Source organism: Rhipicephalus sanguineus, chromosome 2 (genome assembly GCF_013339695.2).
Source record: "Rhipicephalus sanguineus isolate Rsan-2018 chromosome 2, BIME_Rsan_1.4, whole genome shotgun sequence".
Classification (NCBI taxonomy): Eukaryota; Metazoa; Arthropoda; class Arachnida; order Ixodida; family Ixodidae; genus Rhipicephalus; species Rhipicephalus sanguineus.
In genome coordinates this window covers 93,433,211-93,505,299 of record NC_051177.1, presented here as the reverse complement: position 1 = coordinate 93,505,299, position 72,089 = coordinate 93,433,211, and the positions used below count along the sequence as shown (strand labels likewise).

The 72,089-nt window shown below is 45.1% G+C and overlaps 3 protein-coding genes across 3 annotated transcripts in view; all 3 read left to right on the top strand.

Moving 5' to 3' along the window:
* LOC119383401 (uncharacterized) overlaps positions 1 to 47 on the top strand; it is a 3,372-nt gene extending 3,325 nt beyond the window's left edge. The window contains exon 5 of the mRNA XM_037651511.2: positions 1 to 47. This exon is cut by the window's left edge and continues 211 nt beyond it. Coding sequence (XP_037507439.2) covers positions 1 to 47 — 47 coding nt within the window.
* Positions 48 to 9,693: 9,646 nt separating this feature from the next.
* Positions 9,694 to 16,625, top strand: LOC125756227 (transcription factor-like 5 protein). The gene is made up of 3 exons (XM_049412500.1): positions 9,694 to 10,043; positions 13,856 to 13,997; positions 16,215 to 16,625. Exons 1-3 carry the CDS (start codon positions 9,916 to 9,918, stop codon positions 16,254 to 16,256), a joined length of 312 nt encoding a protein of 103 aa, XP_049268457.1. The 5' UTR covers positions 9,694 to 9,915; the 3' UTR covers positions 16,257 to 16,625.
* Positions 16,626 to 23,632: 7,007 nt separating this feature from the next.
* LOC119383402 (acid phosphatase type 7) lies at positions 23,633 to 51,386 on the top strand. The gene is made up of 11 exons (XM_037651513.2): positions 23,633 to 23,849; positions 24,771 to 24,950; positions 34,456 to 34,481; positions 41,529 to 41,626; positions 42,265 to 42,336; positions 42,808 to 42,922; positions 43,483 to 43,596; positions 46,327 to 46,455; positions 48,591 to 48,662; positions 51,023 to 51,160; positions 51,265 to 51,386. The coding sequence occupies exons 1-11, from the start codon at positions 23,672 to 23,674 to the stop codon at positions 51,319 to 51,321; spliced, it is 1,179 nt and encodes a 392-aa protein (XP_037507441.2). The 5' UTR covers positions 23,633 to 23,671; the 3' UTR covers positions 51,322 to 51,386.
* Positions 51,387 to 72,089: the final 20,703 nt, after the last annotated feature.

The window sequence follows — 72,089 nt, the reverse complement described above, 5'->3', positions numbered from 1 at the left end:
CCGCTGCAGCAGCCGCTGCCGCACAGATGGTAAGCCTGTTTTCCTAAACCTCGAAAAACGGTCGGGCAATCGAACCTTTGACCGAGTTGCGTGTTTCTAGAACGTGAAAGTAATTGCGTTGCGAGAATATATGCAGTCTTTGTGCCATGAAAATCCAACATTTCCACTCCGCTTTCGGCTATAAACAGCACGGGAGGGTTCGCTTCTCCTTGAAGTCCTGGAATGTTTTCTGACCAATTTCAAGTTCAGAGGGACTACTAATCACAGTTGTAGCGATTTTACGCGGTAGTTTCGGGTTGGTCAGATTAATTTTTAGATGCGAAGCATCTTATAGCGGAGTTCAAACCGGTGGTGGTGGTGGTGGTGGTGTGCGGCGTGACCACCCTTACTGCGCATGCGCATACCCTCACCACACCCCCCTCTCCACTCCTCCTCTCCACTTCCACTCTGCCCTCTCTCCTATCCCTCTCCCTCTCCACTCTTCCTCTGAAACGCGGTCTAGACATGCCGAAATTCTCTCCTGCGCAACGCCGCGATGAGTGCCAGCGCATGCGCGTCCCCTCCCCCTCTCTCTCCTCTCCTACGCTGCCCCCCTCTCGCACGCCTGTCGATCGCGTTCCCCGCTCGCCCTGTGGAAATTAACGGCCATGCTAGAGGGAAGACAAGACGCACGTAGCGTTACTCTTCGCGTTCCACGACGCGAGGTCGGTAGCATGCCCAACGAACGCCAACGGAACGCGATCGTGCTAGTATTCCGGCTTCGAATTACCTCATGGTCCCCTTTAGAGGGAAATGGTGTAATTTTTTTCTCCCTCATAAAAGCCGGCACTCACATCGCAATTGTGTCCAGTCTGGGCAGCTGCGAACACTGATTATGAGCGCAGCTGTTTCTTTCTTTTCGTTCTACTGTGTCACTCGCGGGGGACGGAGGCTTGAAGCGACTAGAAATGTCGCCATGTCTCAATGAGCTCTCTGTTCCGCATACTCGACGTCTGGCCTGTAGCACACCATGTCAGGTCTAGATAGCCGCGAACACCGTTGCACATAGGGACCGTCTATACCTGATAGAATTCGATACAGGATTAAGGTGTTTAAATTCTCGGGCCTAATGTGTTACCTAATAGTCGTAAAGGTTATCTTATGCAATAATCGAGAGTTCCAAATGGCATGGTATTCAGAATAGATCGCGAAGTAAGACATGTTTGTATTTTTCACATCAGAGCAAGGTTCCCAAAGAGATCTTTCGAAAGAACTGTCGGCGAACCTATGTCAAACCCGTTAACTGTAACCAAGGCACCTTTATTAATAATTTAAGTCACTGTTTCTCGACGCTGAGGGATACTGCAGCAAGGCTTGGGCTTACAGGAGGTTTCCCTTGACGCTTTACTGATGAGTAGTGCTTGACTAAATTGGTTGAAAACAATCCGCACGTGTATGCCCTTGTGAGGAAACGCATGGAGCATTCGTGCTCATACCCTAGGGGTCATCAGCATTGTACTTGTAATAATTGCCTAATCAGCGGGCGCAGCAAATATTGTAGTCCACCTGGTTTTATCTCATGCTGCGTGCTGTTATTAAATTTAAGCCCGATTTGCATAGACGGCTTCTTCATGTCCATGAAACCATTAGAGGATTCGGCGGCTTTGTTAAACGCAGCGCTTTTTCTAGTTGAAAATGTAACCACGTATTTGAAGCACACACGCTACTGGGCATTTAGTGTTTTAGCGCAAATAACCTACTATTCTTATAGCACGTGGTTGACATTGGCACGTAAGGTATTAAAATATGTTCCAAAAGAAGCGCTATGTTAGTGTATGTTGCTTCTCTTCATCGCTAGAAAACGATACTTTAAAAAAAAAATAAAGTGTACACAAAAGCCAGAGATGAATGTTGACTGTTGCCTTGCTATCGTTTTTCGAGGCTGCCGATGCCGGCATGAGTGTGAGGCGCTGATAGCAGCGTGGCTTTGGTTGTTGTCGTGCGATATAGTGCCGTGATCGTCGGCAATAGCTTTTATTGTCGCAGTACATTCTGTGACATACTTTAGAACCTACATTACAAAAAACACCCAAGAGCGATGAACAAAAATTTTCGACGATGCTTTTCAGAAAAATACAGGCGAATCATTGTTCTGTCACAATTGCGACGCAATCTCAAGGCTGCTTAAAAGGTTAGTCCGAAAGAAGGCGATTAATTGTTCGGGCAACTTTTATGAAAGCTGCTTACCCCGAGTCATTTGATGAAACGCATATGGCCCAACGAAGACACCAAAATTACAAGATGTGACTCGTATCGCGCAAGTTGACTTATTGCTGCAATTACCGTATTTTCGCGCATATAACCCACACAAAAAAAACGAAAAAAAAATGTGCTTAAAAAGGGGGGGGGGTGGGCTACTATGCAGGGGTTATATGCATATTTTCTTTCCTTTTGTACAGTTAAAGTTAGGGGTGCCGGTTATATGCAGGGGTGGGTTATATGCGAGAAAGTACAGTAAGATAAGCATTGTCTACGTAGCGGGAGAATTTTTTACTGCACTGTACGGAGCACTATTCCTTTCGCGCAAGTCAAGGCCTTATTCTTAGCGCAGAACGACACAGGAAACACTTGCATTAGGTGTTTTTAGGCTGCGAATGCAGGGTCTGATGATAAGACACGTCGCACTGGTCGGCTCTATATTTATTTTGACAACGTTGGGATCATTACCACGCGCTAAAACACAAAGAAACTTACACGATTCGCTCTGATCGAAATGCAGTCACATCGACCGGGACGAAACCGCTATGTCGGGCTCAACGGCGCAACGCCATAGTCATCATTAGGCTCGCATTGTAGGTTCGTGAAAGAAACAACACAATATAAAATTTCAAGCCCCAGCTCTCAATAACCGTTGGTTGGAACCCCTGCCGAAGACAACACATACGAATAAAACACGAGTGATTTATCCAAACAAAAACACTTGGACATGCCTGGAAGACGAAAAAAAAAAGCCATGTATATGCTCCGTTTCATACATAGCATGCAGAGCTGTGGAAGCTATACATGAGGTTCGGTGAGCATGAACTCGCAGAATATCTTATGCATTCGCCTAAGGTGACTCGAAGGCGAAAGCGATCTTCTTCTTATTTTCCTTTTTATTCGATGTATTGATCCTCCCCCCTCCATTCGATGACGTCATGGCGTGACGCCATCACGTGATCTCTTACATCACTCGCGTTCACGCCGACGGTCACATTTCGCGTTTGATAAGGCATCTAAGGCTTTCGCCTTAAACAAGTCTCAGTAGCGTTGCACTCTGTGTCTGAAACGGAGTATACGGAGAAAAACAACCGGGAAAAGGAGTTAAACAGCTCCCATCCCGGCTTTGAGAGTCAAAGACTTCAGCCACCAGCCACGCTGCGCATCGGAGAGGACATTTCGTTCCCTGTGCATGCTGTGAGAGTCTTAAGAGTGAGTTGCAACGCCCCCTTCCATCTATTAATTACAGTGCTCGGTGAAGAAAACGGTAGTTAAGACGGTGGCAACGCGTTCTCCGTGTGTGCGTGCTTGCGCGCAGCAACACGCCACAAGCGGCTACGACGCCGCGGCGCTGCGCTACCGACACCCGACGTCACCTGTGTACGTGGCGCCGACGCAGCACACGCTACAGCACCAGACCACCACGCCCTTCCTGGTGCACCCGAGGGGAAGCTGGACCCCTTTCACTGGCACCACGACCGCGCAGGCAAGTATGGCCTCAGAGGCTCGTCGGCGCACCAGCCATCCTATCTCGGAGGCTACGCTGTCAGTAACGCTTTTTATACCAAGAAAGCGCTGTAATCGTTCAGCCATCGTGAGAATCAAGGGCAGGGCAAGTACTTCTATTCGGGACTTGGTATTCATTTGTTCATGACAGCAAGCTCTTTCTTTCTTTCTTTCTTTCTTTCTTTCTTTCTTTCTTTCTTTCTTTCTTTCTTTCTTTCTTTCTTTCTTTCTTTCTTTCTTTCTTTCTTTCTTTCTTTCTTTCTTTCTTTCTTTCTTTCTTTCTTTAAGTTACCAGAACTTCGTTCATACCGGAGATTGAAGCGGCTTGCCGTATTTGATATTCACGTTCTTTATTTCGGAAACGTCACTGCACTGCACTTGCTCAAGTGATGGCTGAACAGCAGCGCATGTGTAGACTTCAGCACCATATATTTTTTTTACATTATTAACAGTAGTAGTAGACAACTGGTATGTCGAGCGGGCACGCTTAGCGCATGTACTTCACAAATTACGCATAGTAGATCAGGGTGTGCTCCTGTACGCTAAGCATGATTAGTATGCCCTTAAGCTATGAAAATTATTGAGCCACTCGCTTCAGCTGAAATACCTCAACGTAACATAATAGGCCAGTCGGTATATGTTATATCTGACTGAACTGCGACAAAATTGGTACTGCCAGTGGAAACGGAAACAGGAATAATGTGCCTGTCGTTGCAGTTAAAAAAAATAAGTTCACCTCAGCCACCCTAACACAAATAATGTGTTGGGACTCAACTATTTGCTTAACTTACTTGATTTTTTAATGCAATTTGTACGAGAAACGTTGCAGAAAGCTTAAGTTTTGTTGATCAATTTGGCCGGCGGTACTAGTACATTCACATGTGTCAAGTGTTAACGTGCGATTTCTTTAGTATCATTGTGTTGAATGACGCCCTCACGACTTCTCCCTTGTCTGCAAAAGTGTTTAAGCCCACTGGCAAATGAATGGTACTAAGAATTGGCAAGTCCTTCTCGCAGTGATATGCTTGTCATAGTGACGTGACTTCGTGTGCCCCTGTTCAGGCGTGTACGGACGTTTACTCGTGCTCGTCCAAACCTATATAGTGAGAACGTGCCGGCGAGTACATGGCTACCCCGATTTAAATCGTGCCCAAGGCATGTAAACGTACGTTTGCCTTTACATAATTTTCGATTAATCACTTTAAGGAAACATGCCTCTGTTCAAATGTGTGTCAGACATTTACTGCTATTGTGCTCTAATCGTGGATGTTTTAGCTCTCTGACTTGTAACTCATGGGGGCAGAAAACTTGCTTTGCTCAAGAAGTACATTTGCACAAGTTTGTTAAGATACCATTGCGTTGAAAGCATGGCGTCCTTTCATCACGACGTCGAAAACATAATCTGAACAAGTTCAGATTATGTTTGACTGCCAAACCGCATATCACTTCTTGTGTCTTTCAGTGCCACATACATGTCTTCTGCCGCCAAACAGAATGTGCTTAGTTGCCACAAAGCTCACGTGTTCTAATGTTGTTTACTCTATTTTTCTTTCTTCTTTTCTCGATATCTATAACCTGCCCAAAACTTCCTAACCTAACCTACCCAAACAATCCTGACCTTACCTGACCTCAGCTAACCAAACCCAACCTTCTTATACGTTATTCTTTTGGTTGGTATTGTTCCGCACAAGATGTTAATGTCGTGGCTGCGCGTTAGTGTACGCGTTAACGCGTTGACTACGCGTCAAGGATGCGACAGCTTCCAATTTGCCGCTTAACAGGATACTGCTAATCGGTTCTACGGGATCCCGCAAAGTGGCAAAGGAAAATAACAACCACCCGTATGTAAAATGAAACCACGAGGAAGTCCGTATGGATGTCTCGGGAAAGAAAGCTTCTTAGTTACTGAAAAAATTCGTCCTGGTCCTCTGATCGAACCCGCGACTGGGGCGGTATAGCTCTGTTTCAGCTAACAGGTTCATACTGAAATTATTGCAGTTGTAGTGATAAATACTATCATAACGCATATATAATAAACGCATACTATCACAGTGTCCGAAATAATCGGAGTAAGATGCGGGACTTCAAACGTAGCTTTCCTTTCTAAGGCATTTATTTTTTTTTTCTTGGCGATGGTGTTCCGAGTGTCTCAGAGGCGTTTAGAAAACGCAGTCACGCCCATTTTAAGAGCCGTGGTCACGTTCCATTGCGTAAATACGTCTTCGTTACCAGAAACCACTGTTACTTCATTTCGCTTTAATGCGTGTTAATCGTTCTCCTGCCCCGTCGTATGTGCAGGCGTCTCGGTATCGTCACTCAATTGGCGATGAGTTTGCATGTATCTCTATGCCGTATCATTCTTTTCATCTCGGCATTCAAAATTAAAGCAAATCTCATTTCTCTGTTTCGTAATCCTCTTTCTTGAACCTTCACCTGCTCCCTCCTTTCACCCTCACCTCGTACCTTTCACAAACACTGATTTCACGAAGCGGTACTCACCAGGTTGGGATTAGGCGGCGGCTAATGAGAACCTACACGAAACGTCGGACATCACTGCAGGGATATCCATGTTGCCCTCATCAAACCACTGTAAGCTACGTCTTTTATGTGTTTTTTTCATGCACGATATTTTTCCTTTACATTTTGTGCAATACAACTCCATGCTCCCCACCCCCTTCAATAATTCATTTGCCGTGCTTAAATACAGTGTATGAGAGACTCGTGACTTTCAGATGTTATATGGCCGAAGCGCTAGAACAATTTAGTATTTCAGTTGTGAATTTGCCAGACATGTCATTTTGTTACCTAATTTTCGCATTGTACCTGATTTTCCAATTGAAGATCGGTGCCCAGATATTCACAAGTTCGTTATCTCGCTAGAACAGTACGCAGAAACAGACACCGCCCAGTCGTGATATCAGGTTTGATGTCAGTAACGGACGGTATCTACGAAAGAAAACATTCGTCAATCAAGCTCCACTGACATTTTCTATGTTTCTCCTCTACCTTCAGTTGCTATGTTGCTTACATTGTGCCTTCAGCTTAGTATGAATCCAGTCAAAGCTCGGTCAATATGGAAGAACTTTTCTTGGCTCTTGTTGTCTAAGCTTGTTTAAGCTGTTACTGACGCAATGTTTCAAACACGGCAATAGGGGACAGGTAAAAGGCAAGAAGTAAGAAGAGTTGGCGCTCCTTTGGCTCTTACGCGTCCCCTTTTTTTCTCATGTTTGAAACTTTACATCAGGCGTAACATGTTGAGAGAGCTCAGGTACATGTTTTTTCGAAGTGTTCCTTCAGACTTGCTCGAACAGGCTCAGGTAGTGCAGCTTATAAGCTGACTCAGGGTTGTCTCGTTTGTGAACGCTGTGAGATCTTAAGTGTGGGCTAAGATCGCAATAATAGAAGGAAGATGAGGAGGGCAGCTAGTTGTATGCGGCTAAGCATATGAGTCTGGATAATCACTGACTAGATAGAGGTACATTTGTTAAAATGTCACGAGATCTCTCCATGCACTGGAAATGCATTTGCGCCACCCCGCGTTGAGCCGAGTCACGCTGTCTTCACGCGCATGCTCAAAAACGCGGTGTCATGGTCCGCACATTTCATGCTTTCCAAGTGTGCATGTGTTCACGCACACATTCCATGACGCTGAAGACCCTTCCTATTGAAGACGAAGCCGGAGTGAGAACACTTTAACTCTTATTACCAAGCCCACACCCCTCCCCGCATTTATTTAGATAAAAGAATCGGATGGGGAGGGGTGACAGAAAGGGTCTTCTCAGTGTGGTGTTCTGCAGAGGAGCAAAGAAAAGATCACGAAAACCGCTGATTATTTATTCCATTGTGGGGCACCGGAGGTATACATGCATGGACTTGTCCTGTCTATGCATGTCTGTCAATAATATACGTATACAGAATTCATCATCTCATCACTTTCCTCCATTACCTCAATTCCGAATGGTGAGAGCTACTTTCGCGTGCCGTCATTTCTTACTGCAGAGTCGGAAGGCAGAAGATCATGAGTGGCTCATTTGTTTTCGAAAGGTAAAGCCTGGTGAGCGAGGTGGTGGTGTGACGAGGCATTTATTCTTTATTTCCAGACATTACTTCATAAGATGAGTTAACAAAAACATTGGCACAGCTTCAGAGCGCATAATATGCCCTCTGAAACAGTGCTGGAAAGCCTCAATGCCTGTTCTTGGGCACCATTAGTCTGAGAGCTACCTCTATTTACCTCGTCGCCTTCTGTCCCCGCGCACGTCCTGTGAGCATTGGACTTATAATCAGTCACTATCAATCATTACACGGCCTACAGTTAAGCCGTTGCGGCAGCCATTTCGGAGGCGGTGATGTGCCGCACGCTACCAACTTCGATGGTAAAGTAAATGACGGCTTAGCCGGTACTACGCTCGCCCATGCTTATATGGCGGAGCGAGATAACAGTGCCCCAATGTCGATTTACTGGTGGGATGACGTAGTGATGGATGAACAGTGCAATACGTAAATGGGCTTAGAGATATGAACGTAACAAACACTAACTGAAATCCAAAGGTTTCATCTCGGCGAACTCCCTAAATTAAATCGAGTTGCCTACGCGAGAACGCTAGAATAGGACGTGCTAAGACGTATAAAATGACTTGTGCGTTGCTTCATTAAATCAAAGCATTTTTAATTTTCCTTAACTGCCTCAGTCCTTCTCAGCGCTCATTGGTCGCTACGCACGTACAATAGCTGTTGCGATCTATGCATGGCGTTGTATCATCACGTGGATGCTTTTAAAGATGGACAGAAGAAAGAAATTAGGGGAAAGAAGCTGATTTTTTTGGTCCCTCTCGTAGAACATTACAGAACCAGTGGCCACCATACAGAGCTTCTTGTTTCCGGACAACATACAATATACTTGACGTTACCATCGGTAACTGACGTACTTCTGCAGGATATATCAGTTGCGAAAGTGGTTGGCACCCTGTCTGCTCTGGTATCAACCAAAGATACGCTTCATGCGACACAACCTACCAGCTTATGTATATTAGAGTTTCTAGCTCTGTCAGCTTAATCATTTGTCCCCACGAGGAATACGAAACAGTCGAGCGTACAATGCGATGCTTAGACACTGATGTTTGCGTCACAAGCTTCCTTGATTCTATTTCGATTGACGCTCGATTAGGCATTCTTTACGCTACGATGCCTTCGCGCCATAAGACACCCCGAGGTATCGTAAACCTGGCGCTGTTGCAGCTGCGACTGCTGACAATGCGCGAAAGAGGCGGCTTGGCTCTGCGAGACTTGGGCGTGGCCCGTTGTGTGTGCATGCTCGCCTTTTTTTCTAATGAACCGGCCCATTCAGTGCTGCTGGCGTACTGATTGTGGATACCCCGGAGGAGGAAGCACCGACAGCCCATGCAAGGTCCCACAGAATTGGGTATGAAACTCCCAACAAAGCACCACAAAAAATGTGTGGGCAGGTGAAGGCGTTCAAATGCACACAAGCTCAGTCGGCACGCTGAGCATTTGTGCGCGGCATGTCTTTCCAACTGTATGCATTTCCCGCTGCATGTCTGTCGTGTTCGACTTGCTGTGACTTTTGCGCGCCTTCACCGGCCAGCACCACTTAGGTACAGGCATAGGCAGCTTGCACGCGACGTCACGAAAACCACGCTGAAAGTCTCCCACTCATACCTGCTATCTTGCGATTGAAACAAATACAGGTCTGCGCTGTTTGGTTGTGCATCTTTAACTGGAACGTTTGAAACAAGATCACCATGTGCTTGTGTCTGTCTTTGACCTGTTTAATCAAAACTATCGTCTCCTGGGTCTACACGTTTTTTTAGCATGGTGACTGTGTACGTGTTAGTGCAAGCAGTCTACGTTGTTCCAATAAGGCCACGGACATTTCGTGTCTAATTTTTGTTTTTCTTCGGATACGGTGAGGTCATTTACAATTGTCTATTGTATCCTCGCTTCTTGCAGGCCTACCTCCCCCTGACAACGGCTGGCCACTCGAGCGCCGCCGCTAGTGCAGCAGCCGGTCTCACCGGGGGCGCCGGCAGCAGCAGCGGTGCGGCGACGGCCGCCGAGAGTGGCCTGCACGCCTCGCTAGGGGCGGACGAGGTGACATCGGCCGGAGACTTCGGCCGCGGTGCGACCGGGGAAGCCACGGGCGGCGACATCATGAGCGGCGTGACCCGGGTGACCAACATGGGACAGATACAGCACATGGTGGGCCCACTGGACAATGTACCCTACTACATGCCCTTCAACGGCCGCGAAAACCACAACGAGAAAGAGCGAAAAAGGAGGTGAGCCCGACTGCATGTCTCACAAGCAAACCTACGTTAACATAGGCATGCACACAGTGGGTGGGTGGATAAATCTTGACGGGAACTGATGCGCACAAAAGAGAAGGGCACAAGACGGAACAAGGTGGACAGACGAAGTGCGACTGCGCTTCGTCCGTCCACCTTGTTTATTCTCGTGTCCCCGTCTTTTGTGCGCATCAGTTCCCGTCAAGATGAATCCCCAACAAGCCCAAGTCGAAACCCTCCTAAACGGTGGATAAAGTGGGGGGGGGGGGGGTGATAGCGGGTCAGCCACTGTCCCCCCAGACAAGGTCAGCGTGTTTTCTCGCGGACACGACCAAGGCGTACACTTCGTCATGATTTTGTTTTCCTTTGAACTGAAACCGAGCTGTCAGTGCACTATACTGTAAGTAAGCGCTGTTATTTATATCCACGCTCACCTGTTATTACCGGGAAGCATGTATTTCGTTCCAGTGCGCACAGTTAGTTAGTTTGCCAGTTTTGCAGAAAAAGAAATTAATGCATACATCACTCTTCATCTGGAATTCCGAGCCTCGAACTAAATCGTTGAAATTCTTTTCTCTGATAATTTATTATACCAGCTTGCATTTCTGTCGTGTTAAGACGAAGGCCTTATCCAGCGATTTCCACTTACATATCTTGAGCTGCCTTATTCGAAGCTAGGATAGCAAGTTTCGCAATTATATCGCACCTTACATTCAACTGCCATCATCAACTACACCAAATTTCCCTTGTCACCTGTTTGTAATTATATACACCACCGTCTTTTTTTTTGTTCTCATTTTTTTGCGCACGCATAAAACCTGTTGAGGATTTATTTTTCTAGTGCTGACTTGGATATCGATCTGGCTCCGTTTGTTATGTAATCCACATTGCTGTTTTCCCGTCTGTTAACGTAACGTCTAATTTATTTGTTTTCGACAGCGCTAACGCGCTCATCATGATTTGATAATGCTGCTGTTTGCACTTCAACCCTATTTTTTAAATTTCAAAACACATTTTTATCTTTGGAAACCGTCTCTCTTTGAGTAATTGACATGAACGCATTCATTCATTCATTCATTCATTCATTCATTCATTCATTCATTCATTCATTCATACTTTATTCAAGACAATTTACAATTGTCTTAGGAGACGCAGCAAAAGGACCGAAAGGTGCCTAGCTAGGCTACGTCACCCATGCAGACAGCAGCTGCAGCAGTGCGATATCTGTCATTCACGTTTACATAACTGCAGGAACACATGTATGGTACAATACAAGAACAATAAAGAAAGCTCTCTTTTCGCTTTGAGATGAAAAAAAAAGAAAAAAATGGAAAGCAACAAACAGATGTACACATGTGGCATTATCTGTTTAAAGAGATTGTGCAATATACATTATACGGGATTTAACAACACATCAATACATAACTTAGCACAAAAACCTAAAACTCATGAAATAATAATTCTTTTACCTGCATTTTAAATTGTGTTGGGGGGATTCTGTTTTGCAGTAGGTTTATTATACCTGGGCATTCGTTTAAGATGTCTGGTAATAATGTTGCCAATTTTTGTGAACCGTAGTTTGTTCGTGATCGGGATTTGACTATTTTGTTTTTACGTAGTTCATAGGGGGTTTGCTTGGTCTGATATTTTTCCTCGAAAAGCGTTTTATTACCTGTATATTGGCGCGTTACCACCAGTGACAACTTTAGTTTGAGTAGGCGCTTTATCGGCAATATATTATAGTAGCTTAAAGATTGAATTCTTCACATATTCTAGAAACTAGCAGCGAATAATAAATTCCTACTTTCTTTCTAGTGAACATCAGTTTCCTTGTTCACCTAAGTACTTCAATCCTTTCTTAATTTCATCTTTAGTGTTTCTGCACATCGTAATGTCATGGAAAAACAATAGGCTGACGAGGTATTTCACGCTTGGTCCTCATAATAAATATTGCGTCTCATAATTGATTACTGAAGAAATTAACTTGTTCATAACTCCCCACTTTATCAGCATTTATCCGATTTTGTTGTGAATAATAGAGATAGCTATGGAGGCTTCCCAACATAACGTACTTACTCGCGTGTAACCCGCTCCTGCATATTGTCCACACCCCCACTGCAACCCGCGGAAAAAAGAAAATGCGTACTAACGTCAATCACTGCAGTGAAGCCACCTTGCACACCTAAATTCGCGTATAATCGGCATCCCGAAATTAGCTGCGAAATTTATTTTATGGGCGGCTAACAAGCGAGAAAATACGGTACTTCCCCAGATGTCTTGGTATGCTCTCTGTACTCCACGATTGTGCAGCGCATCCGTGATATCTTGTGTGCCCAGTGAATCGAAATGCCTATTTTTATTTTGTGAAATTCATTAGAGTGTGATTGAAATCCGCAATTTCTCAATTACCTGACTTATACCATGTGCTCAATTGTAGGATACCTCTTTCTATGGGCCAATCTGCTCTCTGTTGATTGAACTAATATGTCGGCTTTATTCTTTTGGAAGCTACCCTTTGTAAACATTTCATACAGCACTGAAAGCAAGCCAATCAATGCACTCATTCCGCCTACTTCAGCCGCGTTTCCCGGCACACGCTTCAATATTGACTGATTTATGCGTTACAGCGCCTTTTTTTATTCTTTAAAATCTTCTTCTCGTGATCAGGCTCCTATTTGAGTAAGTAATCAAGATAAACGGATTCTTACGCATATTTTAAATGTTAGCTGCCAATTGTAAATTCTTGTTTCTTATACATACAGCTTTTGGTTACATTGACCTTTTCATCATTCACTGTATACACCTTTATCCTCCTTATGCTAAGTTTCTATCTCAATAATTTCTTGCTACTGCCATTTTTCATGCTTCCTCAATCTTTCGTGTTTCATAATTTTGTATATGACCTAAAGGTCGTCTTGTTTAACACCGTTGACAATCCAGTGAATGCTACCTTATTGCCTTAAGTTACACTGACCTCGCACTTGTTATTTCACCTTATAAATCACGATCACATCATGTTATTCTACCTGACATTTTCACATCGTGCACCTTGATGTGGTCAGCACAGCGCGCCAATTTTATTCTATTTCTTGTTTTCTCTTTAGTACTTCCTCCTATTGTTGACGAGTTTTTGGAACGATAAATTTATTATCCAGAGACAATTTCTTTACGCGAATCCGCGAACATACCTCCTCTCCTATTTCCAGGATCGATGCCATAGTCGTCAATTGCGTGATTTTTCAGCTTCGTTCTCACCCCACCACCGCATTGAGTTCGCCAATGTGTACATTACTCTGAGCTTGCAAATTTGTAGTTGCTAATCCAGCGTACTCCGTATAGAAAAGCCTCGTTTCTTGATCTTCATGACTGGACGTCGGAGTGACGGCTCAGTGAACAATCATTATTACTAATCTGCTGCCTAGCTCTGCTACCCTTTCAGTAAAAGGTGTAAATTGATCAATGTTGCTAACAGTATTGTTATCAATAACTAGGACACGAATCGGGTATACTTCCTATAAGATAAATATATTGCCTTCGTTGCACAATGCCTTTGTTGTGATAATCACCCGTCAATGTATTTTGCTTATTTGTTTATTTTTGTGGCTTGAAAACTAACGTGACGTTGACTACGCGACATTCAGACAGGTCTGATCATTCAGATAGAAGTCTGATCGGATGCATGGGCTCTTATCACCCCAGCTGTCAAATCTTCAAGTCAGAAGCGTCAATTAATATAGCACGTGTTTATTTTGCACTCGTGGCGCGCATGACAATACATTTCGGTGTATGGGGTTCCCTTTGCTCAGGACTCGCATCAAGAATGCCTGCCAGACCCTGCGGTCGCTAGTGCCCGGTCTGAGCGATAAGACGGACAAGGCCACAGTGTTCGAGTTCACTGTGCAGTACCTGCTACATCTGCGCAGGCACCTAGGAACCAAGCATGACAAGGTGTGTACAAACTAGGAAGCGTATCCTATCATGAACACCATAAATGACAGCCGTATGGCTGCTCGCCGTATTAATGTCTATGTCGTACTTCACCAAGTCTTCCCGATAAGTTGCGCGACACACCGGCTTTTTACGACATTATGTGGCAATTTTGAAATTAGAATTCATACCTAAATTGCGAATAGCATGAATGATTATACCACTGTAATACCGGTGTCACACAGGCACTTTTGATCGCGATTAGGACCGATCCGGATCGTATTTCTTGATCGCGGTCAACAATCGTCGCTGCTACGCGACAGTTGTTGATCGCGAAGTTTGATGCAGACGTTGCTTAAATCGCGCTCTGGCCGCCAGACCGCGATGAGCGGATCGCGATAGTCTTGATCGTGATCGGAACTCATCGCGATTAAAAGTGACTGCATAGCAGCACCTGATCCTGATCTAGCCCGATCTGATCGCGATAAAAGTTACCCGTTTGACACCGGAATATAAGTCATGGCTTTGTAATTTCCACCAAAACACGCGACACCAGTTATGAACGGTTGTCAATTACATTATGTGATAATACACTTGAGGAAATACATAAAAGGCAGAAGTTCAGGAGATGATGGAGGCTTTAAGAGACGAAAAATCTATGAACAGGCGGTGTCACCCAAGCCTTCGTTTCGAAAAGTGGTCTTGTCCTCTTCAAGGCAGTTGCTGACTTGAAGAAGACAAGACAGCATGTCAAAACGTTGGCTCAAGCGACACCGCCTGTTGAAGAATTTTTCAATTTTTTTCAATTTACTTGAGGGTTATAGCGCGAAGAATCATGGAATATACAGAGTATGCAGGGTTGCAGCGCAATATATAACGGAGTACCAACTTGCCCAAACCACCAACCTTCTAAGTCACAAGGCTGGCAATATTTTACATTAGCAAACTGCACTCGTGATTTGTGCTTCTCGAGTAATAAACACAATCTATGGCCATGGCTTTACTGGAGACCACAGGCCGCGGCGGCTGCATTTTCGATGGAGGCGAAAATGCTTGAGGCCCGCGTGCTTAGATTTAGGTGCACGTTAAAGAACCCCAGGTGCTCGAAATTTCCGGAGCTCTCCACTACGGCGTCCCTCATAATCATATCGTGGTTTTTTATTATTATTATTATTATTAGTGGAGACCACAGTGTTCTTATCTACGCACATCTCGGTGGCGTGAGTGGCTGCTAATAGACCTAATACGGTCCGCTACGCATAACAGAAAAATAGGACGTTGCTATGCGAGATATTCCTTGCCGGTGTTCGGTGATGTCGCCTGGCCCTCGTCAGAGTTAGGGAAATTTGTGGTCATGCGTAATCGACCACGTGCTTGTCATTCAATCGCTGAAGTAAATATTCATTTCTTATTTACAGGGCAGTGCATGCAGTGATTCAACTAAAACAGCCTTGATTGTAATTAAACATTTCGATGATTTGCTTCCACCTTAGGAAGTTGATGTCACCCTACGTCACTTAGGTATTCTTGTCGACTATTAAAAACGTTGCTCGCTCAGGTTATACTCCCATCCTTCAACGATCGTCATAATGTCTGTCGGGTAGTTTTATTGTAAAAAAATGGTATGGCTCTGCGTCAGTTCGTCAACCTTTCCTAACAGGAATCCACTCTTTGCGCTGCGTTCAAGCAGCTGTCCCGAGAATTGTGATTGCTTAGTAAAAGTTTTAAAATAGAGAATAAAATAAACGCCAACTGTAACAAAACTGTAGGCGACGTAAAACTACAATACCCCGAAAATATAGGTACAGAAAATTCATCGTGCAAAATTTGAACGCTTAAAAATGAGTGGTTGCATTACAAAAAGCTCGTAAGTACGTAGTTTTTGCTACCGAACCTAAAAAAGCAAATGCGCTGTCATTACCGGTTGTCGAAAGTTACGCAAGGGGCAGCTCGTGTAACTCCTCGGCTTCGAAAATTATGTACCGCCTGCGGCGCTCTTATAGGATCTCGGAGGCTACATACTGGGACGTAAATGCCGATAGTCATCAGGCACACAAGTCGTCTCCTTAAGATCCTAGAAGTGTTGCTAATAAAAAAAAATCATCCAATTACCAGCCTCTCAGTCTTGGCAGAATCGTTTCTGTTGTTTATACGTTTTATAACTAATTTAGGCGAAGTGAACTACTGCTGCAGATGGCATAAAAGAACATTCTAACAGAAAAGTTTCCTAATTTTCAGTCCATTTCCCAGGAGTTCATGGAGAAGTACTCGCCGTACTAGCAAAGCAAAGGTCTCGGGTTCGACACCACAGCAAGCGGTCGAAACAACAAGCCAGATGCGCAGAAGAGCGCAGCGCAGTAGGCTGCAACTGCAGTGCCCTAAACAACCTCCTCACCTGGCTTGAACGCAAAGAGAAGCTCCCATGTTTGTGCCTTCGGACTGCAGTGCCAAAGTCAACGGTGGTTCGACTGTGACGCTGCTGAACTCTTTTACAGTAGTTTCATTTTTTTGCAAAGACTTTTTAAACCCCGTGCTATTTATTGTCCAGACATTTCTTTTTCTTGCTTTCGTGGACGCAGCGTAAAACGTGGTAAGCACAGGGCCCAGTGTTGTACCGACAGTAAAAAAAAAAGTTTATTCATGTCTCTCCTTAAAGGTGTCGTTTTCGTGAGTCCTGCATAGGTCTGTCTCATCATCTTTACAATGTAGATGTCGACGACTGCTAAGAACTGCGAAATTTGTTGCAGTGTTTTTATATAACTGATATCATCCGACATCCCGAAAGTGGGGGATGAAGAATGCATGCAGTTTATAGCCTCGAACTGATTTGGACTGCATTTAATTATCCCTAACGTTCACTCCATCTTTAAAAACAGCGCACACACCCGAAGACACGAGCGCTGTTGCTTGAATATGGTCTGCGTGGCAGGAATGATATCCTGTGGCATCGTGATCAGCAGTTTTAAGCAGCATTACACTGATAACCATGATAATCATGATCACCGTAGTGAATACTGCTGCACAATCGGAAGAATACGAGAAGGTGTGAAGCATAATGCCTTAAATATGTCTATATCCCGCTTAGGTAATGAGGCTCACGAATGTAAATGTGAGGATATCGTTTCCAGCTAGTGATATCGCGACGTGTTGGAGCGTGAAGACTATTTATCTGCAGCTATTCATTACTGTCCATAACCACTTGGTCAGTTTTTATGCTTATTCAACAACACAAGCGAACCACATTAACGATACACAGCCGGGAGCCGTCGGCCCATTTGTCTGTTATTTATGTTACAGTAGTTCAGGGGTCGCAACATTGAACTATAAGCTCGCGAAGCCTTTGCCTTCAAGATAAGAGGCAATCGTGCACTCTTAGAACGTCACACAGTAGCGTATCGCGTGCTTTATCGGCGGTCCGTGGTCAGCTTCGCTGATATGAAAAACCCGCAAGTGTCCTTTTCCCACTAAAGTTGCTTTATGTTGGGAGTATGGTCATCTGTTGTTCTTGGAGCTTTGGACAGCGATATCGCTATTTGAACAATATATGAACAAGTCGTGTCGCGGGAAGGTTATAAGGACATGCTGCCCTAAGGACGCCAAGGGTTGATTCCGGCGGCCCCTGATGACTGCAATGGCAGGGGTTTGGCGAACTGCTGCTGTCACTGCCCTCGTTCTCGTCGTGTGCAATATTCGAATTGGATCATCGAGCCGTGCGGTTTCCACACAGCCACAACAAATTCACCTGTCGTACGGAGGTAAGGATAGCGGTATCTGGTTGAATCCGATCTTTAAGGAGTGAAACGTGCCCTCGTGTGACATTCCTCGTGCGAGTATCCATTCTTGGTTCCTTTCTATATAGTCAAAAGCAGAGGTTGTTTTTAGACACGCATTTATTTAACGGAACAGGAAGCGCAGAATTCTACTATTACATAACGCCCAGTAGCATGTCGCACACTTTCTCTTCATTTCTTCGCAACTACCACTGCTTTCATTTTATCTGGAGCCGTATAGGGTATGTCCATTTTCGGACATGGAGGGTATATGGTATCTGCTAGTTTTACCCGTGTATCGGGAGGCACTGGACACGCCCATATTTTGCTTTTGCGATGTGGTACGCCAACAGAGCCTACAGTGTCATTATACAATTTAGTCAGACGCTCTTCCTCGGCTTCTGATAGAGCCTCTGGCCTTTCCATAGGATTTGTACTCGGTATTCCGAATGCACGCCGCTACTTGACACACCTACTGGCTCCCCCTTGTGGAGATCAGTGGCACACCAGCTTGGCCATTTACAGACAATGCGGTTCCCCACTCTGTTACTTCCGTGGTGATATCGTCGACATAGATCATTTCATCTGGCCGCACCCGCAATTCGATACGGAAAGAAAAGCAGTGGTCCACGGCTTGTAAAAGCGTTTAAATAAGCAGGAACAAGCTGGTACTAAGTAGAACGCCTGCTTTTGTTTCCTTTCGCACCGAATAGTATAATGACGGCACGCAGTTCGTCTGGTATTCACTTAACCTACATTTACTTCGTCAGCTGCCATCTTTTTTCGCGCTTTTCCTGTCTCTTCTTTCTCCTTACAATATAGTTATTTTTTTAATTATGCTCTCCTTGCCAATATCGCTCATTTATCTTATCATCTTATGACTTCCGAAATGCTATCACTTTCGATATGTTCTGACAGCTCCAAAACCGGGTTCTTTTTGTGCGAAGAGGCTGGCGACAAGTGCAGGCGCTGTGTAAGTGTGGCACTCCATAGCGTTAATGAAAGCCAGCAGATAATGAAGCCAAGGAAAGCGTAGGAGACGTTACTTGTACTGCTTTGTTGTAATATTGTTGTGAAGAAAGAAAGTGCAGGAAACGACAACTTGCCGCCGGCAGGGACCGAACCTGCAACCTCTGCAGATTCGGTCCGTGCCGGCGGAAAGTTGTCGTTCCTCCACTTACTTTTGCCGTATATATATATATATATATATATAATATATATATATAATAATATATACTATATATATATATATATCATATATATATATATATATCGCAATACTACAATATACTTAAAACAGTACAATTAACGTCTCCTAGACTTTCCTTGGCTTCATTATCTGGTTTTCATTAACGGTGGGTCAAACAATGAAACGAGCCCTCAAAATTCTCTTCTTTCATTCACTCACCAGCGACGTTGCTTGCGCCGTCCTTATTAATCTACGATAAATTACAACCTCAGCCGCGCTTTGACTTCTTACAACCACGTGTCCTCGTCAGGGAATCAAAAGCTTCCGTTCTGTTATTTCTTAACAAACAATCGATTATAAATTGAGGTGATGACCTCGCGTTGGAATATGATCGTCGAGTTTGCAGCCATCGCAAATGCACCTGCGATCGATGCATCGCTGGATCAAGAGCTGGCGCCAGTCTATTTCGTCCGCTTCTTATAAACGCATTCCAAGATACTTCGTGCTTTCTTGCTGTACTTCGAAAGCCTCGGCACTGCACTAAACTGTTCTCGTCAGCTAACGTGTGGATCCCTCAAGCAAACAAGTAAATCTCCGAGCTGCAGTTCGAAGGAATTGTTTGCGCCAGCGTTCGATGCTTTTGCTCGTGGAGCCCTCGTGTGTTGCTTCGCTTTGTATTTCAGCCACGCGTGGAAAGTACTACCGGCGCGTCCTTCGTAAGGCTGATGTACTACGTCATAAGAGGAATGCTTCCGTGTACAAACCCAGTTGGAAAACGGAAGGAAGGAAGCCTAGAAAAATGTTCAACGAGGCAAATAACTTTCGTTGTCGCATTGTTTCAACAGACCCAATTTTGTCGCCCCGCGTTGCAGAACAAAACACATGCAGCTTCGTTTCAGGTCGAAGGCAAGAACTTGTCCATTTGTTTTTAGTTGCTATTTTCGAGAGCTTTCTTAGAGCAGGAGAAAGACATTCTCTTGAACAACTTCCGTAAATCTTAATACAAAGAAAATGCTCGCCAGGGCTCTAGTGCGAAAAATAATAAACACAAATGTGAGAAGACAGTGGGCACAATCTTTTATCTTATACTAAACTGTCTTGTCTCTGGTGAGCACGCGTGAAGCACCCAAGGAAAGTACACATTCATTAGCACAGAACGCTTGCCTCAGGTTTCAAAATCTGGGAATTTCGCGTTTTTAAAGTAATGCCATCGAGCGGGTAACGACAACTCGCCATCTCAGCCCGAGAATGCACGTGCGCCGATTGAAAACTTGCAGTTCAAATTTTATCTCTCCTTCTTGCACTTGCTTACGAACAACGCTTGCAATCGCAACTGTCTTAGAGAAACACGCGGCTGCTCGAAATTCGCTGACTCCCGCTGTTAATTAAAGCCGGTATTTCGTCGCGCTAACGAGCTTCCCTTGCAAATGTTGACCCTGCAAGGCGCCTGTCGAGATGGCCGCGGGAATCTGCTGAGACACCGATTATTAACCTCGCGCCGCGGCGGCTTTGCAGTGAACGTCCAACAACGCCTCCGCTCGCCGCGTGAGGCAGGCCTTCGGGAGGGCTCTCCGTTTTACACGTATCCAGCTACCTTCACCCCCCCCCCTCCCCTTTACCTTCTAGAAACGCCTTCGTCGACACAGGACACCACTTTTGGGCCTCGCGTCAGGTCTCGAGATTACAGGGCGACGCAGAGTTGGGAGGCAGTGGGTTTCCTGCGAAGTTCGGAAACTCGTGGACTCCATATTGAGGCCAATTATGACGGCGCCTCAATGGTTTTAGAAACGGTAATCCACTCAAGGTGGATGGAGGAAGCGAGAGCCCACTTCGATCGTCTCAAGCTCCTTTCCAAGAAAATCTGAACAGCGGACGTTCGCGATCGCAATGTCCCTTAATCCGCGTAATCCTCAATGCGCGTCTGCCTTTGCCCTCAACTGAAATACAAGTCCCTCTCGCAAGACAAATACCAGTGAGAGATTAATTAATCTTCGGTGGGCCCATTCTGAATTGCCAGTACAAACCAACAAAAGCGTCCGCGCTTGTTTCTGGAAGTGCGACACGAGTACTTTAGAACGTGATGGCTCGTGTTCAACGTCGCTGTTTGCAGCATCAAAGAAGGAGCGTAACTCTACGAAGAGCCGAAAGAGCAGAGAGAATACCATCATCATCATCATCATCATCATCATCATCATCATCATCAGCCTGTCTACGCCCACTGCAGGGCAAAGGCCTCTCCCATGTTCCGCCAATCAACCCGGTCCTGTGCTTTCTGCTGCCACGTAATACCTGCAAACTTCTTAATCTCATCTACCCACCTAATTTTCTGTCTCCCCCTCACGCGTTTGCCATCTCTTGGAATCCAGTCAGTTACCCTTAATGACCACCGGTTATCCTGCCGACGTGCTACGTGCCCGGCCCATATCCATTTCTTCTTGATTTCAACTATGATATCCTTAACCCCCGTTTGTTCCCTGACCCACTCTGGATCCACAGCCACTATAGTCCTCCAAAAAAGAAAGCGACAGAATCCCAATAAAGAAGGGCGTACGGCAGGGAGACACGATCTCTCCAATGTTATTCACCGCGTGTTTACAGGAGGTTTTCAGGGCCCTAGATTGGGAAGAATTAGGGATAAGAGTTAATGGAGAGTACACATGCGATTCGCTGATGACATTGCATTCATGAGTAACGCGGGAGACGAATCACAGCTCATGATTACTGAACTGGATACGGAAAGTAGAAGAGTAGGTCTGAAAATTAACATGCATAAAACTAAAGTAATGTGGAACAATCTTGGCAGAGAACAGCGCTTTGCGATAGGTGGCGAGACACTGGAAGTTGTAAAGGAGTACGTCCTACTTAGGACAGGTAGTAACCGCGGAGCCGAACCATCAGAGTGAAATAACTAGAAGAATAAGGATGGGTTGGGGCTCATTCGGCAAGCATTATCAAATCATGAATGGTAATCTACCACTATCCTTCAAGAGGAAGGTATATAACAGCTGCATCTTACCGGTACTTACCTACAGAGCAGAAACCTGGAGACTTACAAAGAGGGTTCAACTTAAATTGAGGACGACGCAGCGAGCGATGGAAAGGAAAATGATAGGTGTAACCTTAAGAGACAGAGAGAATAAAAAGAAGTTAATTGGCCGATTGGATATTTCCGATGGAGACAGTGATCCGTCGAAATGACAGAGGGACGGCTTTCAGTAGAGATTGCTGCAAGAACACAACTTAATCACCGGAAAGAAAGGTTTTGATTCACTGGATCGAACAACTTTCTAAACGAGGTTTAAGCTTAAAAATGCCGCGTTTAAGCTGAAATGCCGCGATGTGATATTGTCTACATGACAAGTGACTTTAACACAGCCTTCTTACGCACGTGTATGCGTAAACAGAAAAGGTTGCTTTGAGCTTCAAGGAGAGATGACGAATTGGATGAAGCTGATTAAACAGTCTGCATCTGCACAGAATATTAACCTAATTGATTTTATTACCAAGCGAGGTTAGCTATGAGCTAGCTAGAGAACTTTCGTCAACAAAAAACGATGCGAAATGATTTGTGTGAATAAGTTCAACTTGTCTATCGAGTGTAGTTAGCTATACAGTACAACCACAATGAACGACCTATTGAATGCTTGACCCGCAGTGACATTCACCATTGTACTTGTCATAACAGAGTCGTAAAGTACTTGCAAGGTAAAAAATGACGACATAAAAGTGAATTAGTTAACAGTGATCGACTGTAGAAGAAAAGCGTTCCCTCGAAAGACAAAAGAAAACATCTACACAAACGCAGACTTTCAACTGAAAGGTTGCACGCTACGTGGCACAAAAAGAGGTAGGCATAACGTTTATCGGCGCATGCGCAGGAATTACCGCTTTTCCCGTCAAATGGTTACGTACGCGCATTTACGCCATACTTTCTTCTGTGATGAAAAAAATTACACCATCTCCCGCTAAAGGGGACCATGAGGCGATGCGAAGCCGGAGCACTTGCACGATCGCGTTCCGTTGGCGTTCGTTGGGCATGCTACCGACCTCGCGTCGTGGAACGCGAAGAGGGACGCTACGCGCGTCGTATCTTCCATCTAGCCTGGCCGTTAATTGTCACAGGGCGAGCGGGGAACGCGGTCGACAGGCGGGCGAGAGGGGGGCAGCGTAGGAGAGGAGAGAGAAGGGGAGGGTACGCGCATGCGCTCGAGCTCATCGCGGCGTTGCGCAGGAGAGAATTTCGGCATGTCTAGGCCGCGTTTCAGAGGAAGAGTGGAAAGGGGGAGGAGAGAGGGGTATGGGAGAGGGGTAGGGGAGAGGTAAAGTGGAGAGGGTGAGTGGAGAGGAGGTGTGTGGAGAGGGTATGCGCATGTGCAGTAAGGGTGGTCACGCCGCACACCACCGGATTGAGCTCGGCCTTAAGATACTTCGCATCTAAAAATTACCATCAATGGTGCACATAACGGCATCTCGAAATGTTAAGGCTGGGCGCGTTAGTATATCCAAAGTGAAGTTGGATAGTGCAACAATTTGACAAGACACACGGGAAAGCGCTACGTTTTGCGTCTGTTATTTCATGTGTGTCCCGTCGAATCGTTGCCCCATCCAACTACGGGCACATGGAAAACGACGGAGGTGTGAACACGAGTGTCATTCGCATCGTGAATCTGACTGCCGACTTATTTCATTCGCCTTTTCTTTCTTTTCTTTTCTTTTCAGCAAATGAATACGAAAGAATGGTCACCTGGGTAACATTTGATCCTACAAGCACCCCCACTGTTGAGTACGGTCCGTCGGGTTTTTACTACGTGGCTCGAGGCTCCACAACTCGATTCCTGGACGGAGGAAAGAAAAAGAGGGTTCTCTATATTCATCGAGTCTTGCTTAAGGACCTGCAAGCCAACACTGAATACAGTAAGTGAAGCCAATATTTCGTTGCTGTTCCTGACTTTCTTTTTTTTTTTTATTTCCCTTCCCCTCGAGTCCGCTTGGTGGCATTTGTCATCAACATGAAAAGAACGCTGTGAGAAGGTGTCTTTCTGGGAACACGAACTCTCAATAAGCGTGTGCTGGAGTGCTTTACATTTGCGCGTCAAATCGCACCTTATAGCCATTCAGCCAAGTGTACCTTCGAGGAATCGATTGCGTGCAGTGACGGCAAAGTTCTCAGAGATTTAGCGATGTTAAATTCGACGAACCGAAAGACCTCACGTTTCGCTCGAACATGACGACTGGGACTGAATGGCAGTACAGGTAGCTTGGCGAACTGTAATTTATAAAATTGAAAGAAAAAAAGGAAAGGGGGGTGTTGCATTTCAATGACGAGAGGTGCCATTTGCACTCACGCCTGTTTCTGGCGCTTGGCCAATGCCGCTTCGAAGAATCGCTTTGAGGTTCTGCCGGCTTAGCTATTCCGTGCCATTTACTAGATCTGGAAAAATGTTTGCCATGCAGCCAAATGCAGCGCCGAAGCTACAAAAAAAAAAAGAAAAAAAGCCTTGGTTGCGTTTCTCGCAAGAAAGGTTTCGTAGCTGAAGAAAAATTTGTCCTAGACAGAATTTTAATACCGTGACCAACGCCATTACGGATCCCTCGGCCTGCCGTCTAAGCTGACCAAAATAATAAGAGATAGTTGTGCCTTAGTAATGGGTTATTTGCGTTTCTACTTTGCGTGTTTCTGAAGAATTAACATGGACTTTTATGAATTGTAAAATACAGCGAGCACTCGCTTCTACAAGCGTGTGGTTAATAGCGCCAGTTCGCATAGTCTGAACCTATGTTGTAAACGTTTTCTTTGTTTAGGACGGGATTATAATTCCTTTTTTTTTAATACAGTGTATCACTGTGGGAGCTCCGAAGCCTGGAGTGCTGTGTACATGTTCCGTGTGGCACCGCGGGACAGAAGCAACGCTACGATTGCTGTGTTCGGAGACCTTGGCAGCGCGAACGCTCGCTCTTTGGCAGTGTTGCAGCGGGAAGCTCAAACGAAGCAAATTGACGCTGTTTTACATACAGGTGAACACCCAGAAATTGTCTCGTTTGAATACGCCTTATATCCAATCGTTTGGAGAGACTGCGAACTTCAACATTACTCCTTAGAGATTCCTGTTGCCTTTCTTCGTGAGTCTAACTGCCAACAGCGCCGCATCTCAGACACATTGCCGCTACGTGGTGATTAATTTCCGGCTTTTAAGCGCCTAAACCACAACGTGATTATGAGGCACGCCGGGGCGGAGTACTCTGTAGTTAAGTTTCTTCCCCAGAGATTCATTAAAGGAGCAGTGACATCAACTTTACGCATGTCGCGTTTTTTGCGTCCACGTGTAGTTTTCGACCCCTAGTACCGATTCATCACTGATAATGCCACGGGAGGATGATTAAATATGTGTAATATTGATTGGTATGACCAGTAACGAGCGCGGTTCAAAACGGGTGCGAAGCCCGCCAGTTTGCAGCGCTGGCAGCGCTGCCGCGTGGTCACCCCCGCAGTCACGCACCGAAAGGGCCCCCAACTGATCGCGTGGCCGCACAAAATGGTGACACGAGTTTCAGCCGTCATTTCGTCTGCTAAGCACGCACGTGTAGTCATGTCTTCCTCACCACCTACCGTCGTCGCCACCGTCATCAGTGTCTACAAGTGATGAAGAAAATACTGAGGTATTGGTAATCGCTGCGATTCGCGACGTCGGGAATCATTCTCGCTTCGACCCTCTGCAAAGAAGTGATTGTGAAATCGACGCCCGTCTGAGCAGCGACGAGTAGGCACCTGGAGACGCACGGTCGGGCAATGCTGGCTAACAAGAACACAGAACGAGAACAAACGTTTTGGACAGGACAGGTGCTCCTATTTTGCCCATAAAAGTAATCCGTCCGTTGACTTAAAACAACAAACGATTTACTCAAGGATTTAAATACGTCCGTACTGCTCAGAACACCATTCGCGTCTGCCGATTCTTCATTACGCCGGGCCAGCGCCGGCAGGGCTCGCACCTTCTTTCACCCCTCCCCCCCCCCCAACACGCACACAACACGCACGCACGCACCGCACACACACAAACACACACACACACACACAACACACACACACACACACACACACACACACACACACACACACACACGCACGCACGCACGCACGCACGCACATGCACGCACACACGCACACACACGCACGCATGCACGCACACAACACACACACACACGAGCGCGCGCATTTGACGCTCTGCGTACAATATAGCTCTGCGAGTCTCGTCCTCAGGCAGGCGTCCGTTGGCCTATGTCACAATCAAGCTCCAAAGAACAGCACATTTTCAGGGTGTGTAAGGTCAGCGCCTGAGGAGGCGTTGGCAAAGCCAACGTCCAATGCATCGCGGAGACGCGGGGAGACACGCAAATTGCATGCGCAGTCCTCCTACCTGGAAGCTTTTATAAACAAACTGTGCAGCTATCCGCGACCATGACATGACTTCTTGCGGTACTTGAAAAGTCACTGGTGGATGACGCGCACAACTGTTTCACGACATGCTGGCACGTAATGCAGTTGAGATCGCCGCTCCCAATTATCACAAGCACACGACAAATCATTCCGAAGCGGCGTGACGACGACGCAGGACTTGAGACAACCAACCCAGGCAATCGAGGTGAAGCCGCTGCCAGGCGTCGCTGCTAGTCGGCACCACGATGACAACACTGAGATCGTTGACGTTATCAGTTACTAGCGCATCGTCACTCAACGCCTGGGGCGTGTCCTGGGGGCCAGCTGAACACGTCATAATACAGTCGATGTCGCATTGTGACGCACCATTGAGCTTTCGTACTATGTTTGTCCTCGAAATATTATAACTTCTGAGGAAATTCATACTTCGCTCAAATGAGGAAATTCATACTTCGCTCAAAAAACTTTCGTACAAAGCTATCGAGTGAAGGCCACATCTCGAGCTTGAAATTTTATGTCACTGCTCTTTTAACGCCATAGAACGACAGAAAAATTTGCGCTCACACGGACTCACTCAAGGAATACATTTTTCTCTGAATGCTCATTGGGACTCAAACTCACCAAAATTTTCCTGAACCACACTCACTTGGACTCAGACTCACCAATATTTTCTTCAACTGGACTCACTCGGACTCAGACTCACTAAAATGTTCCTCAGCCGGACTCACTCGAACTCAAACTCACCAAAATGTTACTCACCCGGACTCACTCAGACTCACAGCCTAACCAGAGTCTGAGTGAGTCTGAGTGAGTCGACTCATGAGTGAGTTTGCCAACCTATGGATTAGCGCTAATATAAATCTAAGTGGACGGGTATTTCATTCCGCCCGCATCATAACGCCGCCGCCGGTGCCGGAAATCAAACCCACGCCATCGTGCTTCGCCTGACAAACAACTACGACGTGTGACAGGTTGACTGTTAAACATATCTGAGTCACTCAACATGAAAGCGCGAAGACACAAGCTCAGTAGCACCACGGAGTTACCGTCAAAGTTTCTCACTGCCTCAGTTTCATTAGCGTTCTTAAGAAAGCTGCGAAGCACTGCTCCCCTATTAAATGGGAGAGATCCTCGTTGGCTCCACTACCCAACTTTGTTCTTTCTACAAAACCCCACTGTTGTCTGACTTCGATTTAGTTACTGAGCAAAAAGAATTTTGATCTAGCCTCTTAGAGGAATCGCGACGAGAATGAAAGCGAGTACAGTCGTGACCAATATGAGAGGCAACGCCGAATTCGTGTTTAATCGACGATTACTCGCAATGTACCGATGTGCATGTGACTTATTGAACTGCTAGAGATTCCCTTCCGCTTGAGAATTTAGTGTAATTAACACTTTCACTCTTGCCGACTACGTTTAGCCGCTATGACCTTTAAGGGTAATTTCAGTGTTTCCTCTCATCGTAGTTCGGCAAACTCAATCATGAGCCGACTCTCTCAGACACACTCAGATTAGAGTACTGTACGGGCCGTGATTCTCGGCCCGGGCCCGGGACTTGTTCAAATTTACCCGCCCGAGCCCGGCCCGGCGACTCAAAGCGAGACCCGGGCCCAGCCCGAACCCGAGAAACAGTTTTGCCTACCCGGCCCGGCCCGGCCCGGCCCGACCCCAGATCGGGCCTGACAGAGGCCCGAGCCAATAATCTAAGTGGTGTTGCCCGAAGATAGAATAGACCGCAAAGGCGTTTCAAGCGGCATATATCTACGCATGTTCGGCGCATGCTCCACTAGCAAGTATACTTTAACCTACGGTACTTTCTTATAAAAAGGGGCTGGCTCACCGTGGAAACATTTGAGTGGACATACTGGGTGTACGATGAACGTTTGTTCGGCAGTGGTATATTGAAATTGAAATCGACATGAAAGCGAAATAATGAATCGGCTTAGATTGATAAATTATACTCTGAGAAATCTAATCTCGCTAGTTTCACCAACAGAGATTCAATAATAAAGGAGAAAATCAAGGTCTATGTTTCATTTTTAAATTTCGCGCCAAAATTTCCACTCGTGACATCACGGATTTCAAAGCGTACTTTTCGTATTTTGGCGAATTTGGCTGGTCGAAATTTCCTTGAAGCTTCGTATGTAAAACGTATGGCCAGAACTCGGGAGACAATGTATTTCATTTTTACCGATTAGTAACTGCGTAGGATCTAGCAGACGCCGTGAAAATCTATAACGCGTTTGATGAGGGAATTTCAAGGTGACGTTACCAGCCGTAATTTCTTTTGCGCGTTTTCGTGCTTCCCATGCGTCTTCTCACGGCAGGCGTGGTGATTTTCGAATTGTGAAAGAGTAATTTTCTAATATGCCAAAAATCGTTGCTCCCTTTAGAGTCCCTCTAACGCGTGCTGTAACGACAAAGTGCACCCTTCTGGATCTGTAGCACATGTGTCTTGATCGTAGTAGCACCTTGCCACATCAAGAAAAATAGAGAAAAAAAAAGTCAAATTTATTACGTTTGTTGTAAATACACTAACCTAGATAAAAATGATAACGAACCGCGCGCACCACGTGCACACACTTAGGAAATACGTATAAGAAGCCGAATGGAAAAAGCAACTATTTGTCATACCATCTTTTTTTTCATATACCACACCACTGCTATTATAAACAGTCTGTAAGTTTTTGTGGCATAGTTTATAGTTTATTTGTTCGCATGTTACTGTACAAAAATCAAATTATAAAGAGATTCCACTATAAGCACACCATGCGCCGTTGCATCACATGTCCTGCCGCGCTAATGTTTTTCGCAGTGCTTGCGTTAGCCGCAGGGGCGCACATCTGCCGTGAGAAATGTGAAGGCGTGGGCCGTCCTAGTTCTTAATTTCCACCTCTAGAGCAAATTTAGGGTGTCTTTTTGGACCCCTGCAGAATGAAAATAGCTGCCCAGCTGATCCCTTCATTTCTCTCGTTCCCGAACGTTGTGCCACTCTTCAGTATAATCTATAAATGCCTCTGAGGGCTTCTCCTTGCACTTTTCAGCAGTGTTTGTTATGCACGGCTTGCACAGGGCTTTCTTTTTTGTATTATAATGGTGCATGCCTTCCTAACTATGTTGTACCGGTAGAAGGTGGCCTACGCTGGTAAGACTGCACTGGTAGGGCTTGCAGTAGGTGGACGAAGTGATTGCTGATCTATTTTCGGGGTTCATTCCAGTTTGGTAATAAAGGTGCGATTAAGCTTCTCGACGCTTACTCATTGAATGCATATATTCGAGGTAAGGGGACATCCCCCGGCATGGAATTCGTGATTCTTATTTCAAGCCAGATATTTCGTCAAGCTAATGTACTCTGCCTTTAAACATGAATATACATGTTCAATGGGCTTACGCTATTCCTGCACATTCCAACGCTGTTGTGGCAGTATCATGTAGCTCTCGTACTACAGAGTGCAGGGGTCTCAAACACGCGGTCCTGCGGACCTCTCACTAGCGGCCTGTGGCCCCCACATGACTATCTTCGTCCCTTTTTTTACTTTTTTTTTTCTTTACAAGTACGTTCTTGAGCTGCGCAGGCATGACAGGCCTGAAACATTTTTTTTTTCGTGAGGCACCAGCTGCAGCCACCATGCGTTGATACAAAACCGTGAAACAAAACTCTGTATTGCAGAAGTGGCGTCCAGAGTTTAGTCTTTGTGACCCATATATGAAATCTTAAAAAGGTCTTTAAAATAGCAACGTTAGCTTACATCTGGTAGAACCTATTCTCTTCTCCCCCCCCCCCCCGCCTCCACTCCTACCTTCGTCACTGACCTGGCCCTTGCGGAAGTAACTTTTTTGTGAATGCGGCCCGTTAGCTGAGGCGAGTTTGAGGCCCCTGATATAGCGGAACAAGACGAACACTCAGATGTTAACAATGTGGGCACACAGAGCAGACTGTGCATGCCCATGTCGCGTTACATGACCTCTGTGAGCCTAGACGGAGCCACGGAAAAAGAATGTCTTTTTAGAGATTTTATGCAACGGGACTCCGCTTCCCCACCATGGGGCTCCGTGATGGCACTTGCGATGATAAGTTATAGCTATAAATTTATTACATTACATTTATCACTGCGATTGCAGAACAATATTTGGATGAATAGATGGATGGTTGGATGAAAGAACTTTATTGCGGTCCAATAGGTCGTGCTAGTTTCCTAGCCCGAAGCGGGCCGCTCCCACGTCGGGACCGAAAGACCTAGCCTTTCGGCCGCTTCGCGGGCCCGTTGGACTGCCCATAATTGTCTCTCTAATGTCGGACTGCGCCGAGCTGCGTCCCACCGCTCTTCAGTGTTTTCCTTGTCGCTGCGTAACGCGGAGCAACGCCAGAGCATATGAGTGAGATCTATTGTTTCGTGGCATGTTTGGCAGGTTGTAGGAGTAGAGAACTCCGGATAAATCTTGGTAGTTAACAGCGGGTTCGGGTAGGTTCTTGTTTGTAAGAGCCTTAGCGTAATGGCCTGTGCTCTATTTCGTTTACTGTGCGGAGGGGGGAAGACCCTGCGTCCTAGGTAAAAGTGCTTTGTTAGCTCGTTGTAAGAGAGGAGGTGATCTCTGCATTCTGAAACCTCAGCATCTTCTTGCCTTGTGGCTGCACGGTTGGCAAGTCTTCGTGCAGCATTGTGGGCAGATTCGTTGAGGTTCGCGGGAGCACCATTGATTTCTCCCATTTGAGCTGGAAACCAAATGATCGTGGGTGGTTTGATTACCTTTCCTTTGAGAATTGCCAGAGCCTGTCTGGAAATAACTCCTTTGGCAAATGCTCGGACGGCTGCCCTAGAATCGCTGTGGATCCTCGATCCATTTGGGTCTAAAAGTGCCAGTGCGTTGGCTACTTGCTCAGCAATTTCTGATTCTGTGGTGTAGGTGGAAGCCGAATTGACGAGTTCACCTTCTCGCCGTTCACAAGTACTTTGGGACATGAAATAAAAACGAATGCAAATAAAGCACGCAGTAGCGAGATGTTAGTTGTATAAGCGCCTGGTGTATTTACTTTCAGCTCGCGCGTTTCAGATAAATCAAGTAGCCCCATATGCAAGAAGCGAAAGAAGATCAGTACTTCTCGCTCAAAACTTCTCCATAGCTTGCCCCACATAAAAAAAAAAGAATGGTTTTATCGAGATAAAATGTGAAACATACATGTACGCGCAACGTAGGAGTAACACACTCGAAGGAACAGACACTAAAGAAAAAAACAATTCTATTATGAGTAAATTACTCTTAAAATTCCATAATCACCACGCTCGCTGCGACAACAGTCTTGGTAAGCGAGAAAACGCGCAAAAAGAAAATGCGGGTGCCGACGCCACCTTGAAAATCGTGCAACAAACACCGTGACGTCATAGATTCTGAAGGCGTCTACTGGGATCTACGTACGGTTCCTAACCGGTAAAAATTAAGTACATTGACCTCTGAGAGGACCATAGACTTAACATGCCAAGTTTTAAGACGTTTCGTTGAACCAATGTCCCCAAAATACGACAAATACAGTTTGAAATGCGTGACGTCACACGGCGGAGATTTCGGCGCGAGATTTAGAAATGGTACTCTGGGGCCCTTGATTTTCTCCTTATGATGGTGAAACTAATTACATTCGAGTTCTCAGAGTACACTTTATCAGTCTTTGACTGATTCGTGGTATCACTTTAGTGTCCCTTTAAGAACTGAACAGAGTCCAAGCCCGGCCCGACCCGAGCCCGCCACCTCAAACCCGGGCCCGGCCCTAAGCCCGGAGCTTCAGACCCAAGCTCGGCCCGGGCCCGCCGTGAAAACTACTTTACCCGGCCCGGGTTTTCGGGTAGGCCCGAGCCCGTGCAATGCTCTAACTCAGATTCAGATCGAGTCGTGAGTGAGTGCGGGTGAGTATTTTTTGGTGAGTCCGAGTGAGTCCGGTTGAGATGAATGTTAGTGAGTCTGGGTCAGACGGAGTCCTGTTGAGGAAAACTTTGGTGAGTCTGAGTCCGAGTGAGCCCGAAGGGCAAGATATATTTCATGAGTGAGTGTGTGTGAGCTCCACATTTTGTGGCCACCTATGCCACTCATATTGCTCACCAATGTATCTGTCCACGTGCACCACGCCAACCACTCGAAAAGGTCGCAGAATGCTGGCGACAGTAGGGCTAAAGAGCATCGCTATTGTTTTTCTACCACAGAGTAGACGCACATGCGCGGCTTCAGCACGGAAGGTTAAGGGGTCTCTAGAGACGCTGAGTATGTTTGACGGATAGAGCGAGGAAGCCAAACGGACGCACCCCGTCTTGCTCCAATCATTCGGCTGCAATGGAAGCTTGAATAAAGTATGTGTGCTGTGCTAATGGCCCTCGTATATGGATAGATTCTGCGGGACATATTTGTTTTCTTATCTCCTATTGCGATGATCTAGTAGGATGCATTATCGATACGTGCTGTCCTACTGCCTAATACATTGTACACCTCCTGCTTCTCTATTATTGATATCAGGATAAGCCGTCCTCTCCGCGAGGGGGTATAAGAAAATAAAGAACCGAAATAAGGAAATGTACATAATGTACGGAGACATCAGTTGTTACTCCGTGAGAGGTAGTCGGCTGAGACGTAACGGGTTAACCCATCTGCTTAGTAGTACTCAACTCTTCCTATGTACTAAAGTTTATTAAAGCTCGCTTGGAGCTACGGTTGGAGCGATGTCCCGGAAAGCCGTCGGAGAGGTACGAAGTATAAACTTGAACTAAACTCGCATTCCTGGCACGTGCAACCAAGGCACCTTACACGAACAAAAGACACTGACGTTAGTCTGACGCTATTGTTTTACTATTTACTATGCAAACAAGACGGAAGCTCAGAGGAAGATGGATACCGGTAAATCAAGCTCCTTTTGCTTCAGGAAGATGAATGCTCGAAGTGATGAGAAATCGTTGAACGGAGAATGTCATGGGGGCGCATAGGCGTGCGCACGGGGAGGTCTCGAGAGGGGGAGGGGGGGCTCTCTTCCTAGTTATGCGGAGGGGGAGGGGCTCCAATTCTGCCCCCCTCCCCCCTCCACATGCATTCACGTTATTTTTAATGCGCAGGACTAACGCGTGACATGCTACGGCCAACTACAGGAAAATTTGTTCCTCCCCCCCCCCTCCCCCCCCCCCATTGCGCAGAATTCTGATGAGCACGCCTACTCCGGAGCCAATGTTTTCGTCTTCTCTTGAGTCGAGTCCTGTTTACGGAACGTTGGCTTCGCCGCTTCGGCCACGTTCACTGTTAAACGATTTCTCAATGCTGTTTACTGTGTGCTGAGGCACGGAACTTGGTAAAAGTCTAATGATGTGTTGCGATCAGCGTAGAGATAAATAGAGGTCTAGGATCACAGCGAGCGACGCTGAAAACGCAAGAGAAGTTACGGATGCTCCGGAAAAATAACAGGCAAAGTGTCGTAAAAACCGTAACTCGGTCAAGGTGGCATTACATCCTGTAAACAAGGTTCCGTGTACCAAATCAAATAGTGATCTTTGAAGAAGTCTTACTCCTAGAATAACCCTCCGATGACGCTTACAGATGTCACAACGTGACCTAATTTTTTCTTCTAAAAGCATCTTCTCATAAAATTTAGCCCGAATGTAAAGCATCAGAAAGAAGTTATGACAACCGTACGAATAAACCGCATCAGTTGCTCAAGAAGGAACGTTCACAGATCTCTCGAACAGTGTATACTCTTCTTTGATGCGTTCCGAGCTACAGTTTATGACTTGTAACCAGACAGCGATAAAGTGAATAGAGCACATGCGGAGAAGTCTTCGCCTCGGGCTACGCGCAGACTTATTAATGACTTTGTGGGTCACAGGAAACGGCCCGCACGCTTATGCAGGGCTCAGGCTGTACGGGCAACACTATGTTCAGAGAAGTACCAGCGTTCCCAACAACATTTACAAGCATCCGGTATGCATAGCGATGGCTCATTAAAATACTAGCGACTGACAGCTCGTTTGGGGCTCGCTCGAAAGCCGTTTCGAAACGTGCGCCATAAAGCATACTGACGTCATTTTTTTGTTTTGTTTTTTTTTCTTTTTATCCATTTAGGTGACTTTGCCTACGACATGCATTCGGTACGTATAACAGTTTATTTTCAGTTTCCAGCTCTATGAATAACAAGTTTCTCCACGAACGATTCTTTCGCGAGCCACGCCGCAATCAGTGTGGTTTCGCGTATGGCCTAATAAAACCTGCTCACTGAGACGTCGTGGTTTTTAGATCAAAAGACTGTAGCGATTCGGCAATGTTTCCTCAGAAGCAGTTTCCGTTAAACTGATACGTTTCTACTGCCTTGTTTTTCTTAGGATCTTAGGATTGTGCGTCATTCATCGCGTTCAGAACGACCACTTGAGCAAACAGGAAGAAATACGTCGTCATGTATGAGATAATGAGGCGCAAAAGTGGACAGAACTATTAATTTTTGGTGGACTTCCATCCTTTAGCCTAGAAAAATGGACTCCCGTGTTGACAGCTGCCTACGCAAATGAATGCGGTGTCGTCATTAATCCTTCGTCCCATTCTTTCGCGTTCGGGAGGAATGCGCCTTTCTTTTTTTGCCGACGAGAGCGTAGAATAGAATCCGGCGGACAAGTTTAGCATTTGGGGTGTCGGCAGCTGTTAAAGGACGATTGCTCAAGCGGGTTCATGAGCCACGTGGTTAATGGTTTCCCCCCTCGTTACCAAGATTGTCTGTTTATTTTCTTTCGTTGGTTATCTTAGGGCCAGTCTTCATGCTTTGCTATTCATCGTTATTTATTGCAAAGTAATGGCGCGCAGTGCTTCAGGGTGAATTATGTAAACGTCCACGCAAACAAAGCCAATAAAATTAATTGCCTTCACTGCATAACGGTTCAGCTGTTGTGTGAATAAAGAACCGTAGCTTCTTACACAGCTCCGTTTGTTTCTTTTCAAACATCGTATTTGATGCACGCGTTTCTCGACTTTACTGAACGAACGAATAAATCGAGAGAGTCTCTTCTTTTTTTTTTTTTTTTGGTTAGACCCAGGCGGTAAGAACAGCACGAACCTAAAAGTACGTGGTGAAGGAACCCACGCCATTACACGAGCGCTATCAACCCCTTATTTCCTACGTTCGCCACGTATAGTAGGTTCTGCTGGGGCCTCCACCTCGACATCGGCGCAATATTCTGAAAGTTCTGAACAAGTTTTTGCGCGAGATGAAACCCGACAAGAGACTGTAAATAGTTTTTGGACATTCAAGGTCTCGTTTCATCACCACATTCCTCCTCATCATCGTCAACACCTCTCTCCTCTCTTTCCCACCCCCTTCCCTTTCCTAACGCTGAGTAGCAGGCCAGAAAATTGATTCAGGCCGACGTCTCAGCGTTTCTGTCACAATAAACCTCTCTATATCTGTATATACATCAAACATCACCAAGAAACGGAAACTGAAAAGGAGAATAGGGGAAATCCGTTCATACAGCTCGACCTTTTGCTGATTGCCAACGATACAAAAACACAAGCTCTTTGCTTGATTTGATAGTGCTTGCTTGATAAAACTTGATAATGTTTTAGTTTCTTGCTGACGGTTCGTGTATATAATTATACGCGGCAAACTCAGGCAATAAGGAGCTTATAGTCAGCGCTCGCGCCGTCGTGTGGCATCTGTCTTCGTCCCGTGCCTTTACGTACGCGCTATTCTTACCGTCATGAATCTTTACCTTGTCCAGCGTGTTTCACCACTGTTAGACCCATCCGTATAATGACAGCATATAAATAAAGCGAGGAAACCTTAAGGGGCAATGTTTGTAATATTTTAACGCAAGCGCAGTAATTATGAAATGAACGGAAAGTGAAAGTGGACGAAAAGGACAACCTGCCGCCCCTGTGGACCTGACCCACGACCTAAGCCGCGAACGTTGTGGCTTGGTTGTCCGCTTAACTAAAGTGGGCATATTAGAATCGTTATGCTGCAGCATTTGCGCGCGGAATACGAGAGGCGTCTAAATAAATTTTGTACGAATAGATTTTTGCCTCAGTAGCGCGAGACAATCGAAAAAGAATAACTGAGAATGACAGAACAAACGCTAAGAGGACACGGCAGCACGCGTTCTGTTACTTTCTTTGGTGCATTCTTTCTTTTAAGTGCGAATGCACTTTATAAGCGACCCTGTGTCCGCCGTCCCATAGCAACGGCGCGAGCAGAGGAGAGGAGCGTCTGTAGCAACGGCGCAGCGACGTCACGCCCCACGTGACTGCGCGCGCTCCGCCCTCCGCTCCGTGGCTGCGCGCGCCCCGCGCATTGCCTGTGGTGATGCAGGCCGGCGGCGAGACGCCGAACGAAAGCGTGCGAAGCGAGCCGAGCACCCCGAAGCCGATCTGGCGCGGGGATGCGCGATGCGCGAGCGAGCACGGGCCCTCGAATTCGATTGGCCGGACGCGCGCTTCAAGCGAGACTTCCTGGACCGCAGCTTCGGATATAGCTGCGCGGTGTGCGATCGACTGTGGTTCGACAACAACCTGAGCCCCATCTCGGGCGTGCGCAACGCCGCCAACAAGTTGAACGCGTTGCGGGTTCTTTGGAACGAGTTCGGAAGACAGATCATCATCATCAGTGAAAGTGCTTTGCACTTAAAAACGGCCAGACCTCCGTGGGTCGGCTGGCGCGTGCTCTCTCGCTGCCGTCTCCTTCGCTCGGCTCTGCAGTTTAGTCGTGCGCGCCGCCTCATAGCATCAGCCCGTGCTTCGCACTTCCTCATACTCCCCTTCGGGGAAATGCGGGTTTTTTTTGCGTATAACTAAGGCAAACGTACATCGCCTGAACTTCTCTGAAATCAGAATCTTCGCGACACACCCTGCAGCGGTGAAAAATAACAGGTTTCATTAGAACATTTTGTGGGTTTACGACACTGCGCTTTTGCAGTTGAAACATGTACCGAATTTTTTCTGTCCGCAGAGGGGGAGTTCTTTTATGCAACGCATTCAATGTATAGTGATTCCTTGCTCTCAGAATCAGTTTTCCTATCTAAATTGGCCGAGCTTTTCTTTTTTTGTTTTAGCTAAGACTGGTGGGAAACCCTGTATTGGTGTAAAGAAGAGCATACAAGCTATCACATAGAAGTCTAGTCAAGATAAAAAATAGGATATAAAAACATCAAATGCTTTTTCTTTTTTTAAAGAAGCGTGTAGTTTGAATCACGCACACCGCCTTTAATAGCTTAATTTCAGCACTAGAAAAACTACAACCTCGTTGTAGGCGCTACACCGATGGACTGACTGACCCCGTTAGCTTAAGTCGACTTTCAATGGATTCAAACGTGAATTGAAATAATTTAATTAGACGAAATAGTTTATTGTCTACTAATGTGTTCCACAGTTTGTTTTCTTTCTTTTTTCTTTGTAGTTCGTCCCTGACTTCTTTCATTTTTTTATTGTGTGTGTTTAATCGTTGTATTCACAGTGTTATTATTATATGTGTTGTTAACCAATCTTTCAAATCAATATTGTTTCTTTTTTTTACTTGGCTAAACAGTGACGCAGTGAATTAAGGAAGCATGCACCCGCAATTCTTTGCCCGTTTCATGAGGTCAACTCACTCTGACTGCGTACATAAAGAAGCCTTAATGAAGGCGTTATTCTTGTCATTCAGTATGTCGTACCATTTCGGCTGAAGCCCCATTGGCTCGCTTCTAGAGCGGGTACACTGAATCTAGAGCGGCTCCGTGTGTGTTAATATATATAGGAGCCACAGGCTGAGATATATGACACCAGTTGATGCCGTCGCAGTGCACCTGTACGCCGTAAATTCTCCTTCTCCATAACTACCTCTGCACTTGTGGCGAGTTCCCATTAGGTGCCGGTGGGAAATCACGGACGAGGCGATCGCCACGTTCGCTGGGCTTTGCCTGAAAATATCCAGTCTAAAGCAACGAAAGCTAATGTCTTTCCTGGCGTTCGGGTGGTTCCGGAAAATTCTTCGATTCGAAATGCGAGCTCATGGCAGCACGCCTAAAACGAGAGGTTGAATGAAGCTTTAATGACTCCATCTTGTATTACGCGGGAGAAGACGGCGTAGCTCCGAAGCAGACAGTAGCGGCTGCTCACTGCAAGGGCGAAATTTCCCTCTTGCCAAAGTCGTAATTCTTGATGACATAACCAAAAATTCGCGGTTTCACCGCACGGGCGAAGCAATGAACGCGATAGCAACAAATTGTATTGTTATACGAAGTGAAGCTGGCAGCTAACTGTTTTGTATCCGATCTCGCGTAACTACAAAACGATGGTGTAAGAGAATACGGCCGCTTCAGGGAGAGATGCTCTCCGCATAGTCACTTTGCGTTGAGAGCGCAGCACGTAGAAAGGTATACGAGCCGCCCGCTGTGATAGCTTTCGAGATAGCGCGCGCGCGCGACCGCGCCCTTAGATTCAAAGTTCAATGTGGCTGCTCGCGCGACAACCCCCCCCCCCCCCGCCCCCCACCTCGTGTCTTTTCATGGTCGTTAAAGGGGCACTAAAGGCAAATATTAAATCGACGTTGATTGTTGAAATAGCGGTTCAGAAACCTCGTAGTGCTACTTTTATGCCAGGGAAGTGCTTATTTTGAAATAAAATCACGTTTTAGCGGTCCGCATCGCGTTAGCTTACTTCAAATCACTCGCCTGAAATCCGACTTTCATACGTCACTGCTGCCGTGCCCAACGTTGCCCACCTTTACTGCGCGGCCGCCGACACTAGTAGCAGCAGAGCGAAAGTAGCGGGACCCACAGCAGCAACAACAGCCATCGAAGCCATCGAAGCTTGCCGCAATGGACGCAATGGATGTGGACGGAGAACTTGACGAGACATTGGCTCGCGACGCTGGGCTCCAATTCAGCGACTTGAGCTCCGATGAACGCGGTATGCTGCTGAGGGCTCGTAGTGCCGGCGTCCTTGCATGCGGCATTTTGTCGAACTCTCTGTCAGAGCGACTTTCACGAGCGCGCAAAACACACGCGGCAGTACGCGATCCCGAAACTACCACTGAGACACGACCGCGTGAGCGAAGCAGGGCGCCGGGCGAAGCGCAGTTCGGCGAAAACGGAACCTTTGAACCACGCGTGCCGTTCCCCATGGCAACGCCACAGAGGTTCTTTTTTTCCATGAATCAAACGGAAACGAAGAAACAGCATTTTAATACGTCTTTTGATGCACGGAAGGTTCTTCTTTTATTGCTCCTAGTTTGATTACTAGTGATTTATTGTAGGCAGACTCTCATAGGTCATCGGGATCGTTTCGAAAATGTCCCACTCGTGGCGCTCATCATGTGATACATTTAACTTCAATTCTCGGTAAGTAGGGCACTGTTGTTGATAATATTGCCGTTGTAGAAGTTGTCATACATTGAGCTTTCACTCCGACATAAGTTGTTATTTGCCTTTAGTGTCCCTTTAAACACGCGCGGGGCGTTTCCTGTCTGCTTCGACGGCAGGCCTCCCGATCGGGGTGATGTTATAGCATGCACCCTCGGAGCGACGGAAATGGGCCCGGCTCGTTTGATCGCTGCTTCGGCCGCGTTCTTCGCCCCCGCTCGCCCGCTTTTACCCGCGGTAGAACATACAATGCGCGGGGGGATCTTATCAATTAGGACGTCATATCGGAAGGACATGACGGCGACGGTGACGGCAACGGCAACGGCAAAAACCCGTCGAGACTGTCCATATAATTGCTATCGCAATAAAATTTATTCAACAGTTGTGCAGAATTACGGCGTCCTGCTTCTCTGAACACGTGCAGTAGCATTAACGGTCGTCATGCAGGAGCACGTAATTGTCTAAAAAATTTAAGACATTGCGACACTTAAAGCCTCCCACTTGTTTGTTCGTTTTTTTTTATTTCTGATCAAATAATTATTTGCGTTGACATTGTATGTCTTTAAAGTTGCGTAGGAATTGCCAATGAGCGGCTCGAAGAAGTAAAACAGCGGGAAGGTAAAAAAAACGCCGCCTCATGAAGATTCCATGCAGCTGTATCTCTGTCTATGGCTCTATATATCTATCTTCATAACATATTTATCTATTCTTAATATTGACATCACCGGTTAAAATGTGTATGCGTGTGCGTGCGCGTGCATGTGTCCGTGCGTGCCTGCGTGCGTGCGGTGGCAGTCATTCGCCAATAGTAGCGTTCACTGAACACGAGAAGCTAGGAACAAACTCTCCTATCTGTCTGCATGCTACGTTGCACTTTGCAGGACAAATACCAGACAAAATATTATAGTGAACGTGTTAATAAGGCAAGCGGCCGACTGAATATCACACATCTACTACACACAATATTTTTTGCTCATACACGTTGCATTGTTTGAGTTGAATCTTTCGCTTTAAGAATAAGATGAAGAAGCTGGAATTCACTTTGAAGAGCGAAGAACTATCTAAACATCGGATTCATCCCCAAAATGACCAGACGTTTTGATTGCTATGTTGCCCGAATGTGCCGATTAGGTTCAATTCTGACCAGTGGCATTATCAGAGACATTATTAATTGCCTTTCGGACATTTCTTTTTACGTTACGATTTCGCTGTTTGATATGTGTGTGGGAGTGTGTTTTTCCATGTGTGCTCGTGCGCTTAATTTACGTGTACTGCTGCTTGTATGCTATTTCTATGTTGTATGCTTGATCTCCACTCAAGGGCTAAGGAGTAGCCGGTGCCTTATTTGTGCGCCTGCATCTCCTTTTACATTAAGTCAATAAAAAAATAAAAAGGGGAGATTAATTTCGGGGGGGGGGGGGGGAGTGAGCAAGCGATGCATCAGCGCGGCATTTATTATTTTTTTTTAAGGCCATGGAGGTTGGCTTAGTTGGTTTATGTGGTTTAGCTCTCGAAAACGCCCCAAGGGGGTCTGGATATACAAGGTGTACTGCTGACGTAATAGAATGACTCTTGACTTTCTGGGAAGCGCCGATTCATAATTCTCGTCTTACGGGAAATGCCGGTCTACAGCCTGACACCTTTGTGAGGCACTGGACGTGCTGATAACTCAAGACTTTGCTCGCACGTAGAAGCAGTTCTTTCGCATCAGTACCATTCCTTGTACCATCGCATCCACGAAAACAGAACCTCGCTAGCATTATTATAAGGGAAGTGCCTGCACGCTTTCTAATTAAAAACGTATCTCGACAGAAAGACGCAAAGGTCGGAGATGAATTCATGCGACAAATTGAACCGATTGCTGCCTACGTTCCTTATATGACCGCCGTCGGCAACCATGAGAGCGCATAGTAAGTACACGATTCATTCTTAACCCGGCAACTGTTTTAGGATGCACTCTAAGTCATTTTACTCTTTTTTGAGAGTTCTGGCTTGCCACATATATTACTCTCTTTAAAGCGATCCGTCATTATCATCCGTCAGATCATTATACTCTCTTCGGAGAGTCGTATCTTTAAAGAGAGTCATACAAGTGGCAAGCCGGAACTCCAAAAAAAGAGTCAAGCGACTCTTTTTTTCTCTTAGAATGTAGATGGCACTACGCGATATCGTATGAGCAGAAGGAGTTCAGTGTTTATACTCAATGGGCTACTTAAATACAACTATCGTGCATTCGGGACTTGTGCCTAAAAACGTATTCGCAACGCTTTATTTTTCCATGAATCCATAGTTACATCACATACATGAAACACGAACATAAAATATGCAATCTTTACACTTTATTCTATTAGGGAGAAACTGACAATAACCAACGTTACTTTTTTGGGCCGTTCACCTGGCAGTTACTGATATATGTAAATTAGGAAACACACGTCAATATTTTTTTGACACAAGCACCTGATAACTGCCACTGCGCACAAACGCGTTACCGTTTTACACTTCTCGTTTCTTTTATCCTTATTTATGACGACCTTTTATTACTTTGCAGCAACTTCTCCAATTACGCAAACCGCTTTTCCATGATGGACAAGTCTGGAACGCTGAACAACTTCTTTTACAGGTAAGAGGAAGCGTGGATATATCTCCATAAATAAACTATGCAGCAGCGGTTTCATTGCATCACGTGAAATATTTATTCGTTGTTTGGCCGTTCTAGCAGACGTGCGTTAGAGTTTACTATACCTTTCTCTGTATACTAACCATCATCAATAAATTGTTACTTTTGATATTCGATACGTTCTCGCGCTCTCGCACCTGGTTTCATACGTGAAGTTGCTTTGACTGAGTATATTTATTGCCACTGACAAAGAATTTCACGTTTTTTGTCAGCCTAGATGCAAATAACAATGCAAGGTTATGGTCATAGAGAGTCGAGTTTCCAAGTTGCATTTGTAAGTAGATGCCTACCTTCACAAAAAGGTAAATTTCGGAAAGGTTAGACTAAAGAGAAAAAACGTCCAGTTCATCATTTTATCATTTTGTTGTGTCGCTACTCGTAAACAAAGACTTAGTCAATGTTTTGTTTTCGCAGCTTCGACATCGGCCCTGCGCACATTATCAGCTATTCAACGGAGTTCTACTTTTATCTCAAATACGGCTGGCAACAGGTTCCCCGGCAGTATCGCTGGTTAGAGAGAGACCTGCAGGTACGTGTTTGGTCATGGTGGGAGAAATTCCAGTTGCTACGAGTACAGTTGTGAGAAGCTCGATTGATTGATTGATTGATTGATTGATTGATTGATTGATTGATTGATTGATTGATTGATTGATTGATTGATTGCTGACTCTTCCATTTGTTTGTTTGTAAGCAGTGTTGCAAGCGAGCGGGATGATTAGACAGACAGACAGACAGATAGATAGATAGATAGATAGATAGATAGATAGATAGATAGATAGATAGATAGATAGATAGATAGATAGATAGATAGATAGATAGATAGATAGATAGATAGATAGATAGATAGATAGATAGATAGATAGATAGATAGATAGATAGATAGATAGATAGATAGATAGATAGATAGATAGATAGATAGATAGATAGATAGATAGATAGATAGATAGATAGATAGATATCGATGACCAAGAAATACAGAATACAGGCAGGAACAGTGAGCGACTTTGCGCTCACTACAAAAAGCGATGCGTTATAGAAGCGACGTGCTGCTTTGTACCATTTTATAGCTCCAGTCTACCACTCTTCTAGGAGGCAAATCTACCAGAAAACAGGGCAAAAAGGCCATGGATCATCACAATGTCCCACAGGCCGATGTACTGCAGCAATATAGGATTGAGAGACTGCAATTCAGAAGAAAGTATTGTAAGTTACAGCAGCACTATATTTTAATTCAGTGACTTCTACCAGAAAATCAGTTACCCGGTTTGCGGCAAACATATCTAACGTCTTCGAATATTCGTACTTGAATCGGCCACATTTACTCAGGTTCTTTGACATGCTGTGTCATCTTGGAATGCGATTATACTGTCAGCTTTCAGCTAAATAAAAAACCCGGCATTTGGACTTTTCGCACGACACCAGCCTGTCGAAAAGGCAATTTGCCGCGAGATCACGCTAGAGGTGGCCGCACCGTCGCCGCGTTAGTGTGGATAGGCGGTTGGCGGCACGTATCCAAATGCACCCAGCGGTGTTTTGCTGTGAGCAATTTGAGCCAATTGTCGGAGAATAAATCGCAGTGACTGCAGCCTAATGGTGATATGTTTGCCCTCTATTGTCACAATAGTGCACGAAGCCAGGCTAATGTTCCTATTACGTGTGAGGGAAGCGCAATCTTCCAATCAACAGGGTGCTGGCCTTCGGAGACAGTCGTGTTTTGCACAGTGCTCGATGTTTTTTCTTGTTTTATTCGTGCGTGCTTAGCTTGTGTTCTACCTATACTACAATATATCTGGTGTTGCGCGACTGGGCCAAATAAGTATTTACTTCTTGCTCGAGCGGCTACCAAAAAAAAGAGCCCGTATTTCTGCATACTGTAGAAACAATAACAAAATCTGCATTCACAGTTCGACATTTAGTACTCCTTTCGTTTAGGACGACGCCAAGTGCCCTATTATATGTGGTGTGCTTGAACGACAAGGTGGCACCCACATTGCACTGATTTCGGTCAATGGACGGCACGATGATTACACCGAGCGCCATACCGACACATGCATGCACTCACTTATTAGTGCGCATACAAGCCTTGGAAGGCGAAATGCTTGTGTATATTGTGTAGGCACATGTATAAGCACTTGATACTCTGCTAATAACTCGCAATAAGCGGCCCATTGAGGACGTGCATGACGTTCGCGCACATGCGAACACGGTGTGGCTAGCAGACGACGCAAGGAGCCATCCACACTACGGGATTTCGTCTGCTCGCCGCTAGGTGCCGACACTGTTCGATCTCTAGGCCAATAGTACTTCCGGTCCTCGCTTTACGTTCTTTGTTTTATTTGTCTGCTTGTTTTTGTGCACCTCCACATCATTCCGCTCCTTTTTCATCTTCCTTTCCCCTTTCCCCTCCCCCATGTATAGCGTCGCAAACGGAATGTTTCACTTCTGGTTGGCTTCGCCACCTTTCCCTCATTTAGTTCTCTCTCTCACACACACAATGAAATTAATAAGCGTGAGCGCCTGCACTTGGCATTTCTGTATCTATAGCTCGTCGCGCACGCCAATATACTCCCAGAGCTACGAACACAGGGCGGTCGCGCGTTTCAATACATCGTGGAAGCAGTAGCTAACAGCAGGCATCGAAGATACACATTTGCATGCTCCTCAGGCTAGCGCATATTAAAACGACCGCAGTCATAAAAATTCGGCAGTCGCGTTCCCAAAAACGCTCTCAATACACGAGCGTCTACGAGACGTCATTTCCACAAAGGAGTAAAACGTGACGCTGTTCACGCGCTGCTCTCAAGATACGTGCGCAACGTGATATGGGAGCATGAAAACCAATATTTCCAGCCGAAAAAACAAGCACAAGGTTTTGCGATGTGTAGCCAGTTTCTTTTTCCCCCATTATCGGGCATAGACTGGCATGCACTTCATGCCATAGAGCTTCCTGGTAAAGTTGTTAGATGCACCTCTGGGACCAGTGTGCACCGGAACTCCACCTGTAGCGGTTTTAGCCACTGTGTGAATTTTAAGTACACGAACGTGCCTGAAGTTCAGTTCGGCCTTGTGCCTTCGTTCGCCGTTGTGACTTGGCAAATTTATCGTTTTCAAGAAAAGATAAAGTTACAAACAGAAGTAGGGCATTGTAGACGCCTTGCCTCGTCTACAGAAAACCGTAGGTGTTTGAAAATTAAGGCAAAGTACTGTACTAAAACACGTTGCAAGAACAATTTAAGACATAATCCCGAAGATTAAGCTAATATGTGCACTAACTATCACTGCCATTGTACTTGAACAAACTCAGCACCGGGCTTTACTACAATAAGTTTGCGGAAAGTGATTCGACTGAACTTTCACTGAGGTTATCTTTATCTTGAGACTACTATTGTAACTCAAATTAGTCAGCGATCGCACCACGCAAAAATGAACAATTTTCTCAAAACAACAACTTGCTTTGTTGTTTAATTTATGTAGACCGCTGTATAATACTTTCGCGATAAAAAAAAAATCAACTTAATCTTCTAACATCCTCATGAGTTGTGGTCAGAGGGTTCATAGTCTACTTTTACAGCTAAATAATGATGTAGCCAAAGCGAGAAACATCTATAACACTTGCGATGACCAGATTATAAATATAACAAATGATTATCTTTGTTTTCTAAGAACAGTTCTATGTCTTTCACTCACTTTTTTTTCTGCTCACCACTATCACTAAATGAAACAAAACAGATGCAGTAAAACGCCACTCCTGTTTTGTGGCCACGCAACAAGAATGGGGCGGTCGTTATAAGCTGTTCTCCTCGCATTGGTTATATAACTGACTAGATACCCTGCATTATTTTTTATTTATGTTTCTTTCTTTCACCGCTGAAAGCTGAGCAGTTTTCTCGAGGATCACGCCTCTCTCGCTGGAAATGTATTCACCCCTCCTAGGCTCGCAAGGGATTTCCTCTGACAAAGATGTATGGGCCGGAGGAGCTCTTCTTCAAGTACGGAGTGGACTTGCATTTTACCGGCCACCAGCACTCGTACGAGCGCCTGTGGCCCGTCTACGACGGAGTGGTGAGCACAAACGCCCTAAGCTTTCAAGGCCAGCTAGAAATATAGGTTGAGCTTTGCGAATGCTTCTCCAAATGAACACAACTTACGATGCGAGTGGTCGATACTGAAGTTGACACAATAGATCGTACAATTCATAGTCCATTTATTAATTCTTCTTAATTCTTAGGCTATATACGCTAATACGAAGCTTATTACGCGCTGTATCCACAGTAAAAGGACGAGTGACTTGCAACGGGTACCACACAATATAAAAGTATGGCACAGGGACTATGTTCAACGCTTGATCTTTTACAGTACACATAACAGCTGAATATTCAACACAATGTACAAGTTACATCAAGCGATAATATTGTCACTAACGCTCAAATTTACAACTTTATTTTTAAAAAAATGCGGTATCGAGCTTCGCGCTCATTTGAATAAATTATTTTACCGTGCGTACACGGTTCGCTTGCTTCCTTGCGTTTACCGCTTATACTTTAAAAAAAACCACCATATAGAAAAGAAACCCCAAGGCACCACGAATCCGCTTTAATACATACTTGTCAAGTACATATTTGTGTTTCAATAACATGTGCCCACGTAAGTGGCCCCGAACTTATTCACTCTTCACTATCGATGATCCACCAAGACGATTCACTTGTGTAGGCCTAGCAACCGTGGTGGGTAAAGAAAGAATAACGTTTTGTTCAAAAATCGCTGTATTTTAGAAGCTAGTACGATACGTACATATTCAACAGATCGGGATTTGTTAAAGAAGTACGCCAGCCATGCGAATTCCTCGTTCTTTACAAAATTTGACCTCAATTTAACGACTCGCACGTTAAGAATGTGATAAGAAGAAAAAAAAAACAATATGGATGTTCAAATGTTACGAATCTTGCGTACTAAGACGCATTAACGCGCTGTATTTTTCATGATAACAGATTTCAATTGGTGGTTTACAGCAGATAAAACAAAATCTGGAGCCTACCTTAATCCTTGACTTAGAAGCGTCGTAGCGTCACTCGCACGTCAGCGTTCGTGTGCACTGATGTATTCCTTAGGTTACCCTTGTGTTTCGCGCGTTGTCGAAGCAGATCCCAGAGGCCACGTAGAAAGAATTACGTGTCATTTAGTTCTGCTCCGCCAGGTGGCGTAACGACCACAGCTGCTCGCGAGAAAAGCGTCCGCTCTTTGAATGAACCCATTCAATAAATTTACACTAATCATCCTGACATTTAACTGGCCCTTAAGCAAAACTTATGCTCCTATATCACATGTGTATCCAACATAACTCTTAACTTTAACCACAATCATCGACTGGGTACTAGTTTTATTTTTGAAACATTTTTCCGAGTATTCGGAAAACCGGAAGTTCGACAACTTCAAACACGTGTTGTGAGAATCATTACTCATTATATGTATTATGACCTCAGGAAGCCTTTGTTTTCCCGATTACTTATTATGACCTTCGACCTGCTTCGGAAATTAAAACTAACCAGACATGTATACACTGTTGTCAATTACAACCATCCTTTTACCGTGTTATTGTTTCGCACCCTTTATCGTTTTAGTAGACAACTAACCTTTGGTAATTGGAATGTTCCACACACTAACAACGTATATGGCGAATGTCTGTTACTGTTCCCTGGTAATCAGATCTGGAATGTCATTCCTTTCGAAATAAAAATGTCTCCAAATTTTCCTAGCATTAGAAAAACACTATTTAGAAGAACTGATGGACCTTGAATGTAAGGGCATGTTTAGTCGAATGACTAATTCTCATTTTTAGTATGTAACATAGGTGCTCTCTGTTATAACGCGTCTTTTTATTCTTTTGTGTGGTTATTTCATGTGGTATATTGTTTGTTTACTGATTCTTTATTCGATATTCGAAATTATAACTTTGTTTAATTGCGCTTTACCGAAGTGACACTATATAATGCTAATTTTTGAAACCCAAACTAACCTGGGGCTATGCGTCCACACAACGTTTCCAAACTTCGTGTAAAAAAAGGAGAAATAAAATTCAATTAAATGCAAGTCAGAGTGCTCTCCGTAAGCAATTTGAAGAGAAATGAGAGGGTCACCCGTTGCTCGCTGCCCTAAAAAATCAGGCACATTGCAACAAGCGACACGCATCTCCATTACAGGTGTACAAAGGAAACGGAACGGATCCATACGTCAACCCGGGGGCACCCATACACGTTGTCACAGGAGCTGCCGTACGTATACCTCTAAATCCAACGCGATGCATGTCTATGCCGGACTTGCACGTCATATTCGCTAATGGGTCCAACGTTGTACACAAGAAATGTTCACTTCATTACACTGAAGTAACATACAGCTATTGCTGTACTCAGTGATGCACCACACTCTAAGAAAAAAATGGTGTCCTTTGACTCATTTGCTACACATGTCACTCTCACATGTATAACTCTCTTGAGAAATTCACGTTGACTCCCGGTAGGAGAGTTGTTTGTCCCACAACTCTCCTAAAGGGAGTCAATGTGACTCTCTAAACAGAGTTATACATCCCACGACTCTCCTAAAGAGAGTCAACGTGCCTCTTTAAAGAGAGTTTTACATGCGCGAGTCACGTGTGTGGCAAAAAAAGAGTCAAAGGACACCTTTTTTTTCTTGGGGTGTATAGTGCATCACTGAATACAGTGAAAATCCCCAACCAGTGCCTTCGTTTCACCCATCGACACCTCAAGCACGTATGAAAGCGGATTGTGCACCTTCGTAAGTGTATATAGCGATATGTTGTAAGAAACAAAATGCGAAATAGTGGACACGCAAATGCGTCTTTTTTTTTAAGAAACCAATTTTTTTTTTCACCATAATGTGCATGATCCACGTTACTGCGTTTTAGGATTTTAGTCTGCGTTTTGTGCATTAAAAGCTAGCTTCGCTTCATATAGTCGCATACAGGTATATTGGCAGGGAGAAATCATAGCGAAATTGATAACTACCAGTCGCGCAGCCCGTGTATGACAAATACAATTTTCTTATGCACTCGAAGTGCAATCTACAAGTTTAGCGGATGACAAGAAAATGTCGAGGAAGACAATCCGTAGCGTGTAATGCACTTTTTCTATCGCCTTGGTTACTCTTTGTTTAAACTATTGACACGAATAGACCGCTAAACATTTTATTAGTAACACAAATAACACTTTGCGCACCTTCGAAGGCCTTCCATGAAGCGCTGACTTACCATAAATGTTTACAAAACTGCGCCCCTCTGAGCGCAAACTCTTGACAACATTTTAAGCGGTAGAGCGAAACTCCTTTTCGCTCATTTTCAACATTATCCCGGCTGTCACCAAAAGAGACACACTATTCACTTCAATCATACGCGGCCGCATGGAAACAACACTTTTCTACTTCCAAGCACAAAAATGTCTTTAAGACCACAGGTGAAACTTGTGCGGATTGTCACACACTGATCTCGAGCAAATTCTTTGCTGAATGTACTTTGTTATTCTCGATTAGATATTTGGACCCGTGTGTTTGGAAATCTTTAAACTTCTGTACGTTCTTTGTGGGCTGCGTCAACTCACCTCTCAGAAATACGTTTTACTCTATGCATATATTGCTCTGCCGCTCCTTTCTGCCGCTTTTGCTTTATGGGGTAAAATGGAGCTTATCAAAAATCTGAGAAGTAGCTTATATCCGATTATCCTTTGCTACTTACGCACATATATGTCCGTTCACATATATGTTGTTGGGTCCGTGCCCAACAGCATGAAAATCACATCAGCCCTCAGCCATTATTAGAGATATGAAAATGCAGAAATATTGGAGGATTGCAAAAAGTGATTACAAGCGAAGCGAGAAACTAGCGCATTCAGGTACGTAACCTTTTTCTGGGTTTCTGATTCCGTAGCTCATGATCTGTTAACTCGCACTACCTTAATTCTTTATTATATTCTAACCTCTAGGCTCTAACTCTTCTTTTCTTTTGGCTCACACACACTGAGAATTTTCTAAAGAAACGTCTCCGAAATGTGCTGCGGATACAAAGTCATGATACTCTTGCAATTTTTAAGCGGCGTACGTGGCAGCAATGGTTTCGAGTAACGCATATATTTTTTTTTAATACATACTTTCGATTACGCTGCACAGAACAGCCAACTCGGCCTATCACCATATTCGTTAATTCTGGTGTCTACTACCCTCGTGAAAACGACAGTCTAGGGACATTTTAACAAATTTGTTGGGCCCGAAAAATGTGTGTACTTTGTATTGTACAACAAGCTATGTAATTACGAAAGAAATTCAAATGCAAAACAAAAAAAGCGAGCTAATCACTATGTATATCTGGTCTGCTGTCTCCCTTTACACATACTTGTGGACTGCGTTGCAAGATAACACACAATGTTCGAAGTTTAAAACATCGTAGAAAACACAAATTGCGTAAAACTTCATTCTGGGGTGCATTCTTTAAAACAATCAGATGTCTGCTTGGTTTTCCAGCACCTAATTTGCCTTACGATTGCCATACTGCGTTATTGATACGAACATGAGCTTCGGTATGAAGTGGGAATACGATTAAAGTTTTCTAACAATGGCCCACGCGCAGGGAAACTGGGAGAATCTCTCGCATTTTGTTACGAACCCGAAACCATGGAGCGCCGCACGAATATCTGACTACGGCTTCACGAAGCTCCATCTCATCAACAGGACTCACATCGAGCTGCAGCAGATATCAACCAGAGAGGTGACGCTGACTTTGTTAATATATAGCTAGGAAATACGTGTTGTTATATTTTCGACTTTTCTCCAGCCTGATTTTAATGCCTTTCATTCTTTTTTTTTTTTCAGAAACCACATGTCGTGGACTCCGTGTGCATCGTAAAAGACAAGCCGAGAAATTTTTAAGTAAATATGGCACATATTAGATGGAAGTTCAAGCTGGCAGTGGCTGAGGATGGAGGTTGCGTTTCACTATGCTTGTAAAGCGTTGTGTAGTTACAAAGTTACAAATCTGTCAAAAAATTCACGACTGGTATTCGCAGTCATAAATATTAACGTGCTATCATCTTTATTGTACTGAGACTGCGTTTCTTTCTTTCTTTCTTTCTTTCTTTCTTTCTTTCTTTCTTTCTTTCTTTCTTTCTTTCTTTCTTTCTTTCTTTCTTTCTTTCTTTCTTTCTTTCTTTCTTTCTTTCTTTCTTTCTTTCTTTCTTTCTTTCTTTCTTTCTTTCGCAACTGAGCCCGAAGCGCCACGAATTCACATAGGCAAAAAAGCAATTTCGCCCAAACACACATTCCTACGCGCTCTAGAAATAAAATTAAGGCGCAAGTCGTGCACGCTATGAGACTGAGCCTTGAAACCTTTTTATTTAGAAATGTTTGTAAAAATGTATTTGATTCGACTGTACTGTTTCAATAAGCAGCGAGTAACTTTCCTGTTTGTTCCCCATTGATCATCTAAATGAAAAGAAAGTTCACTGGAAGTGATGACTAGTAGTTTAACAAGGAATGCCAGTAATGTCAACGTTTCGACAAGTATACTAGTCTGCGGCAGCACAGCAACACGTGGGGCACGCGCGTTTAACTACTTCAGTGGCTAAACACATTCCATTCTTCATCATCATCAATCCTCATCATTATCTTATTTTATTACGCCAACTGCAGGAGGCAGGTCCTACAGTGCATAGAGTTTCCTACAATATTTACTAGAGGAAACGCTGGCGCTGCGATCGTTCAGCCACCATGGGAATGATGGGTATTACATGGATTTGCCTAGTCTTCATGCTTGCGGCTTCGAACGCACTTGTGGCTTTGTCTATTGTTTTTTTTTACTTTTGTTTCGGATAAAAGAATGTATCGTTGTGAACTTCTTGAGCCGATTTGAATCTGTGAGCCTAAAAGGTCAAGCTGGTGAAGTGGAACAGCCAAACGTTTGCTGAACATTGTCTTGCGACAAAGCGGCTGCAGGCCACACGGAGCCAAACGGAGCCGAAAGAATGAAGCTTAGACAAATCCATGTGCTACCCATCATTCCCAGGCTGGCTGAAGTGACATGCGTTTCAGCTCCCGTAGACACTAGCGCCAGATTTCCCTCTATAGTGTATTATTATGAAACTCTATGTTGCAGGGGGCATAACGCATCCTTAGTAGCTAAATGTAAACACGTCGTGAAAACGACTTCGGTGATTCCTCTCGCATTGCTCAAGGGGACTTCACGCGCTTTGACGCTGTTCACTTTGGTCTGGTAAAATGTCCTTCAGTATAAAGGATTTTACCGCCTTCTGAAGGAACAAGGTACTCAAGCTCTCGATACTCGATATTCTTTATTAACGCGATAGCGTTAAAGAGCTCGTATCGCAGAAATCCCGCCGTCGGCGTCGGTATCGGCGCCGTTGGTTGTGAGCGAAAAATCATCATCTTGTCCGTGACCGAAAAATCGAAAAAGCTGCCAATAAAATAAAAATAAAAATGTTGGGTCCGAGTGACAATCGAACCCAGGCCGTCTGCGTGGCAAGCAGGTGTTCTACCACACAGCCACGCCTCTGCTTGGAGCTGCACTGAAAGTAACTTTCATGCTTCCCAAAAATACGCGTCCTGTATACTGGTGTCACAGTACGAGATGTAATATCGCAGTAATATTGCGTGGTACAAGCGTCCATTGCCATCGGGCGTCACACATTATCAGTATCATAACGACTTGGTGGTTTAAAGACAGCCACCCATTACAAAAGGCACACACATTACTGTGCGCATTCCCTTAAGACCACGTAGTGGGCGCATCGCAACTTCGAAAAAGTTTCTCGCGCATAATTGCTCCTGGTTTAAAGCATGCTACCCATTACATAAGACATACCTTAGTGCGCGCATTCTCTTAAACGCTCGTAGTGTTCGAAGTGCGCACTAGCGGCAGGATATCGCTATCGCATTCAACTCTTAAAGGCAAAGCTTAAGTGTCCCCAATTTTTGACGACTAACAAAACTGTGCAAGTGTGATATTACCCGGTGCGTCAAACTGGTCTATGGGAGCTGAGACATCACGATAAAAAATTAAATGGAAAGTTCGCCTTCATTTCCTTTCAATAATAACCAATGTCTTCCTGCCAAATAAATGACGCGCGAGTTCTGACAGAACACCTTCGTGAGAGTCCATACTAATACAGTATTTTTACTTGGTGGTACTTTCAAGTATTAGTTTTCTGTGTTACGATTAATGGCCGCACGGGGATATCCACACATCATCATCATCATCATCATCATCATCATCATCATCATCATCATCATCATCAGCCTGTCTACGCCCACTGCTGGGCAAAGGCCTCTCCCATGTTCCGCCAATCAACCCGGTCGTGTGCTTGCTGCTGCCACGTTATACCTGCAAACTTCTTGATCTCATTTGCCCACTTAACTTTCTGTCTTCCCCTCCGCCGTTTACCTTCTCTTGGAATCCAGTCAGTTACTCTAATTGACCAGCCGTTATCTCGCCTACGCGCTACATGCACTGCCCATGTCCTTTTCTTCCTCATTACGACTAAGATGTCCTTAAAGAGACACTAAAGAGCAAAACGATTTTTCTCGCATTAGTAAAGTAGTCTTCCACGATACCAAAAACACCACGCTTTCTGCGCGAAGACGCTTAATAAGCGAGAAAACACGCAAAAAGAAAATACAGGTGGCGACGCCACCTTGGAATTCCCGCACCATTTGCTGTGACGTCACATATTTTTGACGGCGCCTGCTTGGGCCTACATAGTTCCTAATCGAGTAAATCGAAGTACATTGTCTTCTGAGGGGGCCAGAGACTTGACATAACTGAGTTTGTGGAAATTTCGTCGAGCCAGTGGCGCCAAAATACGTTAAATGCTCTTTGAAGTCTTTTACGTCACGAATTGCAAAGTACGGCGCGAAATTTAAAATTGAAACTTTAAACTTGGTTTTCTCCTCTAATAATAAACCTATGGTGGTGAAATAAACTGCACAAGAGTTCTCCAAGCACACTTTATCAATCTAAACCAATTCATTGTTTCTCTTTAGTGTCCCTTTAACACCCGTATGTTCCCTGACCCACTCTGCTCTCTTCTTTTCCCTTAAGGTTACACCTATCATTTTCATTTCCATTACACTTTGCGTCACCCTCAATTTAAGTTAAACCTTCTTTTTAAGCCTCCATGTTTCTGCTCCGTCGGTAAGTACCGGTAGGATGCAGCTGTTATATACCTTCCTCGTGAGAGATAATGGCAAACTACTATTCATGATTCGATGATGCTTACCGAAGGTGCTCCGCTCAATTCTTATTCTTCTGTTACTTCAGTCTCGTGGTTCGGCTCCGCGGTCACTACCTGTCCTAAGTAGAGGTATTCTTTTACAACTTCCAGCGCCTCGCTACATATCGCAAAGCCCTGTTCGAAACACATCAAGAGTATCTACAGTTGTTACATAAACACTGCAGACGCGCGTGTCACATGACTCCTTCATGAGACAGCGCAGTAGCTTAGTTCTTGCAACAGGACGTAAGAATGAAATTATTTTCTTCCTCGGCTACGTCTTCGTTCACCTATTCAAGGGGGGTTGTGGAAATTTAAAGGCTTAACGAAAACTTGCGCTACAGTCTCTTCTTAATCCCCCCCTCGGCTGAACACCACTGAGCGCTGTTTGACTCCTCTGAGGTCCTAGAATTCACTTCCGCTATACCGTTAATCGTCGCGAGCAAGTTTTCGAGTCAGCCAATTAGCCCTACCTAGAAATACAGCACTTCCTGAAACATACAGTGGAGGAACAGTGCCTCATAAAGAATCAACGACCTGCCTTCTTGCATCACTAAACCATTTCCTCTTTTTCCAACAGCTTCCTCGCTGGAATATCAAAAGCAAAACAGCCGAAAAGTTGGCTCTATCGGGAATGCAATGGAAATTTTAAAGGTGTTCATTTCTTATGCAATGGCAGAACGCACTGAGAAAAGGAATTTCGTCGTCCCGCTCTTTCAAGGTCTGACATAGTCAAACATCAGCGTGCTTCCAATCTCCGCGAGCCGCTTATGTGGAGAAAGTTCGGCTGCCATAATTTAGACGTCTACATATTTTTTATTGGTTGAGGGCAGGCTTGTGCTTCTTTGTTAACGTGCACGCGTCTCTGATGTCATATGGGAGAGGTGTTCGTAGTCAGTATACTAAAGGAGTGTCTGCTCTAGTAGAAAGAAGAAAAGAAAGCGGAGCGAGAAAGTTCCATTGTCAGAGATACCTGTGTCAGTGTAACCGACTTGGATGTAGAGCGAAATGGCTCCTGAATTTTGATTGTATGATTAAGACACGCCATTTCCTTATCGTGTGAAACTTGGGCCCCGCAGGCAAAGTTCATGATCTCTCCGCAGCGGTAGCCTAGTGTAATGATGTGTGTATGAGACAGAGAGGTAGGTGGCTCGCTCCCAGCCGTGGAAGCCGCATTTTGATAGAACTGAAATGCAAAAATATTCGTCTACTTAGATTTAGGTGTGCCTTAAGTAACTCCAAAAGGTCAAAGCTACACCGGAGTCCAGCACTGGGTTGTTTCCCCATAAGGCACTATTCAGTTTGGAGGCCTCTAACCTCGTGCGTTAGTTTAACATGCAAGCTAGCGTCCCGACGATCCTGGTCCAGCCCTGTTATTTTGATTGATTGATTGATTGATTGATTGATTGATTGATTGATTGATTGATTGATTGATTGATTGATTGATTGATTGATTGATTGATTGATTGATTGATTGATTGATTGATTGATTTGAAGACAGCTGCTTACTTCTGGTCTCATCACAACCTCATTTCATCGCAGTGAGCTTGAACGAACGCTTGAACTTTTGACTATCTAACAAAGCTCAGTTCCTCATTGTACCCCGGAGATATTTCCAGCAATTACATTTGACACTGGTAGAGGATGCGACTGTATCTGCAACCGATAGACTTCGAAGCCATATCAAGCGTGTAAACTCCGTACCATCATTAATCGATAAACGATCAACTCACTCGCCTGGCTGAATTGTTAACTGGACAATCTTGAGAAGTTAGCTTTGACGGATACAAGGCACAGAAAAACACTACGGGACATATAAGGTATTTTCAGTGAAAACAAGCAAAATAAAGAAATCTTAAGAGAGAAGATAATAAGATCATTCTTTCTTGATTACGCTAAAAATGTCTTACCTGATTCACCACCGAACACCTCTATGGCAAGTATTATTGAACTACGGAATATTGGTGGCATTTTAGTGAAACACTTAACGTTAAAAATCTGATATTGTACAGTAAACCACAAAAGTATACGGACCACGCGAAGGCGTGGCCAAGAGCCTCTTCGCGACATTTTCTCTACGTCATTGGAGATCGACAGCCGCCCTTAATCGGTGGCCTGGCCACCGATTAAGTTCTACTGGGCACAAATATTTCCTCACTGGGCACAAATATTTTGCACATTTACCGTTTTAACGCGATGCGCTCTTCGGCAGACGTGGCTACGTGCTTGTCTCGAGAGCAGTCTATCAGCATAACTGTTATCAGTCTCAATGTTTCTCGCAAAGTGATATCTGCCCAACGGCACACCATTCGAAGCACGCCGTGATATCTTCGAATCTGCTATCAAAGTAGAAGTGTGACGGTCATGCCGTAGATAAGCGCTTTGAGTAAAAACAACGAACTAACCATGGGCTGCGCGCCAGTAGAAAATTTATATACCAGTGAGTAACAAGAAGATCAGTTTCCGGCCCAGCACTGCGGTCGGCGGTAGGTGGTGCTCTGCTAGGTGACTCAGACAGGCAGTTTGGCTTAGAGTTACTGTATATGCTAACTTGAGCTTGAACTGGTACGGCTGTTCATACTTGTGAACGTTGTCGATCAAAAAGTAAATATTACGCAAATCTGAGGCCCAACATCACTAGGTAAATATTAGATGGTGTGTTACTTTATTACAAAATACATAGACACGTAATTCTAAAGACCCTAGTTTCTTAAGCTGCGCTGAGAATGCGGCTGCGCCGACGAAAGCCCTCTGCCACGGAGGAAGGAAAGAACTTTCCTCCTCCGTACCCTCTGCACAAGCTCACGTTTCCCGATGTATTGCCAGATGGCGTCCATATCTCACGCCGCGTAGACTTACTGCCTATGCTACCTTCAGGTAGCAGAGTTGCGCGTCTGTCTTCCAAACGCCGCTAGCAACCATGTGTTGCGGTGAAGCTGACGCTCGGGCAAATTTTGGTATTTCTCGACGCCGCCGCTTCAGCAAACTGGATTAACACTAGTCATCGACAGTCAAGTTAATCACCCATCTTCGAAACGCCAAGCCTGTCGATCGGCGACATGGTAGGCATGTTTCACCGCATAGCTTTGGTTGCTAGCCAGTCCTACGCGCAAGTCTGCTACCTAACGGTAGCATAAACGGTAACACTTGTTTGGCACGCGCTCGCGTGGTCCGTAAACTTATGTAGTTGACTGTACATATGAAGATACGCGGGCTTCCGTTGTTTAAGTTCAAAAGCCTGAAAACTTTGCACTCAGGTACAATTCCAATTTCGTCATAGTTTAACCACATCCCCCGCCACGGTGGTCTAGTGGTTATGGCGCTCGACTGCTGACCCGAAGGTCGCGGGATCGAATCCCGGCCGCGGCGGCTGCATTTTTGATGGAGGCGAAAATGCTTGAGGCCCGTGTACTTAGATTTAGGTGCACGTTAAAGAACCCCAGGTGGTCGAAATTTCCGGAGCCCTCCACTACGGCGTCTCTCATAATCATATCGTGGTTTTGGGACGTTAAACCCCAGATATTATTATTATTATTATTATTATTATTATTATTATTATTATTATTATTATTATTATTATAGTTTAACGACATCGTAATCAATATCCATCATCGACTTAATGTTTATTTGCCACACATTACTGCAGCAGGAGGTTCCGAGGGCCATCTTCATTATCCGCTCTAAGCAAGTCCCTCGCGACAAAACCAAAGAAGTAAAAACAAAGTGACAACGAAACGAATCAATTATTCGCTAGCTAACTACTTCGCAAAGGTAAAGTAAATATATCACGCTAAATCACCACGCTATGAGCAAGAATACAAAAAACTAGGCATTAATGTCAAAAGCCCCGCACAACAACGTATCTCGACCTTATATCTCGACAGCACGTATCTCGACCTTCGAAGCGTTCCTATATACGTCGCCGATAGCACTAGACGCCTCTGTTTAACTAGGGTAATATCCTCATCTTTAATACCCGTCGCTCTGTTCATCGAGCTTTCAGGTGCAAGAAAATCTCCATTACTTCTAGCGATTCGAGGCCCCTCCGCGATATCGCAGAGCTCGCTGGAGAAGAGCACCTTCTACTATATTCTCCTTTTCTTATCCCCGTTCCAGCAGGGATAAAGAAAGATGCAACCGTGTGCAGCGACATTTTACCTGCTGCCAAGGTCTGCGCAAAAAAAAAAATAAGGTGGGGGCGGGGGGTAGGGTACTTCTCGCAAATGCAGACCGTAGCATCACACCTCAGTTGGGCTGGCAGCAGCGAGCATTTATATGCCGTTCCTCGGTGGTGCTGCCTCCCCCTCTTACATTCAGCGTGCTACGACGTTAGGGCGGGAGGGAGGGGGTGCACAGTTTTATGCGGGCACCCATTCATTCTAGCCGGTGTTAAAGGCTCAGAGACAGCGGTGCCCTCTTCTCGCGGAGAGATAGAGTCTGTCACACGGGACGGGGTAAAGCCTCGCGGGCGAGGCACCGCAGCTGTCCACTTCACACGGACCCGTGCCAGTGCTCTTGACGTCATATGCGCCTCGGTTTCATTTCTCGAAGCTGCCCGCCGCTGTGCCGAACGTGTTAGGCGCTGGGAGCAAGAAGAGACAGCGAGAATTTCGGACAAAAGACGGCTTCGCTGGAAGAAAGCCCTTTACACTACATTGCCCTTCCTTATTTTTACTATTTCGAAAGTCGAGGCCGAGCGTATTCAGCGTCATATGTATATATGTTTGCTCATTCTGGAGTTTTACTATTTTTGTTGCTTCAGCACGACAGTGCACAGTTTTTAAGACAGAGGATTCACAATAATCATATGTATTGCACTTAAACACTTCGTATAATTTGCGCCAGTTGTTCCTCAGGGGTGCGTTAACAGGTAACACCTTTACCAACCAACCACTTCTGAAATGTTTAGACTATCACTGCTACTATTAGTAGTAGCATTGTTCTTCTATTATTATTATTATTAGTAGTAGTAGTAGTAGTAGTAGTAGTAGTAGTAGTAGTGGTGGTGGTGGTAGTAGTAATAGTAGTAGTAGTAGTAGTAGTAGTAGTAGTAGTAGTAGTAGTAGTAGTAGTAGTAGTAGTAGTAGTAGTAGTAGTAGCAGCAGCAGCAGCAGCAGCAGCAAAAGACGATGGACAATATTCGTCATTTATTTACCAGGCTATCGTTTGTTTAGCTCCCACCCAACAACAGCGCCGAAAATTTCCTTCCTTTATCAGCACACTGCACGTGACTCCCAAGGGCTTATCATTTAAACCGATATTTTTACATCTACTGTCATAACGAATATAAATGAATAAGGTTAAAGTGGTGGTTCGGGCAGCCTTAACTTTATATAGGGCATCGAAATGGCATTTGCGCCCATAATTCATCTACGAACTAGATTTTTCGGCGCGCTTTCCTATGAATGGCCTAGCGTTCGGAGATCCCACAACTGTACGTCAGTGACTCGGTGCCTGGCGCGTCGTATAGCCATTCTCTCCTTGAGTAGTTGAATGCGTTCGTTTCCTTCTACGTCTGCCGCATAAGTCAATAGTGTCACGTACGCCTCTGATATCGAAGCTGAGTCTTGAGAAGGAACTTCATCCATTGATGTCAATGTCTGCAAGTTCCCCACGACGAACTCGATAAGGGCGTTACATTTTTATGACACCTTTTCTCGTTATTATTTGTTCCCGTTACTGGCCAAGGTCGGACAGTAATCAATACTAGAAGGATAAGAACACTTCTCCCGCCACTGGAAGAAATAATCTAAACAACCTTAATCCACGCTATGCTAGGGAAGACAGTCTGGTCGGGTTATTTAACGATCCGTGGGCGGTAGATGCGACAGCGGACGCACAAGCTTCGGGGATGGAAATACTGAATGGACACGTGTCGTGGAAAACATTTCTTCCTAGTTTCTTTTTCTTTTTTTTTTATGACTGCTGTTCAAGTCGTTATCTAGTGCGTTAGCATCAACGGGAGAGGCATATGGTATCTCGCCTGACACCACTGATGAAACATTCGTGAGCATGAAGCCGACGTTTCGACATGCGCTCTTGTCTCCTTCAAGGCTGCGACTTCCCTCACAGCACCGACACTTTTGATCATCCTCAACACCTAAAGAGGCACTTAGGGAGCTAAAATTTGCTTAAGTAAATACCTTCGATTATTTATATTTAGCTCGTGAGCAATTTCATTGAAGTTGAAAAAATATAGGAATTCCGCGCTTTAATGCTATAGCACTCTAAAAAAATGACTCTTCTTTTATACCTGAGAGTCACATATGTAGCACTCTGTTTAGAGAGTCACGCCGACTCTCTTTTTGTCACATTGACACTCTTAAAGAGAGTCAATGTGACTCATTAAGGAGAGTCGACGTGCCTCTCTAAAGGGAGTCCTACAAGTGTGAATCTCACATGTATAAAAAAGGAGTCACAGTTCTTAGAGTGTAATATCTAAACAAAATAGGGGCGAAACTAAACGCACTTCGTGCCAAGCCGTGAAACGTAACAATAAGTTTGCCGCACGTTTGGGAGTCGCGTTTGCATTCTGTTGGTGTTTTCATCTACTTGTGGTGGTGACTGTTGCACTAGGCAGATTCGTATGTACCCCATTGCCACATAATCCAGCGCATTTATTCTACTCTACCACGTGGTCTTTTATATGCGGCGGGCTTATGTATGAGGCGCCTCAGACAACCTGCACCGAGAGAGAGAGAGAGAGAATAAACGTCTTATAGCATGAACCAGTCAAGAGTAGAGCGCCTTTTTTCACCCAAGATTGGGAGGCTCTTCAGTCCGAGCCGAGTAAATTAAACAATATTGCTCGCAATATACAACGCCGTCAGCATTGGTATAGCGCCAGTAGTCGACTTTCTTAAACTGCTGCACTTTTCCGGTATTCTTTCTGTGATCAATGGGCCTAATTTAGTTTCCAAACTTAATAGACCGGATCAGAGAACTTCAAAAACAAAATTGTGATTTCTGTTTGAAAAGGTCGCATTCAACAGCTTCCAGCTCACTACGGTCTTACTCATTTTAACGCAATGACATGAAAAAGGTGTCCGATAGATTCCGGGGTCGGCGTCGTCTGTTGTCAGCAGGAAATCGGCGTTGCCCGTGAGCGAGAAATCTCGATGGATGCAGAGAATAGAAATAAGAGGTTCCAGGCAGAATCGAGCCCGGATCTTCTGCGTGGCAGTCATGTTATTTAACACAGAGCGCCGTGGACGGGAATAAAACGTGCATTCTAGAGCCTAACAGCGCCACAGCTTAACCGCTGATCTACCACGGCCAAGTCTTGAAGGATGGGGCACATCGAGAGCGACACAGAGTCAGACGGAAGTTTTCGACGTATGGAACACAGCTCGTCCTGAAGTAAAATGCATATGTATGGCGCGACAACGTGTCGGGGCACTTGCGACAATGTGGGTTCACGTTAGAATTCTGAGAGGCTTCAGGTAAGTGCGTAGGGCGCCATGATGTTGCCCCCGTGATCTCAGAGATGGGTAGTGGGGTCTGCGCTAAGTGTGATGGACGATCGCACCGTGATTGAGAGCGAGTGTCACTTTGAAATGCTTGGTATGACGAATGTCTACTCGTAAAACGAGGCGGGGAGGGCTCTAGGAACCGACGAAATTCACGCTCTCTTTTCGGTAGAGTGTGGTTCGCACTGGCGGTGCTCCATTCAGAAGGTTTTAGGGAAATATACTTTTGGTCATTGAGAAAAGGCGCCTTGTATGTCGTCCGCGCATGCTCCGGAAAGAGCTTCATCGTTGCCTTCAACCTCCCCGATGGTATAGTCCGAGAAGGACCCGGAAGTTGCGGCGTGATGATACGCAGTGTTTCTTGCGCGAGTAAAAGGGTGTCTAGACTGCTTGCTACAGTTTTAACAGCGAAGTTGTTTAAAGGGACACTAAAGGCAAATAACAATTTATGTCAGAGTGAAAGTCCAATGTATGACAACTTCTAAAGCGGCAATATTATCAACAGCAGTGCCCTACTTACCGAGAAATTAAGCTAACTGTATCACATGATGAGCGCCACGAGTGGGACATTTTCGAAGCGATCCCGATGACGTATGGAAGTCGGCCTACAATAAATCACTAGTAATCAAACTAGCAGCAGTAAAAAAAGAACCTTCCGAGCATCAAAAGACGTAATAAAATGCTGTTTGTTCGTTTCCGCTTGATTCATGAAAAAAAAAAAAAAACATCCGTGGCGTTGCCATGGGGAACGGCGCGCGTGGTTCAAAGGTTTCGTTTTCGCCGAACTGCGCCTCGCCCGTCTCAGTGGTAGTTTCGGGATCGCGTACTGCCCGCGTGTGTTTTGCGCGCTCGTGAAAGTCGCTCTGACAGAAAGTTCGACAAAATGCCGCATGAGCTTCGTCGCCCGACACCGCACTGCTTCTTTCCTCGCTGCTTTCGGGCTCGGGCTCGGGAGAGTCGCTGCCGAGGCTGCTATCGTAGTACGCAACGACGCCGGCACTACGAGCCCTCAGCAGCATACCGCGTTCATCGGGGCTCAAGTCGCTTAATTGGAGCCCAGCGTCGCGAGCCAATGTCTCGTTGTCAAGTTCTCCGTCCACATCCATTGCAGCGATTGCGGCAAGCTTCGATGGCTTCGATGGCCGTTGTTGCTACTGTGGGTTCCGCAACTTCCGCTCTGCTGCTACTAGTGTCGGCGGCCGCGCAGTAAAAGCGGGCAACGTTGGGCACGGCAGCAGTGACGTATGAGAGTCGTATTTTCAGGCGGGAGACTTGAAGCGCGCTAACGCGATGCGGACCCCTAAAAACGTGATTTTATTTCAAAATAAGCACTTCCTTGGCACAAAAGCAGCACTACGAGGTTTCTGGACCGCTATTTCAACAATCAACGTCGACTTAATATTTGCCTTTAGTGTCCCTTTAAGCTGTAGGTAACTTGTGCTCCGTCGTGCAAAACTCCTCAATTGGGTATGCGCCACACGAATTGGGCAAGCCCCGCTACCGGGTACAGCAGGTGCGAGTATCAAACGAAAACGAACACGTGAAAAAGAGGGAGAGAAATAAAGTGATAGAAAGAAAGAGGAAGAGAAAAATAGAGAGAAATAAAGGGAATGAAGACATAACAAGATAAGAAGACAGAGAAACATCGACAGAGAGAGAAACAAAGAAAGAAGTATAAAGAAAAAGAAAAAAAGAAAGAAAAAAAGAAAAAATAAATATAGAAAGAAAGAAAGAAAGAAAGAAAGAAAGAAAGAAAGAAAGAAAGAAAGAAAGAAAGAAAAGAAAGAAGAAAGAAAGAAAGAAAGAAAGAAAGAAAGAAAGAAAGAAAGAAAGAAAGAAAGAAAGAAAGAAAGAAAGAAAGGACGGTCGCCCCCCAGCTCCGCTCTTCCTTCAGGCTTGGCACCACAAGTGCGAAGATGCCGTTTAATTTTTTTTTAGTGCGTTACATCCTGCTTACCTCTACGTTTTGTAACCTGTTCTTCCTACGTGCACCGCATGTAACACACGGGAGGACTTAAAGCACGTCTTGCGTGTGACTGTTCGAGATACGACGCAGAACGACAGAATCTGAAGGCAGCACTTAGGCAAGGCGGCTTAAGCTTGGAGTTAGGACACCTTCTCGGCCAGTGGCAAAGCAGCGTTTGTGCGAGGGGAAACAGAAAAGCACTGTTGGCGTTTCTGATGACTATTCGGCTTAACGAAGCCTTATGACTGACTCTTGTATATACATGTACGTTTGTGAATGCACGTATTATTCGTGTGTATATGTGATCATTGTATACACCATAGTCATCACCCAACACCTTGAGTAGCAAGCCAGCCGATAGACCAGGCTAACACTCCGGGAATATCATTAAAACTTGTTACCTATCTACCTCTTCATATCCAAACCAGAGTTGCAATTGCCTTGTCAAAGTCACAAATCTATCAGAGCATTCCAGCAAAAAGAAAGAAAGAAAGAAAGAAAGAAAGAAAGAAAGAAAGAAAGAAAGAAAGAAAGAAAGAAAGAAAGAAAGGAAGGAAGAAAGAAAGAAAGAAAGAAAGAAAGAAAGAAAGAAAGAAAGAAAGAAAGAAAGAAAGAAAGAAAGAAAGAAAGAAAGAAAGAAAGAAAGAAAGAAAGAAAGAAAGAAAGAAAGAAAGAAAGAAAGAAAGTGTAACGTCGTAGAAAGTCTGATAAACATTCCGTGGTTTTGGCCGTGCATTTCGAGGCTTTGTCTAAATTGCTATGGATGCAACCTCCCACATAATTGGGTATTTTTCACCGCATATCACGTCAGCCTAATGGAACATTTCCGTAACAAAAAAAAGAAAAAATAATAAAAATGGCAGTACCATATCAAGGACGCTTCAGAAGTCACTGATAGCTACTAGATGCTCCTGTTTGATTGGGCGTTGTTTTACGCAGCCATATCACTGCGCTCGGACATCAGGCCTTGTGAAATATAAGCAGCTATTTAAAAAAGAAGTTCATAATTCTGTCGTGTGGCACAACCGCGATACCATTGGAGAGTTTTGGAATAGGGTACGCAAAGCTTTGCGTTAGCGTTTGTTGCAACTGCGCATGCATAATACGCTATTCTCTTTGGTATACTCGTTAAGCGACGAAAATCGCGTAACCTACAAACAACACTATCTTTGCGTGCCCTATACTAAAGCTGCCTAATATGAAGCACGATTTATCATGAGTTCAGGAATTTTCGATCGCCCAGAGTTCATTAACGTGCATCTAAATCTAAGTACACGGGCGTTTTTTGTTTTTTTTTGCATTTAGATTTCATCGAACTGTGGCCGCCGTGGATGTGAATTGACGCTGCACCTTCGTGAACCTCATTAGCACAACACCGTAGCCCATAAGCCACTACGTCTGGTTCTAGGCATTTACGACTTCTCGCTTGGTTCGTGTTGTTTAAACAACAAGTTACATTGGGCTTACTTGATCAGGCTGTGAGGTAGTATACTTCTGGATGGCCAAAACCGGCTGACAGGAACTTTCACAAAACCCGGCATAGCGCAAGCAATACAGTCATGAACAACACATCCCAGAGCGCCGCTAAAGACTGTACGACAGATGTAGGGCACAGGGTCTCTGCTTGCAGCGTGGTATCTTGCTCGACATTTGGTGGCGTCCATGAGAGGTTTAGAGCAGAAGGGGCTGAAATCAACAAACAAGAAGCTAAGCGGGCACTTCTGGCACTTTCAACGTGCAGTGACTATGGAAAAGTGAATCTCGACGGCACTACTCCCGCATCCACCAGTTCGAAGCAGCGCCACATATTAATTACACAGACAAGAAAGAACACAGGGACGATCGCCGAATTCTAACTGCTGCTGACTTACAGCTGGCAATCAGCGATCGCCCTTGTGTCTTCTGTTGTCTTTGTAGTTTTAGTGCTCCTAAAAAATAATGGATTCATACCAACTAGCATCCCAAACCCCGTCAACGTCTGTGTAGAGCGGGCGAGAAGCCGGCTTTGCTCTGCGGGACGGCACCTTGCGGTAGTTGCGGGCTCTCACGTGGTGTGCCCTCGGGCATGCGCGGCCTAATAGAGGTGCAGAAATGGGTGCGTTGCTTTAAACCAGAAATGATGTTGGTAAGCGCCTTTGTTTTGCCTGCTGCGCGCAGTACCCGAGGTTATCACTTTCTCACGCGGCCGTGTACCTCGGAATCGTCTCGAAGCGCGTACCATTTGTTCTGCAAGGGTCGGGCGCGTGTTATCAGCCCAAACGCGTCATCCTTTGGCATCGAGATGCCGCAAGCGTCCCGAGGACGTGTGTGAATTCAGTAAACAAGGGCACTTTTTGAACGTCGCTGCTCGTGCACAGCAGGTATGCAATTCTGTCAGGCCGTGCATGCTCCCGGGCAAACCACGTCATACCACGCTACCTTCGCAAGTTATCGCAACCCACGGCCCAGAGCAATGGACGTGGAGGGGGCTGTACACAGACGCTTTTAAGCACTCTCATATTATTTTCGTCCCCAACGGGCGTCGTTAACTGAATGCACGGGGAACACTATGAGGCGTAAATCCTGCAACCGCTGTCTTTTTTCTTCGTTTGGCTCTCAAGGAAAGCCTGCGCTACTTATCGGTTCGAAAGCGAGACCTGTGGTTACTATACGGCATGCACGTGCCGCCCGATTTCTTGACCTTGGACGTTATGTTTAACTCACGCGCATAGCTTTGCGAACAATTTCTGGCTCGATTTCACTTGTATGTACAAGTGAAACATTGTACTAGTACAGTGTTTTGTTCCTTGAAATAGTGGGTGCCCGATAGTGGAATAAAACCTTTCGCGCCAGCTTATCCTGACGGTATACGCATCAGAATGCGTTGGCGGGCTAGTTGGTGAGAATCCATATTGCTTTTTTAGCGCAAAAAAACGACACGACAAGAAAGAAGACGGAACACAAGCGCTGTGTTCCGTCTTCTTTCTTGTCGTGTCGTTTTTTTTTTGCGCTAAAAAGCAATAGGGTATACGCATCATACGTGCGATATTATCGATATTACTATGACAGACACGGTAATCAAAGTCTTTTTCGTATCATATGCTCCAGCAGCCCCGCTCTCTAAAACAACCGAAAACAGACAGGGAACCTTTTACCTGCTCAGCAGGCCAAGCAGTTTCAGTTAGTCAGTTGGTTTAGTTACTTAACCATGTAGTTAAATATTTACTTAGTTAGGTAAATAAAGTGTTAGTTAGTTAATCATGTAGTAAATATTTACTTAATTAGGCAAATAAAGTGTTACTTAATTAGTTATTTAGTTAGTTAGTTAGTTAGTTTAGTTAGTTAGTTAGTTAGTTAGTTAGTTAGTTAGTTAGTTAGTTAGTTAGTTAGTTAGTTAGTTAGTTAGTTAGTTAGTTAGTTAGTTAGTTAGTTAGTTAGTTAGTTAGTTAGTTAGTTAGTTAGTTAGTTAGTTAGTTAGTTAGTTAGTTAGTTAGTTAGTTATGCAGCACCTGGCTACAAACTAGCATATTACCGGCGATTGCTCCGCGTGAAGCACCAAAAGGGAGCTTGCAAACAAATTTTGATAGCTAGCTAGGCATCAAGCTGCGTCATTTCGTGAAAGGAAGCCCGCATAAAACCAGGCCCACCTGTGTCTCAGCTGCTTCGGCGTCGAAACGTGTGCAACGCACCGCTTTCTTTAAACGTACTCATCGAGCAATCTGAGAGGTTTCCTAGAATATTGAAATAATTTACCTTCAACTAAAAAATTTTTAAACAATATGAGACGCTGCTCACTGAGGCAGTCAGTAGCAAATACCCCTTCCTTGTTTGTCCTGAGCGAGCACTGCTGTTTTGCTACGTTTCAATGTTTTGTTTTATTCTGAGAAATGCAATAAAAATGTATCAATTTCATAAGCTTCACAGTGTACTTCCTTGGGACGCAGGTGCGTTGGAAGTACATAATAGTAATCAATAATTTCAGCTTCCTTTAAACTCGTGCAGGTTTAAGGCTGGATAGACGCCCGTAATTGCTTCTGAACTGAAGTTAATAGCTAAGGCTCATATTCGTGTCCCTTAAGCGGTCACAAAGCAAAGAAAAACAAAACGAAACTGATAGGAAATATAAATCATGCAACACATTGCAAAGAGATGGTTGAAACCCGCAGCACGGAGAAAACGTCGCAATATTCCCGTAACTTAATACCTAGCTGAAGCCAAAGTATAATGACTAAGGCAAACCTTAAGCTATCCTGCGCCCATCACTGAGAACATCAAAAAAAAAAAGGAAAAGCTCCTTATCGCATGGTCTCAGACAACAAAATGTGACACGCAGCGTTGAACAAAGTGGGCTTTGCCGCATTTACACTCTTACTGAGGAGAAGCCCGTCCCTCAGAAACAAAAAAGGTTCATAGGCCCGAATAAAGGCGCCTTTGACGGAGCGCGCACGGCCCTTCGTCTGCTGGGATCTTTGTCTGCCGCTACTAGCAGCTACTCATCGCCAAGGTATAATGATCTATCATGGGGAGAAAAAAAAAAAAGAACACCAGGCATGCGCTGAACATGCAGCACAGTCACAGCGAAAGCTGAAAGAGCGGCCTTTCTAGAGCCATTTGGAAACTCTGTTGGGGCAACTAGTACAAGTACACTTGCAAGGTACCCACTACGCTATAGGTCATGGTAATTTTTGTGAAGTATCCCATCCTGGGTCCTGGATATCTAGTCAAATCCCTGTCAAATCCCATCCTGTCCTGGATATTTTTTCTCATTTAATTTTTTTCTTATTTCACGCCATAGCGGTTACGGACACCGGCGGCGGCGGACAACTACGGCGCCGAAAAGGCTGCTGTTGTGATCTCATAGCAGCTTTCGTTGTAAAAAATATCCAGCCAGCTCCACTCCGAGAAAGCCGTCAAAACAGCGAAGTTGATGCCCCTCTTCTTCAGGCTATTGCATTTCTATTGCCTACGTCCGGTGGCTTCTCCCGCGCAAGTACGAGCAGTCTTGGCCATTCCGTAAGAGCGAACCCCCGAAGAACCGACACCCTCGTTTGTACTCCACCGAGCCCCTCACTGTCCTACTTCTCCAAACAGTCGGGTCGGGGCGCGCTTTCCGCCAAGCCTCACCATCGCTCCTCTTGGCGGCGCCTCCCATTGGACACCCTTTCCGCCGAGGCTCACTACCGCCTCTTTTGGCGCGCATCCATTAGTTGCCCCCTGTATGCCGAGCATCACTCTTGCCCCTCTTGGCGCGCCTCTGATTGGTTCGCCCGTTCCTCCAAGCTTCACACTCACCCCTCTCGGCGAGGCGTTGCCTTTTCCCCTTTCTGTTAGGCTTCTCTCGGTACCTCTTCTTGGGTAATCGCGCTCTTAACGTACTAGGACGGACTAGAGACACCACAGACACAGAGCGCAGACTAACAACTGCTGTCTCTCGGTAACGGGCAGCCCTCACCCCTTCGTACCGAGCCTTACTCTAGTCACACCGCAACACCACGTGACCAGCGTTACACCGCCGGCGCCTGAGAAGGGTCAACTAAAAACAGCTTCGCTCTTAAAAATCAATGGCAAGAAAAGTAACCATAGGCACGTCCTGTAGGATGAGCCGGGCGAAGTGAGCGGCGGGGATGCTTCGGCGCACACGGCTTCAGACTGCCGTCGTTACATGTGAGACAGGCGAGCAACATAATCCATGCTGCCATTCGCGTTCATTGCACTTGATTAGCATGTAACGAAACTCACTTTAATTGAACGGGAACATTTATAATAACACCCTATTTTACGGCAGCAGTATTGTGCACATTTTCGTTTCATGCGAGTGAAATGCCGGAAGAATGCATGGTTGGCATGTGTTAAACCTCTTTGAAAAGCAGTGCAGTAGCCGAGCTCTCAAGCGAACGAAACCGACAGCACGCTCACTGAATAATAAGCACTGATATCCCGGATAAACAATGGCCCGTGCACGGCCGTGTTGTTTACACCGCCGGCGGCTAACTACATTTTTTTCTTATCGCTGGCGTCATTTAAGTAAGATGGTCGCCACCGTTTTCCAATTATTACATGCCGTATTGATGATAGTTTGAGTTCCTCGATGATACTATGAATGTTCGCAACTTTTCTTGCTCGCTTCTCACCCCATTCGATTGTTTAATAAAGATACATAAATGGCACATCCTTACGGTTATTTGTAACAAGTCTATTTGTAAAAAAACACGCTTTATAGCCGTAAGTGTACGCTTCTGTGTCTCGTTCATTCATACGTGCCAATGTTTATCAATTTATGAAATGCAATATTTAGTGGAGTTGCTGCTCAGTCTCGTAACAGCGGCTGCATATGGTATTGTATCTGCATTGTGACAAGAGTGTGTGACATTTCTTTATCCCGACTTCATCGCTCTAAAAACGTCGTAGTTACATGCATTCCTTAGGTGCACGGCTCTCGCGGGGTGTCTTACACGAAGCCGTCGTGATGGAGTTGCTGATCTTGTCATCGAATATAAAGTATTTCATCGGTGTGTATTTCTTCGAATACATACAGTTCTTTTGCCGTGAATATCTTATCTATTTGAACAGTGCCGTATTTGATTAGACTTATACAGTTCCTGTACGGAATGTGCGTACCGAAGAACACTCATCAGTTTCTCGACGAACTGCAGCGTTGGGTTTACGAAGGGCTCTGTTCGGTTAACATGAATTACTTCGTTCAGTGTTGACGTGAACCAGTCACTTGCGCCGTTAATTACTTAAACTACCACGATTTCCTTAAGATGCAATCGAATGCTTCTTCTGTAACGTGATCAGCTTCTTCTGTAACGCGTGTTTGTCAGGGCTTGTGCTATTAGCTCCGCCTCCCTCCTCGCTTTCCTGCCACATATTCTTCACCGTTTACTTTAGCTGGCATTCTTGCCATTCGCTGATCTGTTTTTCCTGTTGAACACTCATGCGCCACACAGCGCTAATTGCGACATGTATGGACTCAACTTCCTTCTTCACATATTTTTTTATGCACAAATAGTGGCGCAGCTATTGAGAGTTCAACTACTCTAAGTTGTCCATTTCAATTTTTTCATGTTGCCTGCCTAGTATATTCGAATTCTGAAGTCTGAAACCTTTGTGGCTCAAAGTTACGAGCTGATGCAATCGCTTTCAGCGCCACCACTTCATAACTATACAGCCATGATTGTTTAACAGAACGTTAAATAGGCTACACGACGCGAGACAATACTGCCTCGAGCTCCAGCACATAATACATTGGTGATTTTAGTTAATGTCAGGTTATGTGTTCGGGACTCCTGTAGGAGGCTAACGCGCAGTCAAAATTATTGACGAAGTTCGTGAAAAAGGCAGTCATTCAATGCTGAGCGGTTTGCACGTCCCCTTGACAGCGTGTGTTGGTAGGAAGCGATCGGGCCTCGGGCAGTTTCCCTCTCGCAGTTTTCCTGTGGACTCTTCGAATCATAGAACTCGGCGGTATTGCTTAGGGTTAGCTACCGAAAGCGAGTTTCCTGATGCGGATGAGGCCAATTTTCTCCCGTCGCCCCAGGGATTGTTAAACAATATAGGCTCTGCTTCACCCCGGGTGATAAGGCTTCATCTGCAGGTGACCACACAGAACAGCACTTCTCAAGCTCACGCATGCATCAAACATACACGTGGCGAAATATTTGCATTAAATTCCTTACATCCTGTGTTATCGAATGGCAAAATGAAATGATGAGTTCAGGTATAACTGTAGGCAGATATTTTTGGGCCAGACAACTAGTGTGACGTTTACCTTATAAGCCTGCTGGGAAACCAAATGTAGCATTCAGTGACGTCATTAACAACATGACCATAGAAGGAAGGCTTGAAAACGTGCATGGGAATGTCGCGTAAGAGCTTCCCCTACACTCTAAGAAAAAAGAGAGTCAAAAGAGGGTCATGGAACCGTGACTCTCTTCGGGTGTCCATCTGACCCCTTTTGGAAGGTACAGGCAGAGAAAAAGAGTTCGCATTTGGGAA

What these genes read in the sequence shown, in the direction of transcription:
- LOC125756227 (XM_049412500.1), top strand. Translation starts at nt 9,916, where the DNA reads ATGAGCGGCGTGACCCGGGTGACCAACATGGGACAGATACAGCACATG. An exon ending in GAGAAAGAGCGAAAAAGGAG is followed by an intron (nt 10,044 to 13,855) that starts GTGAGCCCGACT and finishes CCCTTTGCTCAG; the next exon opens with GACTCGCATCAAGAATGCCT. An exon ending in TAGGAACCAAGCATGACAAG is followed by an intron (nt 13,998 to 16,214) that starts GTGTGTACAAAC and finishes CCTAATTTTCAG; the next exon opens with TCCATTTCCCAGGAGTTCAT.
- LOC119383402 (XM_037651513.2), top strand. Translation starts at nt 23,672, where the DNA reads ATGGTCACCTGGGTAACATTTGATCCTACAAGCACCCCCACTGTTGAG. An exon ending in GCAAGCCAACACTGAATACA is followed by an intron (nt 23,850 to 24,770) that starts GTAAGTGAAGCC and finishes TTTTTAATACAG; the next exon opens with TGTATCACTGTGGGAGCTCC. An exon ending in GGCAACCATGAGAGCGCATA is followed by an intron (nt 41,627 to 42,264) that starts GTAAGTACACGA and finishes ATTACTTTGCAG; the next exon opens with CAACTTCTCCAATTACGCAA.